Source organism: Calypte anna, chromosome 3 (assembly GCF_003957555.1).
Source record: "Calypte anna isolate BGI_N300 chromosome 3, bCalAnn1_v1.p, whole genome shotgun sequence".
Classification (NCBI taxonomy): domain Eukaryota; kingdom Metazoa; phylum Chordata; class Aves; order Apodiformes; family Trochilidae; genus Calypte; species Calypte anna.
This window is the reverse complement of record NC_044246.1, coordinates 110,950,331-111,022,107: the sequence shown is the minus strand read 5'-3', so window position 1 is coordinate 111,022,107 and position 71,777 is coordinate 110,950,331. Positions and strand designations below refer to the sequence as shown.

The following is a 71,777-nucleotide window of genomic DNA, read 5'->3' as shown; positions in this document are numbered from 1 at the left end:
CTACTTTGATAGCTAATTCTGTGTTTTTATAATGTCTGTATTTAAATGGCCTATGCATTTAACAACATCCTTTCTCCTCCTTTTATGCTACAAATAAACAGAAGTTGTTGAGCTGATGCCTAAAAAGAAAAACAAAAAAAAAAGTAAATATTTCCTACAATAACAACTGAAAACTAAGATTCACCTCTGGCCCTACATTTGTTAAGGATAAATTGGGTCCAGTAATTTTTATTGCACTCACTATAAAACAGACCACACACTCATTTCTTCTAGAAATGTTTAAGCAGGGCTTTAAAGACCTTTCCACAACTCCTGAGACCTGGAGCACACTGGGATGTACAGAGGGTATCTATTAAGAGGGTCACCACTTTCCCTCCTCACTTCTTAAAAAAAATAAAGGAGTTGGTAAAATTACAGAGCTGGGTACTGGAAGCACTGTCTTCTACTGGCCTGGCACCAGAAGGTGTGATATTGTCTGGTTTTGCATCCAAATCACCCAAATGAAGAATAATCTGCCCCATATGGATACTGATATAAGTAGATTGTGCCATTTGGGCCTGATGCCAAGTTAGTGGGGTCTGGTAGCTCCAAGCTGTCTGCTATAGAGGATGGACTTGAAACTCCTTATGTTAGAAACATTTTTTGAGTTTCCTACTGATTTTTTTTTTTTTTTTTTGGCCAGAAAGGATCACAGGAATGGATGCAATCTGAGGTACTTTTTTTTTTATGATTTTCCAGTGCCTTTCCATACTTCTAAGGGAAAGGACAGCTGGCTAAATGCCATCATGCTTTTTTTCTTTTAATGGGGTACGAAAGCAAAGTAAAAATAAAGTGGAGAGGAACAAAAGAAAGAAGAACTATGAAAATGAGGAAAATAAAATATAGAATAATATAACTAACAAACAGGGAGATTAGGGCCCAGGTTGAATCACACAGAATCACAGAATCATAGAATCCTTGGGGTTGGAAGGGACCTCGAAAGATCATCTAGTCCAACCCCCCCTGCCAGAGCAGGGCCACCTAGAGCACTTCGCATAGGAACGTGTCCAGACGGGTTTTGAATGTCTCCAGTGAAGGAGACTCCACGACCCCCCTGGGCAGCCTGTTCCAGGGCTCTGTCACCCTTACAGGAAAAAAATTTTTTTCGAATATTCAACTTGAACCTCCTGTGCTCCAATTTACACCCATTACCCCTTGTCCTATCACTGGTCACTACTGAGAAGAGCCTAACTCCATCTCCCTGACACTCACCCCTTACATATTTGAAAACATTGATGAGGTCACCCCTCAGTCTCCTTTTCTCCAAACTAAAGAGACCCAGCTCCCTCAGCCTTTCCTCATAAGGGAGATGTTCCACTCCCTTAATCATCTTAGTAGCTCTGCGCTGGACTCTTTCAAGCACTTCCCTGTCCTTCTTGAACTGAGGGGCCCAGAACTGGACACAATACTCCAGGTGCGGCCTCACCAATGCAGAATAGAGGGGGAGGAGAACCTCTCTTGACCTACTAACCACACCCTTTCTAATGCACCCCAGGATGCCATTGGCCTTCTTGGCCACAAGGGCACATTGCTGGCTCATGGTCATCTTCTTGTCAACCAGGACCCCCAGGTCTCTTTCATCTACACTGCTCCCCAGCAGGTCAGCCCCCAACCTATACTGGGACATCGGGTTGCCCAGTGACACTGTGCCTGCTCCTTCCCTGGGTATGTTCAAGGCCTGGTTGGATGGGGCCTTGAGCAAACTGTTCTAGTGGGAGGTGTCCCTGCCCATGGCAAGAAGGTTGGACCTAGATGATCTTTAAGGTCCCTTCCAACCCAAGCCATTCCATGATTCTATGTTTTTTGTGTTTTGTTTCAAACTAGTAAAAAAAATGGAGGAATCAAGATGGAAACGCCAAGAAATTCTTACACTTAACATCACTACTGCTTTCCCTTAGATCCCAGCCTCACTTAAGCTCTTCTTTGAGGGCCACATCATGTTATTCTGCTTCCTGGAAGAGCAATGATTGAGTTAATGCTGGAAAGCTAGGCAAATACGTATTGCTCTTTACAACTGCTAAATGCTGTTGCTATGATGTGAAAAGTGCTGCTCCATCAGTCTTACAAGATAAAAAAGGGAGCCTGGAATGGCTCTGACTGGGGACCTGTGTCAGGCTGAAGTCACATGTAGACAGGTAGGTGCTTGAGGACTCTGCCAAAGCAAAGCCTATAAATGCAATATTTGGTTTCAAACTGTGGGGCATGGCCAGCCTATGGAAAACTTGCTCATGTTTCAGCCTGCAGGTTAATCAGAGTGATTTGAGGGAAGGATGGAATTCTGTCCTTAGCCCAGCTGCCAAAAGCTCCTGCTGCAGTTTATACCCTCAGAGACCATGGGGGGAAAAAAAAACCTGGTTTTCAGCTGGTGAGTGCAAGGGCTCTCCCTGTCTTACTGCCACCATTCACACTCAGAGTTATGGTCCCTAATAACCTTTCACATGGCCTGAGAAAAGCTTGGCCAGTTCCTCTGTTTTCCCCATAATATGAAAGAGCAGAAGAAACTTTGCAGTTTTATGGACACAATAATCTCATTAAAGCCTCACTGTGGCTTCCAGAAGTTTTAATAAACCAGCTGGTTAATCACAATAATATCCCTCCCCCTTTCACTTTATGGAAAGATCCTGCGGTCAGGAAGTATAAAACTCTCAACACGTTGACCACAGTGAGGATTACAGCCTCATGCAGTGACACTTTCCCAACTGTGGATCTTGTGTGCTGCACAAACCTCAAACAACCTCATAAACAAGTTTGAAGCAGACCTAACGCCAGGCTTGCCAAGAAGAACATCAAGAGTGATCCTGTTAATGAGGTCTGGCTGGAGCTGAAACACCTCTCCTAAGTGTGTTATTTTTAATCAAGTCATTTCCAGCAGGAACCTTTTATAGAAGTGTGTAGTGATTCATTCCTTAAAATTTACACTTGAAGGCCCCAGTCTCAGGCCACTAATGTCACTGGAAGCTTTAGCAGGGAATGATGGGTGTTGAATCAGACACCACAGGCTTGACACTCAATGACTTCACACCCACAGATTGGACCAGAATCTGCCTCCTCAGACTCTCAGAGAGAGATAGTCTCACTATCCAAGAGCTCAGCTCTACAACTACTAAGGAACTTAATAACAAATCAGGGAACTATTCCTACATTGCATCACCACTGTTCTGAGCTCAGCCAACATGCCACCTGCCTGAGACTCACACATGGGGTGCTCCTGAGTATCCCAGTCCAGCAAATGGGTGGCTGGACAACAAGTGGTGTCACTTCCAGTTCTTGACTGCTTTTATTTAGACCTAAGAGCTGCTTTTGCCCAGGAGAAAAGAGATTTAATGTGAGTGTCTTTCTCCTGAAAGATTTTAGGCTCCTGTCTCCTAATAAAGTCCCTTGAGCCACTGTGCTATTTTATTTAAAAAAATGAGTTTCACTCCCTCATGCTGTGATTAAGCCACTGTGAAACCAGCAGTGAGGAAACAGAAAGGAGCATGATTTTCCTTTAGATGGTTACTTTGCATCCTAGACCTGCCTCCAAGTAACCCAGGGGTTAAATGTGGAGACTACATTCAAAGATCATCTGCTCTTCATGTATATTATGTGTTTCCCCTCTCAAAGCCTACCAATGAAAGCAGAGCAACACCAAGCACCTGAGGTGTCAGAGGAAAAGTATCTAAAGATCCTGTGAAAACTGAATTCATGTCTTACCTATTAGGCAGCAAAAGCTGAACCCTCCCAGGTCGAACATAACACAGTTTAAATCCATTTATGCAAGGAAGCAGAGGATGAGGAGGGCAAGGCTCCAGCAGCAACGAGGCTTCTGGAAAAATGCAGTCCTTTGGATGTAAGGACCTCAAAGTGCTTCTCAGCACAAAATAAGTAGTGATGCTCATCTTTTTCCAGCTTATCTGGGCCTAATTTAGCAACTATATCAGATGTGGCCTTTTAGTTCATTAAGTGTATCACTAAGCATAAAAGTCAACTACTAACATCTCCTTTGAGTCCTCTGGGTCCCTGTTGTGCCCTCTGAGAAACAAAGCTGTACAGATAATGTTCATGCAGCCTATGTCAGGATGGTACAAGCCAGCCAATGGAAGAACCTCTCTCTATCCATGTAGAGGAAACCTCTGCAACAGGTGCTGTACCTTTCAGACAAGTAAAATCTACTGGGATTAACTTGAGATCATTAATAAACTACCAGGATATGGCCCACGTATACATATATATATATATATATATAAAAGATGTATAAAGCAGCTGTTCCAGCAAAGCTGAAAAAAGATTTTTTCTTCCTTGCTCCCATGCCATGTCTCTTCTCACTGAGCCACCTTGTTTCCCTAAAGGTTTTCAACTCCTGGAAATTTACTGTTTCTGGCTAATGGTTCCCAAGTAGTTGTTTAATTAAAGCCCCCATGTAGCAAATTTTATTCCAGAATTCTGGAATAGCTATTCTGGTAAATTCTGAAATGTCAAGAAGCCCTAAGGCATGTGCAGAGAAGTGTGTGCCTCTCTCAATGAGAAGCTGTTAAAAGGAAGGTGAAAATAATAGGAAACTTGGGTAAATTGGTAAATGGCAATGAGAGTGTTGCTGGTAGCATCATTTTAAATCACTTTGGCACACAAACAACTAAAGCTGCACAACTAGTTTGGAGGGGGAAAGAAGGATTGAATTAATTCAACTTCTTTTTAGACTCACACATGGTCTCCAAGATTACAACTTAGTCATTATTAGAATTCACATTCCAAATAATATTCTTGAGGCATCGTGGTCTCAAGAGTACGAGCTGCTCATTGTATATGTTTGATATATGAAAATCAAGCTGAGCTAATTAGTTTTGATTAGATGCATAGTTTATGATGTGTTAGCTCTTTGCATTGATTAGATTAATGTAGTTCTTAGAAACACATTACATGTGAAAAAAAAAAAAAAAAAAACCACTTGAAAACACCTTCACCACAAATATCCTCCAACAGTCATGGTTTGTACAAAATTTCCAGCAGTAAACTTACAAGTTTAACTAAACATAAAGAAATTAATATACTAGGAGCATAAACACAACAAAAAAATGTATATAGTATTTTATTTAAGCAAGTAGTCAATGTGTTGTAGACCAGCCCAGCACCATTCACTAATAGGTTTGTTAATTACATCCAGTAATTTTGTAGTCCTTTTTGCTGGTACTGAGCATTTATTCATGCATGTCCAGCTACAGTAAAGTCAAGGACTGATGACTCTGAGCACCCTAGCAGGAGGGCTGTCCCAGCTAACACTGCTTTTTAGAGAACCCATTTTGATTACAGCCCCTCACTCACCTCTCACCCCCCTCTCTCCAGAAACATCAGCCTGCAGATGCTCTCCTGTGCTCCTATCATTGCCACCCAGGTTCCTGAGAGTCCTCCCATCACCCACCAGCTCCATCACATCCACACTCAGCCACACTCACCTTCAACTTCAATCATGCCCTCTCCCCTCCACTAACATGAACTCACTCAGACACTTTCACATTTGGTTACATACCCAGCTCCCAGCACTCACATTCTGTTATGTTCAGAGCTCTACACCCACACTTAATTACAATCACACCCTCACACTCCCCATCCAGATACACCACCAGTGCTGCCCACCTCCCTCCCACGCTCAATTATGATCACAAGTGATTAAACCTGCAATCCTGCACCTACACAAGAATCCTTCCCTGCCATTCGCATCCATTTATGCTCAACAGCCTTCCCTGGGACACACGTCTGCTCGTCACATTCATGCATGCACGCAAACAACAGATTCTTCCTTCATCCTGACAGCAGAGTGTGCTTTTTAGGGTGGTTTGGTTTGGTTTGGTTTGGTTTGGTTTGGTTTTTTTCTTTCAGTGACACAAAGAGCATACACTTCTTACCAAAGAACAGAAAATTCTTTCCAGAATTTTCGCCTTCCCAGAAAATCGACTTGAATCCTTATTTTATAGCTCCTGGAGAATGTATGCACTGGGTGGTTTTATTATAGTCCCCAGTAGGAATGAAAATCAAGGTGCCATTTCAGAAAATGCTGAAGACTTGAAATAAAAAAGTTCCTACCTTAAAATTCATTAGGGCTGTTATCTAGGAGAAAATGATGGGGTTTCCTATGGAGGAATTAGAGAATCACTGTGGCTGGAAAGGACCTCTAAGATGACCACATTCAACAGTCAACCCAACACCAGCAGCCAACTAAACCATGTCCTCAAGCAATAAACCAGATTTCTTCCTTCATCCTGACAGTGGAGAGTGCTTTTTAGGGTTGTTTGTTTGGGTTTGGTTTGGTTTGGTTTTTTTCTTTCAGCAACACAAAGACCATCCACTTCTTACCAAAAAAGAAAAAATCCTTATTTTATACCTCTTGGCACTGGGTGGTTTTATTATAGTCCCCAGTAGGAATGAAAATCAAGGTGCCATTTCAGAAAATGATGAGGACTTGAAATAAAAAAGTTACAACCTTAAAATTTATTAGGGCTGTTATCTAGGAGAAAGTGATGGGGTTCCCTATGGAAGAACCAAGAGAATCACTGTGGCTGGAAAGGACCTCTAAGATGACCACAATTTTGCAATTTGGTGATGGTGATGGGTGAGTGAAATCCTTCATCTCCTGAAGTCACTAAAAAGGTTGTTTCAGTGACCATGGACCTTGCTCTTAGATCCATCAGCTCTTCCTGATGATAAGACCCACCTCAGAGGTGTGTGAAACCTATATGAATGCCAACAAGAAATCTGGGCTGCCATGGGTTTAGTTTTACCCAATACATCAAATTCTAAGAACATTAACCATAATCATGAATATCAGTGAAAGATCAGAAAGAAAAGAGGATAGAAAAAGATTGTGCAGAGACACTTTAGAGGAATAAATAGAGGAAACATCATCTGTACCAACCCCTGTGCAGCCCCATGCACAGATATCTCATTATTCTTTCCAGTATTTAAAAACTACATTCAGTCTGAACCAGCCTTAAGAGGAAGTCCTGATAATCTGAAGTAATTTTTAAAGCAGGCTTTGATTTAGAAAGATAAAACAAAGCTGTGCCTAAGAAGCCAAATTTCCAATTGCATATCCCTGACAGAGGCTTGGACTTGCTGGGTTTTTTTTAATGAAGATGCAAAGATTCCAATGAAATTCACACTATTACTAGAAGTAATGGATGTGGGGGGGAGGGAGAGGGAGGAGAAAGAAAAGAAAAAAAAAGGAAAAAACACCCAAACCTAAAAAGTAATCTTCAGGATGAGACAGAGCCTATGGATAAGTGCCTGCTCCCACAATAGGATACACATGGCCTGTTCAGAGATGCCTTTGCAGGGAGCCAGGCCACAAATAAAACAAGACATGTGGTGTGGGTTTGAATTGGCCACTTTTTTATTAAATGAACAATTGATCCAAATCAAGGAATGATAAATCATTTAAGGGGTCTTTGTTGATTCTGACCAGAACTAATATGTGAAGATAACCTGCACTTGGTCTTAGAATTATCATTCCCTGCACGACCACCACCCATCAGAAATCCCATTTCTGTGTATCTCAGAGAGGCAGGAGAAAAGATGAGAGAGAAGATAGGAAGGAGGAACCATCTCTTTCCACCATTCAAGCAACTTCAGCAGTGTCTGAGTCTGAACAGAGGCAAATGACAAAGGAGGGACACTACCAGTCTCAGAATTAGGGGGGGTGATACCCCTTTCCTGTGCCTACCACCAAATGCTGTGCACACAGGGAGGACTAAAACACCATGACTGCTCTGCCATAATTCTTGATGAAGTCAACAGAAGGGGCTTAGAGAAGTAAGAAGGGCAAAATGCATCCTGCCATTTGCTCGTGGCAAGATTAAAAGCCAGATCTTTGCCCCAGCCTGGTGATAACCAAGTGGTTGTTTTTAATGGAAGTAACAATGCAATATAAGGAAATCAAGAGGTGTTTCGTCACAGTAGTTGTCATAATCAACAAGGATCAAAAGTGAAGCTAAGAAAGATTATTCTGACCAAAAATCTTCAAAAATTCTCCCATTTGAAGGGGGGGTGGTTAGGGCTAGGCTTCTGGCTGCAGAGAATCACAGACTGTCAGGGGTTAGAAGGGACCTCTGAAGATCATCAAATCCAACCCCCCTGCCAGAGCAGGACCAAAACTAGGGCAGGTCACTCAGAAATGTATCCAAATGGGTCTTGAAAGTCTCCAGAGAAGAAGACTCCACAACCTCTCTGGGGAGCTTCTTCCAGGGCTTTGTAAACCTCACAGTGAAAAAACTCTTCCTCATGTTTAGGTGGAACTTCCCCTGCTATATCTTGAATCCATTGCCCCTTGTCCTATCACAGGGCACAAGTGAGAAGAGGTCGTCCCTTCCTCCTTGATGCACATCCCTCATCTATATATTAATTAAGACATTAATTAGATCCTCTTCAGTCTTCTTTTGCTCCACTGTTCTTGGATGGCTTTTCTAAGTCAGGGACCTTTTTTAACAATCTATTTCAAAGGTGTTGCTGACTGCTTGGTCCTGATTTTTTTTTCAGAACATCATGTTTGAGCCACCTTAGAGAGGAAAAATGTTTCCTGAAGACATGCTAAATGTCATTACTCTGTAGGCACATTCTTAGGAGACCTACAAAAATGGGACCATTTTGGACAATGCAATTTGATCCTCATGTAACTGACATAAGACCTGTGAGTTTCTGCCACACGTAAGGGAAGGATTAGAACCAAAACAGCAAAGATCTGTGTTCAGAAGAGTGAAAACCATGGTGATGACAATAGGAATTACTATTATAACATTTGCTGATAACATGAAAATAATTTTTGTTGCCACTGTCTAGGAGGTGTGTTAAAGGAATAATGCACCTGGTGTGTTTCAGCTGGTGATTGCTCAGTGCCTGGAGATGAAAGTGGTGACAAAAAATGAAAAATGCCTTTAGAGTATTAGTTTTCTGAAGACTTGATTCTGATGGACTAGTCCCAACCCTGAGGGTCCTTCAGGATTTCAGCAGAGTTCTTATGGCACCACTGGTATCCTAACACCCAGTCAACCTTCTCTTGTAAGTGTTTTTGTGGATTTACACCCAAAATAATCCAGATCTGCTGTTTGCAGCAGTGTCTTTTCCTGTGGAGTAAAGGGAGAAGAAGAGAACAGCACAATCCGTGTCACTATTAAAACCAAAATGATAATCAGAACAGAGCAGAGAGAAACTTTGCAACAGAAAAGATCTCAAGATTTCGGGTCTCCACCTTTACAAAAGGCTTGTGGGAAAATCGTAACAGCCACAACAATAAACACAAGAGCAACAAAAATGTGGGATCCCGGTGCCTGTGCCCACAGTGAGAATAAAAAATGCAAAGCCTGGGCCACCTCGCCTTTAATTTCCTAACTGCTGTTTTGTAAGGCTGTGTCATGCTTCTCAGTTCAAACACGCTTTGGCTCTTTATTATTCATGGGCCTTTTTCTCAGTCAGTGGTGTTGAATAATAAAACAGCCCAGGATCAAATGGGCCAATTCTCCACGCCTGACACCAACTGCTACTGTTCGCTGGGCTCTGCCAAGCGTTGCCTCTGATAATGAGTGGGATTTGGTTAAACAGTAAATTAATGAATAATGAAATATCCAGGTTGATCAGTTAGAGAGCACGCTTGCTTTGCCCCCGGCCAAACGCTCGGGGCAGAAATTACTCTCAAAAGGCACTTGCCTGTGTGCTGGGCTGGATAACTATTTTACAGCCTATTGCTTGACAGGATGTTGGGACGGGGGGCGAGGGGAAGGGAGGAGGTCGGGCAGCAAAGCGAGCAGGGCAATCTCCTTATCACCCCACACGGAGGAGAGAAGGGGCCCGTTTGGGGCACTGCACACCCTACGGATAGGGGGAGAGGGTGGCAGAGCTGAAGGAGCTCGCTATGAGTTTGAAGGATGCATGAGCTGCCTCTTAGGTCTTGCTCAATCTTCAGCCTGACCCTGACTATCACTGGGGATAACCCAGCTTTCCGCTTCCCCACCTCCTTCAAGTCGCATCAGTTCTTAATTCTCTCCTTGCATCAGCTTTTTCCGAGGATGTTTCTGAGCCGGGGCCATCCCCCCCCAGCAGGGTTTGTAGCCCAGGCTACAGAAAGAGGCTCCCCGAGCCGTTTTTTAGGCAAATAAAAAAAAGACTGTGAAGGCTCTCTGCATAAGGATGGGGTAACCCCGCGTAAAGAGGGAGAGACGGTGAAAGCAAAGCAGCAAGGAGAAAATAACCCCATAGCCTTCATTTTCTGCGCTGGGAGCGATAAGCAGCTGTAAAATATTTCCCGCAGGTCAGTAACATAAGTACACAAACACACAATCACAGTTTCTAAGGCTAAAAAGAAGGGGGGAAACCCTTCTGGAGTTCTCACAGCCATCCTCCAGGACTGCTCAATGCCCCAGCCCAGGGTGTGTGGTTTTTGGGGTGGAGGTATTGCAAGAAAACCGCTATAATCCTCACCTTTTATCCAGAAGGGGAACTCTCTGTAACCAACTCTCCTTCTCCCTTTTATTTTGTTTTTATGATTATTCTTTCCCGACTCTCTAAACAAGCCTCAACTTCCCAAGCCGGAGCAGGGAGAGGGCAAGGGGCGGCAGGGGCGGGAGGGGGGGGTTGTGGAGGGGAAAAATAGTGAGGTGGAAAAATGCTGTTTCCAAAATGCAAGTTTATAGGTGGGGACTGAGTTTTTTTCGCCTAGTCTCATGTCACTCCTAAGTTAAAGTTTAAAGAAACCTTTGAAGCATAAGAAAGAAGGAGGTCCCTGCTATGCTCCGGCCATCGCCCCCGTCCTCTCCCGGCAGCTGCGAGAGCAGGGAAAGCCTCCAGGCTCCGGCTGCAATGGCAAAATCCCAGAAAAACAGGGCTGGAGGGGTTTAAACCACAGACTGCTTCATTTTGCTCAGTCTTCTCTACTCCTCAGCCTGCAGAGCGTTTCGTAAGGATGAGCAGCGGGTGAACAGGCGGCTGTCTGGGGCAGGTTAAAGCCGGGTGTTTATTTTCTTCGTCAAACAAAACCATCTCCCACCTTCCCCAGCAAAAGTTATTGTTAAAAAAAACAGAACTTTTCGATTTCAAAGATTTCGCCTCCTTCCTTCCTGCCGGAGTATTTGTATTTTGTACTTGTGCTGGTACTTAAAACACCATTTTTAAATAGATTTCAAAATCCAGCCTTTTCCTGTGAAATTCATCTATCAAAAAAATATTTTCTACCCCCATTTGCGGGTCTTCCACCACCACCCCTTCCCATTTTTACCAGTTATTATATCGTGATTTTTTACACAGAGATGGAAACAGGTTCCTTTTTTTTTTTTTTTTCCCCAGTCAAAATAGCATCCACTCTGCAATAGAATAAAACAGAGCATAGGGGAGACCGGGGATTTACTCTCCCCTAGAACTCTGATGGATTGTTGTTACAACGAGGAGGAATGTCCACATTCATTTCATTTACCTTGGGTTCTTTAAACGAGTCAAAACTACGGACGTAATTACAAGGGTACACAGTGCTCCTTGTAAATCTCTACACGTACTCATTTCTCCCCTGTAAAGAATCAAACATTTCTGCTTGAAATGGTCCTCTCGACCTGGGAAGAGCATCCTCCTCGCATGCTGTCAGAAGATGAGGGCTATTCCACGCACGTCGCTGTTTATTTAATAGCACCAATAATCACCAGCAAAGCACCTCCCCACCCCGGGGAACAGTGGAGGTCACACAGCACCGGGCAGAACTCATCATAGTTCTTTCCTTTGCTTTAAAAACTGTTTGCTAAGTGTTAAAAGTGAGGGGTTTTTTCCGGGGGGTGGGTGGGTGGGTTTTTGTTTTTTTTTTTCCCATCCAGAGCAGATCCGGGACAAGGGGAAGGTCTCTGAAGATTCGTCTGAGAAACACACACACGGAAACACACACACACACACACACACACACACTCCTTTCATTTTAATCTTATTTGGAGGAAGAACCAAAGGAATTGCCGTGATTTTGGAATTGCGTCAGATTCTGGCTTTTCCCATCTTCATAAAAAGGGGACTGTAGAGACACTCTTAACTCGTAGACCCCCAGAGTCTTTTCTTTCTCCTCTCCCCTCCTAGAAAGTGTTCACAGGCAGAAGGACAACTTGCTGGGAGGGAAACCAGAGCAACCCTTCCTCCCCTCCCCCGGGGCGCCGGATCAGGCCCCAGGGTCCGGGGGATGTGTGGGAAGCAAAGCCCCGTGCTAGGATGGGGGAGCGCCGGGGGAGAACTGGTCCTTTGCACCGGCTGGAGTCTATTGCAAGGGTTTAATTCCGAAGGGGAAAAAAAAAGAAAAAGAAAGAAAAAAAAAAAGCGCTTTTTAAGAGGTTTTTTTTCACCCTTAATATATAAAACTCAGTAGTGGAGACCAACACCGCAGGACGAAGATCTACACGCAGTTGTGACAGGACATGTAACACAATGTCCTGGTACAGCTGTGCACATACACAGGCACACGTCCAGCTACAAGGGAAAAAAAAAAAAAAATATGTGTGGGTGCCTGTTTACGAGAGAGACAGAGAAAACAAAGGAATTCAGCGAATATATTGGTAGTGGGGATTATTTAAGACATTTGCCTAGTTCTGTCATAGGGACACCAGATGTTATTTATGAGGTCTCGTATAAATGTGGGCCATACCATGCAGGTGGGGAGGGAAAAGGGAGTAAAAAAATAAAAATAAAAATAATAATTTAAAAAGAAAGGTAGGAGGAAGACAGAAAAGAGAGGAGTTCACCCCAAAGGGCTGAAAGACAAAAATGAAGTTTACGACTGTATAAATCAAGGTGAAGTTTTGTAATGGAAACTACAACTACCTACAGTTTAAAAAAGAGACTGGGGCAAGGCAGGAGAGACGGTCCCCGCTGGTCATGACTGGGAAAGCAGATTATAACATCAGACTGATGGGGAGGTGAAGTTTTGATGAGCTAGGTTACTGCTGCTACTCAGTTATTTTTAACCTTAGCTGGGGGAAAGCTAGAAGAGGAGAATGACCAGGAGATAAAGAAAGAGAGAGAAGAGGGAGAGGACAGAGGAGAGGAGAGGAGAGGAGAGGAGAGAAGAGAAGAGAAGAGAAGAGAAGAGAAGAGAAGAGAAGAGAAGAGAAGAGAAGAGAAGAGAAGAGAAGAGAAGAGAGAAGAGAGAAGAGAGAAGAGAGAAGAGAGAAGAGAGAAAAAGGAAGGAAGAAAAGGAAAAGGAAATCAATCATCAGAAATATTTTTTAATTCCCTAACACTACGTGAGACCTCATCACTCTCTACAACTACCTGAAAGGAGGTTGGAGCCAGGGGGCGGTTGGTCTCTTTTCCCAGGCAACTCTCAGCAAGACAAGAGGGCATGGTCTCAAGTTGTGCCAGGGGAGGTTTAGATTGGATATTAGAAAGAATTTCTTTACGGAGAGGGTGATCAGACATTGGAATGGGCTGCCTACTGAAGTAGTGGATTCTCCATCCCTGGAGATATTTTAAAAGAGACTGGATGTGGCACTCAGTGCCATGGTCTGCGAACTGCAGCAGGAGTGGATCAAGGGTTGGACTTGATGATCTCTGAGGTCCCTTCCAACCCAGCCAATTCTATGATTCTATGTGTCCATCCCCGCTGGGTTAAGAGCCCACCCCAAGCCCCGGCGGCTCCAGGACGGAGGGATCGGGAGGACGCCCTGGGCCTGGGGAAGGCAGAGCACCCTATTATCCCGCCCTAGCACCTATCTGTACTTTAGAATAAAATACAAATGTGCTTTGTATTCACAGCCTTGAGGCTGCCGCCTGAAGACCGGGAAACTCGGGGAGAGCCCTTCCTTGTCTCTCCGGGTCCCATTTTAAGAGGAGCCCCGGGTTCCCACAAGCGGGTTGTTATGCCGAGTTGTAAAGGAGCTTTCCCTGATGCCCTTTTGTTTCTTTGTTGTTTAGGGGGGTGTTTTGGTTTTGGATTGGTTGATTTGTTTGTTTGGGGGGGTTTTTCCTTTTTTCTTTTTTTTTTTTTTTTTTTTTTTTTTTTACATAACTGTTGCACAGCTCTTGGACAATAGTGAAAGTTCCTGATCCCACACCATCCGCACACACCCTCCCCGAACCACCCTCCCAGACTCCTCTAGGAACTGTTTTGACAGGTTTCATGCAAAACATGTTCTCTACTAAAAATAATATCGTCGAGGCGATTAAAACGAAAGAAAACAAAAACAAACTGAAAAAGCGGGGCACGCAGCTTAGCTTTTGGAAATTAGCTCCAGTGCCTCTGGTCCTCCCAGCACGGGAAAGCTGGGACATCATTCCCACCCTACCCACCCACCTACCCGCAGGAAAGAGGAGGTTGGGGGGGGGTCCCCACTCCTGTCCTGGAAAAGGCCCGGTAAAAAAAAAAAAAAAGGGAATTCCCTTTCATATTTTCCTCCCGGCTCCACTGTTCACCCCCTCCCGCACCATCCATCCTCGTTTTCCCCCTGCTCCACCCCCAGGGGATGCTGCCCCCGTCCCCCCCTAGGTCCCCCACCCTCTCTCTCCATCCAGGACCCCCCAGACTTGCTCCGGGGGGTTTTGCCATCACACCACGGACAGAAAGTAGGTCACTGTTGAGTCCAAGCCTGGCTGAAGCCGAGGCAGCCGAGCCTCGGAAGCTTCCCCATAAATCAGACTTGGGCTCGTCATTTGTAATTTTTTTTTTAATTATTATTATTATTATCGGGTTTGGACACTTTGGACGATCAGTTGAGTCGGCTCCCGGAGTCCAAGCTGGAAGGAGAGGGAGAAGGGAGGTAGTTTGGGAAATGGAGGTGGGAATGGATTTATTTTTCTGTTATTCCCCCACCTCAGCTCCCAGACAATCATTAAGTTGCCAAAAAAACGATCCGGCTCTTGCATCTTGCCTCTTAAACTACCACTCTCCCTAAAAAAACAACAGATAAAGCCCAACCCAGCCAAGTTTTCAGAGCGGGTATTTAAACTAAAATAGTTCAGTGCAATAAAAGCGAGGTTTTAAACCGGTTTGCACCCTCGGGGCTCCCTGTTTGAGCACACGTGTGTGTTTGTTTTCAGGGTGACTGTGCGGTGGGTTCAGCTGACAGTCCCTTTCCAGCTTCTGATTTACAGGGGGGGGAAATTGGTGCTTTTTATAATAACTCTGGGGAAAAAAAATAAAATAAAATAAAATAAAATTAAAAAATCGAGGCGCTATTCTGCCCACCCCCTTCTTCCTTCACCCAACCGCAGGGTGAATCTCGAGTCACTCCAGAGTGGCTTTGGTTTAGTCCTGGGGATCCGGATCTCCCTACAGCTCTTCTTCAGAAGTGTCGATTACAAGCTTAAATAATGCCGGGTTGGGAACGGAGCCGGGGGATGGGGGTGGGCGGTGGTGGAGGAGGAAAAAAAGTTGATTTAGTTTTTATATCGCCTTTGGCTTATTGCTGGTGCTGCAACTGTAGACCTGAAGGTAAAAAAATCATCCTGTTCTCCATCTGTATATGAGTACGTATGTACACACACATACATACACTTATATGCATGTACACATAAGTAAAAATACAGTAACAGTAACACAGCATTTGGGGGTGAATCCTTTATGTCGAAAGCTTCCATAACATTTCATTTTAATGGCTCATATTTTTTTAAAAAAGGAAAAGAAGCTTTACTACCTAATTCAGCTGGTAAAAGCAAAATGAAACGAAAGCTCACATTAACATGACATGAGGTTTATTATAGGTCTGCTTAGAATGAAGAGGTAAGAGTGGTAAAAATATGGACACTTTTGATTCAGGCAGAAATAAAATACCAACATTTCTGAGAAGCAATATTTATTGTCTTTTTTTTTTTTTTTTTTTTTTTTTTTTAATGTGGAAACATGTCCTGAATTTCCCCAAAGCCTAGACTGGGAAAATAAAGTCTTCTTGGCATTATAAGTAAATCCGTCTGCAGAATTGAAGCAGCACCAACATTCAAAAAAACTGAAGAGGAAAATACAACAAAACACAACAATCTCTTTTTTTTTTATTCTTATTCTTATTATTTATGTAAATCAGGTCATCACTGGACAAGAAACCAATTTCTACCCATTACCATAACAGCTTGTCTATAAAGAACAGAAAAGATTCAGATAGGATACTATCTAGTCAAGCGGGATTTTTTTTTTTTTTGGTTTTGTTTTTTTTTTTTTTGTTTTTTTTTTTTTTTACCTTTTTTTTTTTTTTTTTTACTTTTTCTTTTTAAATTCCCCCACCCATTCACAGAGGTATAGATTCACAGATAAATAACCCCAAAACTACTTGCTCGCCATATTTACACATTCCCGTTAAATTAAGCATAAATAAATATATACAAACTCAATACTGAATGCCTCTCCGCATTTCTTCTCAGGAAGAGTCAATAAACTGATATTTCTCATTTCATGGTCAGATTTTTTCAAGAAGAGGAGGTGAAAGGGATCGTTTGGGGCATAAAAGGAGAATTTTTATTTTTTTTTTCTTACAACTTTCCAGTTTCTCGTTCACTTTATTTCAGAGCTTTACTTTTAGTTCGGGTTTTCTCGTTTATTTCTCGCTGGCACACAACGTTTTCGTCTCTCTTGAAAAATGTTCAGGCATTTGCCAGTGTGTTTGGGGGGATATTTTCTTTCACTTTTTTCTTTCCCTTTGTATAAGAAAATATACTATTTGTAAAAAGCCTTCGGTCTCTCACACAGGGAAGCCGGAGGGGAGGGGGAGTTTGGCCGGATCGATCTGGCAATGTTTACATCAGCTGAAACAAGCACCAAATTCTCCAAGAAATTTATTAAAACAGAGCCCAACAGCTCTGTTGGATAAAACGGTCAGAAAGAGATGAGCAGGGGAAGGGAATAAGCCCTTTGGGCACAGCTAAAGGTCTTAAAACCACCCTCCCCCCCTTCCCTCCCAGCCCCAAATGCAGATTTGGGGTTTGTGGGGGGGGAGGTTGGTCTGGGATGCAAAGGGACTTGAAACAGCTTCTCACAGAGAATTTCTATTAGGTGGGACAAGACACGACACGATTTTAAGGAAATCATCGGGTTGTAAAAGTACTCCCATAAAAAATTGGCTTCTTGTTTCCTTCACACCTTGTGTGAATAACAACCAGGAAAAAAAAAAAAAAAAAAAGTCGGGGAGCACAAGAGAAGAAAATATTTCCAGTGGAAAACAGAGAATTGCTATTAAAAAAAATTTAAAATAAAAGTGAGGCTAAGAATTAAATCAAATTTACAGCAACCCACCTGTTTGCTTTGAAAACAAACTTTTCACCATCTCTCCTCAAACTTTTCCCTTGAGTTAAAAAGCAAAGCTGCTGTGTTAATCCTCCTGTTTATTGATTTATGATCCCCAGGAAACCAAATCTTTTAATAAGTCAATTATCAGATAAATGTCTGAGGTGTCCTGCCAACACAAGTAATTGGGCTGGGAAAGTGCAGGTCAGCAGGAAAATACCTTCCAATGGGAAACTGAGTTTTGTTTTGGGGGAAACTCAACCCTCAGTGCTGGGGCAGCCACCAAGCAATGGATATTTTTTCCCTCTGGGACCAGAACTGGGCTACAGGGAAGAACAGAGATGGATATAGCCCTATGCCATGTTTTCTCCCTGTTTGCATTTAAATCAGAAACCTCTTAGACTTTGTCTCAGCACTTTGGGGAGCAAATGGAGGTCAGCCCACTGAAATCAGTGGGAATTTTGGCTTTATTTGGCCTGAGCAAAGAAGCACAGCCTGGCATCTGCAGTCTGTCTCTTCCAGGTAGAAGGCACGGGGGGCAGATCCAAAGTTGCCAAGAGTCAACTGAAATTCTTCCCTTAACCTTCTCAAAGCTTTAGATCCTGGTCCAGGTGACCAAACTTTGCCTAGGGGAGATTTCAGTAGCAGGATCAGCCCCCCCACACACACAAGTGTGCACACATGTGTGCAAATCTTCCCCCAAGAAGCTACGAGCAGTCCTCTCTCCTCATTAACTCACGGTGGTGGGGGGATGCTCTCTTCTGCAGTTAAAAGGAGCATCCCCAACTACCCCCTCACAGAAAAGGAAGGAAAATCCCTAACATCCCCCCAAAGCTTTCAGCTGGAAGATCCAAAGTGACAGGAAGCAGGACTCCATGTCCCTGCATGTGAAGCTGGGAAGGTGGAAGATTGATCTTAAACTTGGAGTCTCCCCAACACCCAGGAGCCCCCCCCTGACTGGGTGATGCTGGAAGCCTGGACCCACGGGCTCTTCACAAGGGCATTTTACAACGTTCAATAGTTTGTGCTCAGTTTCAATAAACAGAATCATCTCCCTGGGAGATGTGCTTTTGGTGGTGTTGTTCATCCCTCCCCAGATACACACACAGGCACCACCCATTCCCTGTGCATCACTGGTGGGGCATGCCCTGCCCTGAAGATTGAATTTTCCTTCCTCAGGAGCCTTGGGAGTGGTTGGCAAGAGATGGGATGTGGAGGGCCACGAGCTGCCTGGGTGCTGGGTTCCTGTATCCTGGTGGTTGATTCATAAGATCTACATCACCCAGGGATCTACACCTCCTCCAGGGACATCAAATTACCAAACCCACTGCCAAGGACCTGCTAGGCTTACCTCCAACTCATCCCAACAGCTCATGAAGCAAACTGCTTGCCTCAGTTTCCCCCTTTTCTCTACAGCACTATGGCCCAGAAGAACCAAATGGATGGGAATGAGGAGCACCTCCAGAGGTGTCAGGGCTCCATGGAACTGGGTGAATCCTGGGTTTCTATTGGCACACATGTGTCCAACTCACAAGTAGAGGTCAAGAGCCAAGACCTTTGCTTGCTGCTCAAAGGTTCAAAAAGCAGAGCAGGATCCCAGATGTAGCCACTTCTAAGGTAGCCAAGGACACTAAGGATGAAAATCAAGAGGCTCATCTGCTTTTTGTTTGTTGGTTTCAAATAAATTCTGTTGGGGAATGTATTGCTGAATTATTTTTCCCCCACCATCCACTTTGCACTGTGCTATCAACTAAAGCAATGCTAAAGCTTCTCTTTATGTGTGTCTCTCTCTCCTTTTTCTGGATTCAGGTGTGCCTGCTTGAGCTGGTGGGATGGAGTGCTGTGGCTTTAAAAGGGATCCCAGGAGGGGGCCTGACCCCACTGGAGTTTTGCCAACAACTCCAGGGGATTTACCCACACCCAGTGACTGTTCTGACATAAGCAAAAAGATGCATTAGTCCACGGACCCTGCCCCGCTGAGAAACACATGAAATTAACCAACATGGCAGAATCCAAAGAGAAATCTCTATCCTTACACTCCAGCATTATTTTTAGCACAGAAGACAAAGAAATGTATGTTAAAAAAAAAAAAAAAAAGAAAATCAGTCTCCTCCTCCACCCCCCACATCATACGCATAAGACATCCTGTCACACACCAAACCACCAAGAAAAACATTGGAGTTAAGATGCTTTTTCCCCCCCCACCACACCAACTTGTTCTAAAGAGAGAGTCACAAGACACTTTTTTTTTTTTAAAAAAAAAAAAAAAAGAGCTTTCTAAGAGAAACAGATTTCCTCAGACTGAGCTCAGAAATCAGAATATTCCCTGGCAAGCCCTCCCCGCTCCCATCACGAGGAGCCAGCTCACATGGCAACTCTTTCCTCCCTTGGTACAAAACCCTTGTGCCAAACAAGTGGGGTAACATTCAACACAGCTCTTCTTTTCTTTGCAATATTACACCTCAGTTTCAACTTATAGTTTTTATCTCATTCAAATTATTCCCTTTGAGCTTCTTTAAAGAAGTGCACCTACAGAATTCGGAAACAACTGGCTTTGATTTGAAGAAGAAAAAAAAAAAAGGAAAAAAAAAAAAGATAAAAAAAGAAAAAAAAGAAAAATATCAGAATATCAGAATTGTGGATTTTTTTTCTCAGTACCTGATATATTGTGTAGGGATCTCTAGTCCTCTTTGAAGAAGCTCATAAGCCAAGCGGGCAAAGCTTTAGGAAACAGAAGAAAATAAAATAGTGCATACTCCTGAGAAAGAATTACATACTCATATCACTCATTTTTTTTGTTGTTGTTGCTGTTAACAGTTCTTTAAAAATGGGGGAAGATATACCTCACACACACTACTCAAGGAAATTAAGAACTGAAACATTGGCATAGTTAGGAACATAAAACTCCCAAGAGAAAAAAGAGGAGAATTCAGAAAATTAAGAAATCAGATAGAGCTGACATTTAACCAGACCTTGCTCTCTAACTTTGCAACCCATTACAGACAAGGCATTTTACCAACAACCTCAAGTACTAAATCACCAAGGTATGTTTGCATGCATGAATATGTGTGACTACACACACATATTAAGTACATATATGGATATATATCCATATATATCCATATAAAAACAGACATAGGAGACACACACACCCCCTGGTCAAATGACACGTGTGCATACACGGATGCACACGCCCAGGCACACACGCGCCCATACACACCTGTAAACGCTGGTACTCTAAACAGAGAGTCTGTCTAGACCAGGAAAAAAAAATAAAACAAAGAAGTTCTCCAAAAATAGAGTTAGCTAATTCGACTGAGCTACGACGACTTGCATCTTCCCATCTAATGGCCTTAAGGTAAGATGGTGCCATGAATGCAGCTGGCACTGGTGGTGATGAGTTGGTGAGTGATCTGGGTGCTCGCCTCTCCCCTCCTTTCCTAGTCTAGACAGAACCAGGGTGGTGAGATGAGGTGGGAAAAGTTGGGGGGGGAAAATGAGATGATGGGGCTGCTCAGAAAGGAACGCTCTGGAAGATCGTTTTAGCTCAGGTGGAGACAAGACATCATTCAGAAATTAAAAAAAAAATAATAATAAAGAAAAATAATAGCAAGACAGACCGTGCAGCTCAAGAAATCAAAGCACTGACACCAAAAATGTTTCTCCGATTTCTTCCAATAAGTTATTCATTTCTTTCTTTTATTATTATTATTAATTATTATTATATTCCCCTCCCCCCCCAATCATTATTTAAAAAATGTGAAAGAACAGAAGTGGGGAAAAAATCCTGGTGGTTGTCTTCACATGTTCCTGGCAAGAGACTCTGAACCACTGGTCTTGCGCCATTGTGCTCCTTTGATCTTAAATTATTGTCTTTCTTTTATTATTATTATTTTTATTTATTATTATTTTGTCCTACCTAATAGAATTCTTCCAAAGCCCAATCCAATATTTTTAAAGCTAAAATTAAGACGGTTTTGTTTTAAAGGATTATCTCTCTCTCTTTTCTCCTTTTATTAATTTCACTTTTTTTTTTTTCTTTGCCTTTCTTTTTCCTCTCTCTCTCTCTTTCTCTCTCTCTCTCTCTCTCATTTTCTGTGTTTCTCTTCCTTGTCTCCAGTTTTACTACCTGGTCCTTCGCCAGATGTGTGCCTGTTAGCAGTGTTGTTGTTCAAGAACATCTTGTCCATGCCTTTGAGAGCTTCAGTCAGGTAGTTTTGAAGGGCTGTGAGGGCAGCACAGATAGCGGGGGCCCCAAAGCCGTGAGTGATGAGGCTGAAATGAGTCAAGCAGCTCTGAATGCCTGGTTCCAAAATAGGGGTGGGCCGACTGTTTCCAATGGGCGTCCTGTCCTGGGCCAAGAGATCTGTAAATTCTTTACAAAGTTGCCTGTACAGAAGAGAGAAGGGCAAAGAGAGGACAAGAGAGAGAGAAAAGTGGTGGTTAGGCTCGACCCACACTTCACTGAGATAACCAAGGATGAAGGAAGGGGCAGGTTCAAGCCAAAGATGATCCCAAAACCTAGGATGGGAACATTTTGCCACCTTCCCTTTCCCTAGCAGTGCTCGGGGATTGGCCATGGTGAGCCAGCAGCTCCCTGCTCAGGATGATGTTGTTCAGGATAGATAATACCCTGTCTGAAGATAAAAATCTCATCTGAGGAGGGATATTAGGAAAAAACTCTTCAAGAGTTCTAAAGCATTAGAACAGGCTGCCCAGGGAAGTGGTGGAATCATCATTCTTGGAGGTATTTAAAAGACATGAACACATGGCATTAAACTTTGGTTTAGTGGTGGATTTGCTAGTGTTAGGCTTACAGTTGGATTTGATGATCTGAAAAGTCTTTTCCAATCTAAATGTTCCTCTGATCCTGAAGCATTGTGAAATCCCAGCCCTGCTTGGTGCCTCTAAAAGTAACCAAGCTGAAAGGGAGATGGCTTTGGGTCTGTCACCCACCTATCTGCTGGAGGCCTGGCCCTGGCTCAAACAACACCCACTGGTGCTGGTTTTAGACAAAAAACACAGCCATGGACTGGGAGCTACTGGGTGGCATCGTGCAGGGAAGCACCAAAATGAAGCCTCCTCTGAGACTGCTTATGTTGAGCCACTTAATCCAGAAAGATCAGGACTCCACACCAGCTTATTTATTGCATGAGGAGCAAATAGATAGTGTTTCCTATTTTAATTGGGGGGTGGCATTCCAATTAATACATCAGAGCTGACATCTGGTTCTTGTTTGTTTGCCCACGACTTTGGAAAAAATAGATTTGATTTTTCTAGTGAATCCTTTTGAATTCTTTTGCACTGCTCTGGTCCAAAAGTCCTTCAAGTCAACAGGTGCCTGGGCAACAGAGAAACCCTGGAGGCTGATGGGCTACCCAAAGGAATAGTTTCTTTGAGGCAGATGTCTACCCAGGGACTGGAGGAAAAAAAAGGCCAGGATTAAAAAAATATAAAATGGGGGAGGAAAAGAAAAAAAAAAGGAAAAAAGAAACCCTTCAAAAAGACATTCAGCTCTCATCCTCTGAAATACTCTGAAACTCCCAGTGGGTTAAAGGTTTCAGAGGGTGGGGAAAGATAAAGGTCTGCTTCTATGTGTATTATCCATTAAGAAAGTGCAAGAGAGGAAACTTTGAATTTGGAGAACAAACAGTAATGAGCCCAACATTTTACATCTTCAAAGAGCAAAGCAAGGTCTGCGAGCAATTAAAGTTCTGGGACATTAATATCTTCTGACCCTGCGGAAAAGGGCAATCAAATTCCAATCATGTCTAAAAAACATCTGGACAAATTTGAGCAAATAATTTTTCAACCTTCCATATATTTCTTTAAATTACACTGTCATCAGAGGCAAGCCACATCTCAGAACATGAAATAGATGAGAGCTGTTTGGGCTGGTATTTTTTTATCTTTTCTTTTTTTTTTTTTTCTGTCTTATTTTAGTCTTTTTTTTTTTTTTTTTTTTTTTTTTTCTTTTTTTGGTCTTTTTTTGTCTTTTTTTCCTCACATAGATACAGCACCCACTACTGAGGACCCAAGCAAGCTATAAAGCACCCAGTTCGTAGCCTGGGAGTACAGCCCAGTACAATCATCCAGTACAGCCCATCCACCAAAGAAGTATCAAGGGGAAAAGACTAATTTGGAGGACCAAATCAAGATATATTCTCCCCTTCCCATAAAGATTTTATTTTTAGCTGGGATGGCTTGGAAATGATGGACACCAGCTAGGGGACTGTCATTTCCACCCTCTGTGGGGACAACTGGCATTGGCCCCACTATAGAGGCTATAGGATTTACCATGCCTATAGGGGGAGAGGAGCATCCTCCTTCCCTGTGGGGCTCCTATAATTTGGGGACTGGGAACTCTGGTTTCAAAAAGAGCTCAGAGGAAAAGTCTAGGGAGGGGGAAGAATTTTCCTGGGGAGGGGCAGAAGAGGGGTAGGTAACTTCTCACTTCGTAGCAAGCAGCATGTTTTTCCTGGAGTGGAGGTCGCTGGGGTCTGTGTGCTGTCGGTTCAGGTATTCAGAAACAGCTTTGGCTGGAAACTCCGTTTCACAGATGTACCCAAAATCCCGAGCTAAATGAACGGCTTCACCTGAAGGGAACAAGAGAGCCATTAACACCTCCAGGTACCACCAGCCCCAGTCTGGGCTTCTGCCCACCTCTTTCTCTGAGAGAGATCAGCTTGTTTGGGCCATGTCTAGAAAGCTTATAACACCCCTTGCACCTTAAAGACAGACTCTAGGTACATGTTTTCACTCCACAAGCCTTATTTTGGGGGAGGAAGTAAGTTGATGGGACAGTTTTTTAGCTGATGAAGTTTGTCCTGGCTACTGTGTATTTGTGATGATGGTGTGGAACCATGCAGCTGATGTGTGCACACACACTTGTAACAATCACACACCCACACACACTTCCAAATGTACACCTTTCAAAACTGGGCAAAAAAAAATAAATTAAGAATAAATTTAAAAAAAAAAAAAAAAAAAAAAAAAGGCAAGAGAAACCTTAAATCCCCCCAAAGGCAGAAAAGACAGGATCCAAACTTCCCTCTACTATAGTAGAGAAACCATTTTCGTGTTACAAAGTACCAACACACTGTCCAAAATGTTACAGATATGGACACACACAGAGCACTTCCATCATAATCGCCATTGTGGCCACATCTGTAAGATGATGGAGGAAGCTGCGTTTGGCCTGATAAAAATTCTTAATCCTCTTTTTAACTGACCATCATGCAATAGGAACTCGTCTCTGCCGGGAGAACGACTAACGACAATCTTTTCTGTGAAAACAAAAATAATAATTATTCTAACACTAATTCTAATTGTCGCTTTTCCTTGCCTGCCTGGTTTCAGGTTACTTGCCTCCAGAGGTTCGAGTCATCCAACTCCTACTGGTATACTTTCTGCCAGAAGAAGAAGACAGGAGTTGCAGAAAGGAGGAAAAGAGGAGAGAGGGGGGGGAAAAAAGCCCTCATACTCTAGGGGGATTCCATCAGATTATAGCTCAGCCCCTCCAGAATAAAGCATTAAACCCTTTAAAGCACCGCCCGAGGGACGAGGGGAAAGATTTCCAACAGGCAAACCAGATATGTCTAATAACTCCAGGACCACATTATTTTTAACGATCAGGAGCTGCTTTCCAACGTCATCTTCTGCTTTCCAGGGCTTCTCGCTAATCACCAAACCTCTTAATGAAAGAAGGAACAGCCGGCGGAGCCCCCGGGGAGTCCCCGCCGCGGTCACCCCGCGCCTGGCAGGGTCCCCCCCGGGCATCGCTCGGGTAATCCCGGCCGGGGCTGGCCGGAGCCTTTCTGCTCTCGGCGATACAATAGCAGCAGCAATGCTAAAGCCTGGCTGTTAGCAGAAAAGAAGATAAATCTCCAGCAAGTGCAGCTTTTGCCAAAAGGAGGGAGATCTCTCAAGGCAAAGTGTTAGTCTGTAAGGAAATCAGGGGGGAGGAGGGTGATGTACACCTTGCTGCACGCTTGGCAGAGATTTTAGCATCACTACACAACCCCCCTGGCTTTTCAACCTCAAGCCAGCCTCTGGGAGGGACTGATTTTCTGATTTTGTTGGAAGGTACCCCAGTAGTAACCCGCTGTTAAAGGGTGGTTGTCACTCCCAAAATCCTACAGGGCTCTTATATACCCGTAACCTGCGCTGTGCTCTGCACACTCGGTATAACCCATATGGGAGTACCAGAAGGAGCTCTTTTCTATCAAGCCCGGACTTTATTTGCGAGCCTGCCTTCAGCTCTGCATGCGGTAAAGGTCTTCTCGCTCCCATAACTCAATCAAAACAGTTGAAAAGTTAGTATCTAGCCCAAAATGTTTATGCGCGCTTCTTGCAAAGGAGATAAGTGGATTATTTACGCGCCTCTCGGTGTGGATGTGTAATATAGATACCTACAATCCAGAATTTTATCCATACTATTCCGGTTCTGGTTTGGGGTTTTTTGGGGGTGTTTTTTGGGGTTTTTTTTTTAGATCCAGTTCCTCTTAGCATAAACATGCACATAGCCTGAATTTATTAGTGGCTCTAAATTTTCTTCCTCAGTACAGTAACAAGGAATCACAGGAACACACCGACCACCGAAACGACATTGGTTGACTTTAAAAGAGGTGAAACTTCAGTCTCCCCTTCCCTATTTCCTTCCCCATTATTAAATATATATATATATATATATATGATTAATAATAGTAAATTTCTACTATTTTTCCTCATTGAACGTCCTGTGCCCAGCTCAGGGGACCGAGGGCGGGGGGGAACGAATTAGGTAGAGAATGGAGGGGACGTGGAGCTGGAAGAGCACAGGCTGGAAACTAACAGCAAATAGGGGTTGGGTGCCCTGTAGAATCACACACACACACACACGCACACACATTCTTGCCACATCAATGAGACTCAAGCCTGTGCCTTCATTATTTGGAGGTGGGTTCCTTAACGATGTGGTATCACCCCCTAACCCGCCCTGGATTTCACCTCTGCAAGGTTTTCTCACCTGATCCCGAAAGTTGGAATTATTTTTTTTTTTTTTCCAGGGGGTTGGGTGGGAGGGTGTTTCGTATGTCAGGCACGAGTTCAAAACAGTCAGGGATGTGAAGGGAGCTGCGACCCTCGGCTTACCTTCCACCAGGGAGGTGAGTAAAGTGACATTTGCGGCCTTACGCCTGCCGGCTGGTAAATTCAAACCGATTTTTTCTAGCCTTTCTCGCAAAGATCTCCCCCCGTTTTTCGATTTGGCTCTAGAATTGCAAAGAAATTAACATGGTGATTAACCCCGCAGTGTTCCTGGAAGAAACGTTTCGTCTGTGAAGTCAGTGGAGTCTGGAGGGGGTTTCGCTCGACTTTGGGTGTGTTGATTTCTGCTTGGGTTTGCTGAGATTTGCTTAATTTCTCCCAGGGGTAGGAGTGGGGATGAAGCCACTTTTCTCTCGGTTTTATCCAGGGAAATAAAATAATGCCGGATAGCAATAATTAATGGAGAGGCTTCTGATCTACAGAGCAAATGGGTTCCTGCTGCATGACACTAACTCGTATGAAGATGGAGTGAGGAGATGAGTACAAAGGTAGAGGAGAAGGATTAAATCCTCGATTATTCCAGGAAAGAGCATAAATGGGAAGAAGAACCAGGAGGGGAAAAAAATACCAGGAGGGAAAAAAAATACATATAGATATAAATATATAAAATATTAAAGGCTCGAAGGGAGAATGTGAGAGCCTGCGGATAAACAGAAAGGGAGGAAAATATTTATTAAACCATTTCGTGCGTGAGGGTGTGAGGGTGCTGAAAGGCGATGCTAAGAGGAAGAGCTCACCTGCAGGCAGGGTGCGTTATACAGAGGGAATTGATTGCCTGAAGGGAGATTTGAATATCTGTCGGAGGTTACTGATAAGGACAATAAAAGGATGAAGTGAGCTAGGGCTGGGAAATAGAGAGCTATTGTTCGGACCCCTATACATATGTAAACCCCCAGGGATGAAATCCTGACACTTGAGAATTCAGGGAGAGTTTTGGCAATACGCTCCAAGTCCATCTCAAATATCTTTTACTTTTACTTTAAAAATGTTTAAGAATTAGCAGGCACACTTAGCGAAAGGAAACCAGAAACCAGCCAGGCTGGCTTCTCACTATTTCATATCGAACAGGGATAGATAGCAGAACTACAAAGGATCAGCTTTCTGTATTTCATCAGCTCTGAAGCAAAAGCTTGTCTAAAATTTAGATTCAAGATAGGAACTGAAGTCAGCAGCAGCCAATGATTATGGCTTGGGCCATCTCCAGAAATCCACTGAAGTTCAATAATGATGTTTCTTTACCTTGATAATTATATTTTCTCCAGTGTATCTCTCAGATGTTCTCCCTGCTCCATTTGTAGTTGTACAGAATGAGCAGGCAAGTTAGCATGTGTAAGTAAAAACCTCTGCTGCTCTTGCTGGCAAGAGTCACAGCTAAACAGTGATTACAGACATTCACGTGGAACAGCATCTATTTTAGGAGACCCCAATTCTCACGTGTATTTTTGGATGCCTGACTGCATATAGCAGGACTTTCCCCCTCCTCTCCAGAAAAAAGATGGAGCCTTTGACATCATCACAGATATTTTTTTCACAAAGTAATAATTAATTAAAAAAAAAAAAAGTCAAAACCACACACACACAATAAAGAACCCTATAAAACACCTTAGAATCAATGTTACCCTCCTGCTGCTACAGCAGTTGGCAAGATATTTCCTCCTCTAAGATTAGCAACTTTTGGATATGATCTGAAATTTGTCCATAGTCAGTTTATATGCGTTTGTTTCTGTCTCCAAGTTCTGCTTTATTTTCCAGCTTGGCATATACCTGCCATGTGCAAAATAACCCTTGTTCCCTCTCAGCTTTCCAATAGGTTGAGTGAACTGGTACTTCAGACCATATTATGACTTCTTCCCTGTCTGACCAGAGATAAAACCTTAGCTCCCCTTTCTTACAGACAAGCCATATGGACAATTCGCAGTCCTAAAGCCACTGTCAAGCAGATAGAGGCCTTTATCCTGTTAGTCCTTTCACCTGATGATCTCAGAGCTTAAATTCTTATTGCTGATACCAAAATGCACCTTGTCTTGTTTGACATGATGGACCGATTGGCTTCCGAGCCTCCAGGTTATCCCTCGCTCCTCATTTTCCTCAGTACCAATAATGCGAACTATTTGAAGGTCATCAGGAAAAACCACCAGGCCAATTAGTGGGTGATTAACGCACATGTTAAACAGCAAAGGCCTCAAGACCAACCGTGAGTAATTCCTTTAGCAACCTTCTCTAAGTTTCTGACTTTCAAAGATATCTGTTGATGTCTTTTCTTCAGCCAGGAACTCACTTTCCTTACAGGTTGTGTATTAATTTTAATAACATCTCGTGTGACACCACGTTAATTTATCTATCTTATTGCTATATCGGGGAAGTTTCATGGATTTACGTAGGAAATTCCTATAAATTCATCATCACATCCAGCTCATCCGCATCTAACTACAACGTTTCCAGCTCGACATTTTACTTTGTCCGATTGCTAACAGAGAAATGTGAGGACAAGGAGAAAAGACAGAAGGTGTTTGCGTGTGTACAAGAGTGGAAAAAAATAATAATAAAAAAAATTCAAAAACAACAACCTTGTCTCAGTTCCTTCACTTTGGAATGCTCTGAAAGAAAATGTGCGAACTCAAACCTTTTTCTCGTCTCCATAAATACATCGGAGTGTCTGAACACAGCATATTTTCACCTGACCTTGCACACCCATTCGATGACAATAATTTGCAGTCAGCATTCCCATTGACCAAATATTTTTCTGTTGCATACGTGGATGCCCACGCACGTTCGTGCCCTCGCCCCAGCCTCTTACCTTCTAAGTACTCCTCCTAGGAGGGATGCATTCAGACACTCGGGAGGAGAAAGGCGTCTTTGAACTTCTCCCACAGTTACTTTATACTTTGAAGTTGAACTAAGCAAAGACAAGCGGCCAGGTACAGAGCAAAACACCTCTCCGGTATTGACTGAAATTCCACCCAGGAAGCCATCTTTATTCATCATCAAAGAAGTAACAGATTTTGGAGGAACCGGAACTGGAGAAAGAAGAAGAGGGAACTCATCAGGACATGAAGGAGCAGAGGATCACCGCAGTCTCCCTGACATGCACAGAACAGCAAAATGTAAAGGGAATTTGGAGTCCCTAGCTACCTCCAGCAACCTAAAGGGTGCTGCTCCCCCAACCTCTAGGAAACTGCTCCATGAATGATGGATGGAGAGAAGGGTGGTGCAGTACAGCCTATACGCAGGGTTTGAGCATTAGGAAATAAAATACATATTGGCAAGCACCTGGCAACTTTCGGGTTTGAGCCTGTGTCTCACCCAGAGCCCCCCGATGCCTTTTGTACAACGGACAGCGCCTTTCTGGAGGGGAAAAAAAAAAAAAAAAGGAAAATTTACTTTTTTGTGCTAATGTTTCCATTTACTGCTAAGCTGAGCCAGGAATAAATTCACTACATGGAGGGAGTTGCTGTCTTAAATGAGTATCAAGGCTGGAGGATACAGCAAGCAGAAGACAGCTCTGTTATTGCTTTGTGGTTTTATTAAGTCTGGTTTATGAAAGAAAATAAGTCTTTTCCTTCAGAAAAATGAATACTTGGAAAAAAAAAAAATAAATCTGGTCTAACCATGGCGTTTGCCACCTTGATCATATTGTGCTGTCCGTGAAGCTGTGGGAACTCTCCCACCCCTAAATAAAGCTGACCTACTGATCTACACATACTTAAAGGAAGTTGTGGGGTTAAAAAAAAAAAAAAAAAAAAAAGTCAAAACAGAACAATAAAGGGAAACTAAACCAAGTAAATCCGTGTTATTCTGTCCACAACAAAATGAAATCTTCCTTTTCTCTGAGAAAGTAGTGAGGTTATTTTAAGAGTAACCGAGGGGATTATACTGAACAAATTCCTGTAATAGCAACCAGCCATGCTCAGAAATAAACAAACAAAAATATATGAGAGCCATTCCCCTGCGACAAGAATTTTGTTTACAAATGAACTTAAGCAGCTCCCTCCTAATTGTGTGTAACTGTTATGATTTACAGCAGGTGCTCTAATCAATCACCCAATCACTTTAATTTATAGGGAGCCTCGCTGCATTTCCCCAGTTGTTTCATTTCTCCGAGTAATTGATAACAAACCGTACTTAAGGTATGTTTTATGCAGGAGTTAATAAGAGCTGACAGCTGCTACTGCTGCTTCCTTTCGGAATCGCGGCAAACACGAGTTCCCTCCTAGAAAATCTACTCCGAAATATGAGGGGGTTTGCTGCTGGGAGAGTTTCGGGTCTGTTTCAGAGGAGAAGACTAATTGATTACACACCCTCGTCCAGAGATACCGCTTCACAGCCTCCCATTTCCACTCAATCAATTGCAAAACCAATTCGGCAAATAATAGGGTTCTCTTATGCACATATGCCAGCTATTTAGGTAGTTATAATACATGTCAGTTAAGCCATAAAAACCCTGTTTATTTGCAACATATTTGGAGAATCAAACCATTAAGGTTGAGGGGATATTTAAGTCGTCTGGAGCTGCTAAACAATAAGATCGGGTATCCTAATATATTACCAAGTGCTAACTACTGGGCAATTGCCAATTTTATAACCTCGGTGGATGGAATAGACACAACCGTGTTTCACTGTTTTTATTACAGATCATTTCCTACTGCCAGACCAGACCCCCACAATAAAGGCTCTATAACAGCTAAAAACCAAAAGGCATGTCGATTTTCGATATACATATTGCTTCATATGCCTTGTATATAGTCTCCAGTATAAACAAATTATTTTGAGTGGCTTTACTTCAGGGAATCGGAGACCGAAATGGGTTCCTATTTCTCTATTATTTTTAGTTAGGCACTTTATGCAGCTCATAAAGGCGGTTTCAAATAGTTTGAGAACTGCACAGAAACAGTTATAAAAGAGTTAGAGGGCAGGTCCTGCTTTCTTTGCTATTAATAGGATTTTCCCCCCATTGATTCTATTGGAAAAGAGTTTGAGACTATCAGAGATTGTTATGGAAGATAAAACAGATCTATATCTATATATCTATATATATATATCCTCATTAAACCTAAATATATCACTTATTTCACACACGATGTTCTACAACGTCATTCGAGTGAAGCATCAAGAAGTTTTGGTTTGGTTTTAAATGCATTTAGATTAAAGCTGTGCCACCAGACAGATTTTCATGACTGTTTTTTTTTTGGTTTTTTTTTTTTCCTTGGGACAAACACACGGGCTCAGTGGTTCGTGTACACCTTTGCAGTGGCTATATTTAGTGACCAGTTTATCAGGTCACTGTCCAGTGAACTGAGAAATTAAACAAGAGGCAGCAATTCCACGAACATCTGATCTTAGTCCAAACACACTAAAGAGAGAGAGAGAGCCCCGTGCAATGCTTAAATGTACCTCACCCCACTCGCTTTGGCCTTTTGGAGCACTCATTACATTAGTTAACCTTTGAAATATGGATTTTCACGTGCTCAGGATTTTTTTTTTTTTTTTCCCTTGCAAATTGCTTTTGGGAAGCTGGCTGGCTCCCTTCCCTGCTATTGCTGTGAGCTCCTCAGCTTCCCTGCCTACCACTGCCTCCCAGAAAAGGACTATAAGAACATGCCCATCAGTTGGAGTCTAATAACTCTAAACCCATTTTAGAGGCTTACCAGGCGGTGTAAGCATATCTATTGCAATTTCATAGCTTCAGAGAGCTGTATTCTATCTAGACTCTATATCTTCTGTAAATTACCTAACGCTGCCTCACGAAAGTGTTTGCCATGGAATGAATTATCTCTATCTATATCGTATCTATATGTTTATCATGGCTATAGCTTTGCAGATATAGCCCAGACATTGCCAGAGATAATCTAACGTGGAGGTTTTAGGGGGTGAAGAGCTCTACACGTCCGTGTGTGCAGCTGCATGTGTCAAATCCCCTCGTGTATGTAAATAAGCTGTAATACAACCTATATTTGTAGTCAATCTCAACTTTCCCAGTTGGTTAGGGATTGCCATAACTCCTGAAATCATACAGAATAACACCTGCGTGTACACGCAGTCTCCCCACCACTTCTACTTTAACTTCATCCCGTTTAGTGCTTGTCATCCCCAGCAGAAAATATTCGATTTACTTTCAGTCTATTTGCTGTGTGTATGTGAGCACTCACAAACACGTAATTCCCTTTTCCAAAATCTCTGCCTCCTCTTCCTCTTGTTCTTTCTATCTTTATTTCTTCTTCTCCTCTTCTCTTCTCTTCTCTTCTCTTCTCTTCTCTTCTCTTCTCTTCTCTTCTCTTCTCTTCTCTTCTCTTCTCTTCTCTTCTCTTCTCTTCTCTTCTCTTCTCCTCTTTCCTTTCCTTTCCTTTCCTTTCCTTTCCTTTCCTTTCCTTTCCTTTCCTTTCCTTTCCTTTCCTTTCCTTTCCTTTCCTTTCCTTTCCTTTCCTTTCCTTTCCTTTCCTTTCCTTTCCTTTCCTTTCCTTTCCTTTCCTTTCCTTCCTTTCCTTTCCTTTCCTTTCCTTTCCTTTCCTTTCCTTTCCTTTCCTTCCCTTTCCTTCCCTTTCCTTCCCTTTCCTTTCCTTTCCTTCTCTCTTTCCTTTCCTTCTTCTCTTCTCTTCTCTTCTCTTCTCTTCTCTTCTCTTCTCTTCTCTTCTCTTCTCTTCTCTTCTCTTCTCTTCTCTTCTCTTCTCTTCTCTTCTCTTCTCTTCTCTTCTCTTCTCTTCTCTTTCTCCCCCTTTTTCTCCCCTCTTCCAACCCCTCTTTGTCATTTCTCTCCCTTCCATTCCTCTTCAGCTTATCAATAAACCGGGAAAGCAACAGTAGCCGCTTGATTTGTTAGTAATTATAAGCACACTGTTCCTGCAAACGGGAACTCTAGATGAGTGAGATCGCTTTAAAACGACAGCAGGAAATGGTGGGGAAATGGAGCATGGCGAAACTCAGCGTGAAGCTTTCAGTTCTTTACATGTTTACAATTTTCTGTGCATACATTAAGTCCTAGGGTTGGTTTTTGGTATTGGGTTGGTTTTTGGTTTGGTGGGGTTTTTTGTTGTTTGTTTGTTTGTTTTTTTTCGAGATGGTGACAGGTCTCTGTTGGGTTGCACTCCACAAACCCGTGAAAAGGCTCTCAAATGCTCAGGGACAAGAGGAAATGGAAAGAAAGGGCATTTCAACAGCATTAAAAACAAATACTTAAGTACAATTATGCTTTCGAAATGGCTGAATAACGAGGTACTAAGATATGGAATAGTGCTGGCAAACAATATGATAGGTGAGCAGCCAATCAAAGTATTAATCAGAATAAATATTTCTTATGTTTCTTAGAATAAACATAATGGATAAACATAATTAGTCAGCTATCAATCTGTCTTAAAATATTTTTATCCCCCTCCTCGGACTGAAATAAGTAGAAAGTTCTTTGTCCATTATAACACCAGGATTTTCCTGTCACTAGTGGTTCGGACTGATTTGGTAGCCAAACCTAGAAATCCCGGGAACAAAGTCTTACCCATTGCCACTAAAAGACCCGGTTCGTCTTTTAATTTTAATGAGAGAACACAGAAAATGTGTGTTCATGTCCCTCTCCTCCTTGTCCCTCTCTTCTCCTCCCCTTCCCCACTACGTCTCCAGCACCTCAATCCCTTTCCCCTGAAAACCAGGACTAAATTTCAAAGTGCAATGGATTTCCTTGCAAATGTTTTGCATTAAATTAAAGGGGATCATAAGGTTCAGTGGGTAATCCAGGAAAAAGCACGAAACGGAGTGGCAGTGAAGCAACATCTCCGATTCCCAGATCTATCACATGAAAAGCTGAGGCCAGACAGAGTGATTTGCAGTTAATCATTTATCTGCATGCTTCGAGAAGAGGTGAGGAGGAACCTGATGCTGTTGTATTAAGAGTTAAAAAAATAATTAAGGTACCTCCTTTCTTAAGGTCTTTAAGGGAGCATGAACAATAGAGGGTGTCTGAAAGGAGACAGTGGATTAAGGTGTCGGGGTTACAGTGGCCTTTCTTGCTAAATCAGATGAGAACGTGCAGAAAGAGTTGAAAGTAAATAAATATATCAGGATAATTCTAAGGTCACTGACTGTGCCCCAGAGTCATCAAAAAAAATGAGCTTGGGACTCGGGCCACGCAAGACGACAACTTCTTTCGCCATAGACAGTACCAAGCAAATTTCAGATGAGGACTTGACAAGGGGACCCGAGCCTTTATTCCTGACCCAAGGAAAACCTTCCCTCCGTTTCAGAAGAAATCGGGGGAAAGCCCTCAAAAAAAGTGCAGCCGGTAAGCTCCTAAAGCCGAGTTAAATCTGGTATTAATACTCTGGGTGATTATTATCATCGTGATGATTTCTCTGGCTCCCTCCCACTTCCACCGCCCAAATCTTAATGGAACTGGGAGTTAACGATGATTTTTTAATGTCTCGTTGGATTTTTAGCCTGTTAATGTACCGCATCCTACTCATTATTAGTTTATTGATTGTTCATTGACCAGCCCCCTTCAAATCGTATTAACCACCCTCTGCCACTTTAGATTAGGAGAGTTTAAAAAGCACCTTTCATTATTTCACCACCACCACAGTAGAGTTCAAGCTTGGTAGCTTAATGCTCGCTCTAATGGGGCAGCTAAGAGACGAGGGGCCACGGTCCCTGCCTATTGCATTAATAGCTCAAAGGGGGCTAATACAGAAAATTAGCCTTAAACGAGCTCTGGAGATCTCCAAATGAAAGAGCCATTTATCACGCTGGCTACCTTCACTCCTCTCGTTTGCTCTCTCTACTGGGAACAACTCATTTCCTCTTAACTAAATTACTTCAGAAATGTCAAGTAAGCTCAGATAGCAAACATAACAAGAGGCTGTGGATATGTAATCTATTGTGCGGGATCGATACGCGAGATAAATCGATAGCCGCGTGTGATTCCTTATATAATTTCCTTAATATTTTTGGCAATCCTTTTTGCACGGGTAGATAAGTCCCTCTGCAGGCCTCAAAACCCGTGAAGAAACAGACACAGACTGAGGGATATAATTAAGTTTAGACTTCAAATCCCCGTTATGCTTTCCCCACTACGTTGCAATTAAAGCATTTTAGTCCCGAAACTAAAGTTTTGGTGAAGTAGATCTCCTCCAACCCTCACCTAGCAAATATGCATCAGGAGGGATGCTCCACTGCACGGAGATCAGTCAAGATCTGTCTGTCTATGCCATTTAACTATAATAACGACTGCCAGAGTTTAAATAACTTATTCTTACTTCAAACTCCAGCCATACAGCTACAAACTGTAAGGAACAAAGCGAAACGGATACTGAGCCCTCTCTGTGGTGCTCCTTCTCTCGCCCTGATTAAATATTGCCTGCCACAAACGTGACCTGCTATTAATTACACATTTCTCTCCCCCCCGGAAACTCTCTGTGCAAAAAAAAACCAAAAAAAAACCCAACAACCAAAAAACCAAAAAACAACAACAAAAAAACCCCAGAGCTGACACTATTCCTTCACGTTGCAAAGTTTCTGAGAGCTCAGCATTACTTCTAAGGAAGAAAATCCTCCTGCAGTGATTTTAAAACAGCTGCAGAGGAATCTCGGGATCTTTTTTAGCAACCTAATTTCCAAAGTGCATATGGAGCCTGTTCATCAAGGGTAAACTCAGGGTATCTCTTCTTATGGCTGCAAATAGGCACAAGTAATCCCACCTATATGGGGCTCTGTCTCTTAACGCAGCAGCTGCTCGACGTGCGGCCCTTGCCATGCCCATGCACAATCAGGACACCCAAATCTATACCTGATACATATAATTAATTAACATTGACATTTTACAGCTGCTCGCCATCTAACTGAGCCGCTCATCATGCACATGGAATGTCTCTGCTCTCCTCGTCACCTGGAGGAAGGAGAGGCACAGGCATGGAGAGAGAGACTGGTAAATAAATAAATAAGATTTAAAAAAAAATGCACAGAATGATCAACAGAAAAGTGGTTCTACGGGGGAAAAAAAAAGAACGCCAAACTAAACAAAATAAAAACAAAATAGAAAACAGAGCAAACAATCAAACCATCAAGCAAATAAAAAAAAAACCAACAAAACAGATTGCAAAAGGAAAACGCGAGCACTGAGCGACGTTAGAAAGAAATCTCTCGACCACAAATCAAGCACCAATTAATCAAATACACCCAAGAGGAAACGTCGTGTATGAGGTGTCAAGTGGGGGAGGGCAGGAGGGGGGAGGAGAGTGAGAAAAAAAAAACAACAACACAACAAAAAACCCCTAAACCCAGAAACCATGATATTACAGACCCTAAGCACAAAACCATCCTAAACATTCAAGCTGGACTAAAACAGGAGAAACAACCGATTTAATTATTTTTATAAGGTAACTAATTTTGTGTTTCTCAAAACCACCTTCGACTTTTCAGTCGTGGGTCAGAAATGAAGCTGCCAAATGCTCGTCAAGTTTTCATCTGTCCTCCCTCAAATAACTCGAACTTGATCATATGCATATGAGAGAGGGAGAGTGTATGTGAGGATTTAAATTAAAAAACAATAAATACATGGGAGGACCTCCTGCTGCCTTGAGCACGTTTTAAATAAACACCCTCCCTGTTATTTTGTTTTGCGTTCTACAAGCTCGTCTCTATTAAAGTATTTGTGCGCATTTGACAAATAATAAGGTGCTGGAGATAAGTGCTGTTGATAGTTAGCATAAGGGACAGCATTTCTAAGCTTCATCTCTGGTACTTAAAATTGAATCTAGAAATAGAACCCCCTTAGATAATTAAAGATATCTTCCCCTCCATTTGCAGTGTGTGATCTGTTTAATGTCTATCAGCATAACACAACACTAATCGCCAAGCATCTTCGAGTGACTGTCAGAGAAATGTAAAAAAAATTAAGCAGCTGCAATCCGCCCAAAATGAGTTATTGTAATTACATTTAATTAGTTTAATTAGTTAATTATTTTGCTTACAGCTGTACAAGAGACTGCAAACATTTGTTAATATCACATTCCCTTTAACAGTATGGGGTGATTCTGCAGTTACATTAAATCATGGGCGCATATGTAGAAAGATTTAAAAAATGGGCACGGCGAAGGGGGGGATTCTTGGGGAGGGTGGGAGGGAGGGGGAAAGGAGGTCGGGGCTGCCCTTCCACAGGCGTTTGGTGTTTTTTTTCCCTCTCCCCTTCACGTTTGACTCGCCTGGGAAATGCCTTTTATCCCCAAAGGAAATAAAAGCCGAGGGGTCCCCATCAAGGACTATCGAGGGGATGGGGGGGGGGGGGGGGGGGGGGGGGAGGAGAAGAGGAGGGGCCGGGGAAAACTGTGTTAGAGCATGGGGGTGCTCATTGGAGAGCATTTGTGTAATTAAAACCCTTGGAAGGACGGAGGGGGGTGTGGGTGTGCTATCAACTTTTCCTTTCCCATCTCTTTCCTTTTCCCTTCACTCTATCTCCCGATCCAATCAACTCTCCATCTTGCTACCACGGTGCCTCCTTCCCGGATAAATTAATTGCCCAAAATAAAAATATATCATTGAAGATATCGCTATACAGTAAAAAGGTTGTCTAGGCTTGTTTGGAATAATCCATACCTTTTTTTATGACAGACTGGTCCAATAAGTTCATACCGCTGTTATTGGCATCTTCAACTGACTGTGGATATAAAAACATCACTATTCAAATTGACTGGATATTAAAGAATCGCGTACATAAATCATGTCATTCCAAACTGGAGTTTTCTTGTTATTTCCAATTTTATATTAATTCACTAAGGGAGGACTTTTTTTTTTTTTTTTTTTTTTTTTTTTTTTTTTTCTTTTGGTTTACTATTATTATTGTTATTGTTATTCCTCCAAAACGACAAAGAAATCAAATTCTTACAAAGTATGTAGTCTTCTAATAAAGAATAATAAATAATAATAATTTTTAAAAGTGTGCAGCATATGGGGTGCAATACTGGTTTTGTTATCTTATAAAACATAGATAGCACATAGACTCCTTTGCATTCGACAAAGCTTTATATTCCTTCCTTTGAAAAATATGGCAATTTTGGCAACATCTGCAAGATCTATTGCATGACATAAATGAAAGCCATTAAGGACAACTTAAACTCTGCCTCCCTTTTCCTTCCCCCTCTTCCCTCCCGCCCCCCTCCTTTTTGTTATTTTATTTATTTATTTACTTATTTTTGTTTGTTTGTCTAACCCTACTCCATCTTAATAATTCAAGGACCATTTACTTTTTTATATATCATAGTTTACGTTCTGGACTTTTAATTAAAGCCTGAGCAATTGGGAGTGCAGCACAACACCCACATCGTCCAGGGTACAAGGAGAAAAAGATTTACAGCTCTCGAGGTTGCTTCCATGTCCTGAATTATAGGAAAAGGGGTGGGAATATACATTATCAAAAGTGTGATAGCTTGGAAAAAGTCTCCCCATTTCCTTTCTAAAGCCTTCCTCCCACCTTCCCCTCCTTTTTTTTTTCTTTTTTTTTTTTGTTTTTCATCTCGCTTTGGAGCACACCTGTTATTATGGCATTAAGTTCTTTAGCAAGGGGAGAGAACAAAGGCGGGCACAGAGGGCAGAGCAAATGTTGGGTTTCGTTTCTCGACAGGAAAGTGGGATATATAAAACAAACAAACACACAAACAAACAAAAATTAGCCCTGAATCCGCCGTCGGCTCGGCAAAACCATCTCCCATAGAGAAGAGGTGTCATAAGAATAATTTATTGCAGAATTACGACAGGTCCCGTCTTAGGGTGAATTCAGGGGTTTTGAGAGGGGAAGGACCTGTGGTTTCTTGGTTATATTGCTTTATTTTTTTCTTCTCATTATTAAAGCTTTAGGTTTTTCCGTGTTATTGTATATTTAGGGTGCTGTCACTATTTTTCCCTGTTAAGGAAAACACCTTTACAGCAAAGCGATTGTTTTCCTCCCTATTATTTTAACTTTATCTTTGCTACACCAAGAGGTTGAGCTTATCCGGATCTAGCTTTTATCTCTGTCTCTCCGCTCAGCAGAGACGTTGATGATGGAATATGAATTAGGAGAAAATTACTTCTCCCCCCAAAATGTGACGGAACAATATTTTTCTCTGAAATCCTTCATTTTCCTCGAATCCCCTCTCAAACGAGAGCACACACCCAGTGGCTCCTTATGCTGTTCCTGTGCATGGCTGTGCCTCTTTCTCATAATCAATAGGCTCCATACCTAAAGGGCACAAAATAAAATTACAAACTCTTCCCCCCTTTCCCAAAGAGGGATGCTGAGCAAATCCTGCAGCCTGCTGGAGTGCAGGGCGGTTGCTCCTCGATGGCACAGAACTGGAGGTAAATATGAAACGCCATCTTTCCCTTTCTTTTTTTTTTTTTTTTTTTTTTTTTTTTTTCCCCCTTCTTATCTCACCTTATCTCTGGAGTCTGCGGTTGTGCACAGGCTTTATGTGTGTGCGTGCACTCCGCTCGCTCCATCAGCAACGTGGGTTAGTTGTTGTAGTTAATGAGAAGACTCCTGTCTGATTTTCTATCTAATTACGCCCTCCTGCTGGGTTTTTGTACAGGATATTCGCTCAGCATGCTGGCAGTTAATAGTCACAGAGAGGATCGTAAAGATTTAATTAGGACTGCATGCGGAAACGTGGAAAAACAACTCAGACTTTTAATTACTAGACTTCTTTAGTTAAAAGTGATACCAGGGGTTACTTTATAAGAGACTTGGGTGTTTTTGGTGCAACTTAACTTTCCGTGTCTCTAGCTAGCACACAGGAGCGGGGACGGCAGTGTGAGAGAGGAGGAGTGGAGGTGTGTGAGCAGGGAGGGGAAAGGTGATGAGTTTCCAAATATCCTTAGAAAGTCTTAGGCAGAGGATGATTCCCCACCCTCCTCTCCTCCAATAATCTGAGAGCACCGACTTTTCTGTATGCCATATATAAACACCCCCTTTTCATGTGGAAATACCTGAGAAAATAAATTTTTTTAAAAATGATTTGGATTTCCCCCTTTATATTTTTATCGTACTAAAAGTCTATTTTTGCTTAGCCGGTGTCTTTGTGGTGGGGGGGGTACACAGCACTGGGGCTGCGATGATGCTTTTCAAGGTCCCTCTTAGATGATGCAAATTCATTTTCAGTAAGTAGGTCTTGGCTTCCCCATTCCCCTGTCTGAGAGCTGTAAATCGCAGATTGAAAATTCCTCTGGAAAGGGGCAGCCATAGCAATACAATACGTCCTGTTTACAATAACAGAGCGCTATCGTGTTACAATCACTTAATTCTGCCCCTGGACAATGGCTCACACATGGCCTGGATTTGGTGTTTATAAAATAACCACTGTTTCTTTCTGTCACGCACTCTCTTGCTCTGTTTCAATCTCCCTTGTCAGCCCAACCCAATCTCATGGCACTTATTTGATCAGACATGCATCAGTTAAAGCAAAGAGACACATCTTTATCCAGCTATATACATAGATATCTGTTTGACGTTTCTGGAATTTTTCTGACTATTAAAAAAAAAAAAAATAACCTATTCGGGACCCTTTCTGGAAATTCTCTCCAGTGTTCTTGGATAATTGACTATCTGTCTCTGAAATAGGAATCCTTGCAGCTAGCTAGAATACCTTGTATCTGGAATAAATCCATATTAAATATCAGGGTGGAAAACTGCTCGTCTTCATCTGTCACTACTGAGGGGACAAGAATAGAAAATGCTGAACGGTAGGAGCGAGCCCTGGGATGCTTTCCCTCCTGCCTGCTCTAACTTGTTGTTGGACTCTTTTTCCTTCACGTGTTTCTCCTTGGGATACCCTCCTCTCCCTTTTCCCCTCCTCCTCCAGCCTGACACCAAACTTGTACAAATAAAGGGCCCGTTTCTTTCCCATTGGCCTCGGTACCCTAAGAGCAAGAACCCCCCAGCTCCGCTGGCCCCCTGCCCCGGCCCATCCGCGGTTCCGACCCCGGGCGAACGGGTGGCGATGAGGCACAGCCCTGGGCTCGGAGCCGCCGGAGGGGACACATCCCAGCCCGCAGGAGAGATATTTTGTTGGAAATCAGAGGGAGAGCTGCTTTATTTGAACCGAGCAGGGCTTTTGCTTTTTTCTTTCTCTCCCTCTCTTTATCTTCCCTTTTTCCTTCTTTCTCCCCTCTCTTTTTCCCCACCTTTATCTATCTTTTCTCTATATCTTTTCTTCTTTTTTCTTTATCCCTCCCTTCCCTCTTCTCCTTTTTATATTTTTCTTCTCTCGTCTTCACCTCTTTCCCTCCTTTCTCTCTCTCTTTCTCACAAGTGCAAACAATTACTGTGTTTCCTTCGGGGGGGGAAAACGTCAAAGACCGAAGCGCAAACAGTAGTTAAAGTCTATCGCTTGCAGAGAGAAAGAGAGAGAGAGAGAGAGAGAAATCCATCTCCTTCTTGCATTCACAGAAGGAAAACTCGCCTTGACCTGCAAACCAGTTTGGCTCAGCCAGGAATGCGAGACGAGACCTGCGCATCGCGCCCGTGGGGGTCAGGGTCTGCCCCCAGGTCTCAAAACCAGCTTGGAAACCCGCAGAAACCAGCGACGGGCACTGAGCTCGGAGGAAGAAGCAAAACCAACCAGAAAAACCTTTCTATGTCTAAAGCAGCTCTCCTCAGCAAAGCTCGGAGACTTTTTCTCTGGAAGCCCTAAGCCTCAAGCCAATAGCAATACAATATCCTCCCCCCCCCGTCCCCCCGCTTCTCCACCGTTGATTCCTGTAACTTTCAGCAGGATCCTTTTCCACAGTTTTGATTTTTTCCCTTCGCATCCTCCTCTTACATCCTTTCCCTTTGTAACTTTACAGGACTTGTATCATCCAGCCGTCCACATCTTTATCTATTTCATCTTTAAATATATATATAGATATGGATTAACGGCATATTTAATACATAAATTTGCTTTAAAATGGAAAGGGAGAGAAATCTCAAAATCCCAATTAATAAACCTTAATATAGGATCTGGCCCCTGGTGGCTTCAGCCTCTGGCTCGGAGGTTCTCACCGCCTGGCCATGCCCTGCTCCACCAAAGTGCAAAGCACCCCAGCACCGAAGCTGTTAAGGGCCTGGCTGTTTTTAGGAAACAACACGTGATGCTGAGTTTCGCGTGGGATGGGAAGAAGGCTGGGAAATATTGTGCTTTGAGCCCGGTGAAACTCCTTTGTTACTCAAAAGAAGGAATAAAAAGCCCCAAAACAAACCGGGTTAAAAAACAGTGCTACTTGGAAAAAAAAAAAAAAAAAAAAAAAAGGAGGGGAGGTGGCTTGCTGCTGATCACCGGTTATTGCTTTTTGGTTTGGGTTTTGTTTATATCTTCCTTCCCTCATAGATGAAAAATGCAGTAATTTGACAGTTTCATCAAAATCCCTGAACTGCAGGAAATTGGTTGGTGGAGGAAAGGGGGGGTTAGGGGGTGGGGGATGGTGTAGCTGAGGTTGCATGGGAAATAACTGGAATTTGAAAAGCCAGTCTTAAACTCTGCCAGCTTTTGAAACACGTGGAATATTTAGAGCAGCATGTTTGCCTTCCCCCTGCACTCTGCTGGCTTGCCATGTAAGGGAGGGTTTACAAAGTAGAACCTGTGCGTGACAGCGATGAAATAAATTCTCTTTTTTTTTTTTTTTTTTTTGGGGGGGGGGGGGGGAAAGGCTAGAGAGGGGGAGTATCCCAATTATAATCCCACTGCGACAAAAGGATGGTCACCCACATCGATACTGCTGTAAAACCCTCCCTAAAAAAAAAAAGTTCCTAAACGAGGGATGGGACTCCAGCCTGGAAGGCATCTGCCAGGAGAAAGAAATGCGGTGGCTTACCTGGACCTCCTCCATCCCTGGGTGTCCGATGCCATGCAGGGAAAGGCTGTCCCCCATGCCGGAGTCAAGGCCATGGTGAGCTGAGTGTAGAAGGACATCTGGCCTCCTTACTGAGTGGTAGTCCCGCCTGGGGTCCAGTCCTGAGAGCTGGGGCAGGGCGGCCCGAGGCTGTGGCAGCAGTGACCCGGTTTCTGATCCCACCTCTTGCCTCTGCCTCTGTCCCCAGGGGTGCTGCTGGGGTTGATGCAAGGGGTTTAGGGAGTAGGGGTCATTGACATGGGAGTAAGGGTCCTGGCTTTGGTGGTAAGGAAGAGGCTGGTAGGGGGGTGGGAAATAAGGCGGCTGGAAATCCGAGGATGGGGTGTGAGAGAGCGGAGGAGCGCTGGAGTAGGGTCCCTGGGAGACGGATCCCAGCTGGGACAGCCTGGAACTGTGGCTGGGCACTCCATCATGCCGGTCCTACAAGAGGAATGAAATTAAAAAAAAAAAAGAAAAAAGAAAAAAAAAGAGAGAGAGAGACAGAAGATATTTTAGGTCTAAAAGAAGCACAATCTCACCCCAAAATTAAATACAAGAAAATGAAAATATAAACGGTCGGAAAGTAAGTTTTTAAATATTCTCCTCTTCCCCGCTGTGGGTTAGAACCGTTCCAGAATTTCACACCCAGATTATATCTATTCCAAATAACTACCAAAAAGGGTGAAAGAGGGAGAATTGATCAATAAATGGTCATAATTAAAAATGTAGGACTGATGCTCCATCTGCGTGACTTCAGCCCAGTGAAGCCAGTCCCCCTCCAGTACCCCCTCATTATTTAAAAATATTTAAAACTGCCAAAGCACTCATCTTTTCAAACAACCAACCCACCCCTTGTCCTGCCTAAAGTTTCCAAACATCTGTTTATTCCCTCTGCTGAAGTCCTGAAACTCAAAGCCACCAACCCATCTTCACGTGGAAAAGACCAAAAGGAAAGTTGCACTTCTCGGAGGACTCCGAGGTATGAAGGTGTTCGACAAAGGACTTTAAAAAAAAAAAAAATCAAACAAAAATCACCAGGGGGGTCTTTTTATAAAGAGAGTCCACCCCTAAAAAAAACAAACAAAAAAACCAAAAATAAACCAAAAACCGAACAATTAAAAAAAATCAAAGTAAAAATGAAACATCGGTATTGAACAAATCCAGTCGCTATGATTTCTGCAGTAACTTCCAGTGTCTTTTGTCTCGTTTTCCAATATTATATTCCGGAGAATAGGGTGGGGGTTCATTGTAATGAAAACTCTTTGGGGTGTGTGGGGGGGGACGTGGTGGTGGCGGGTGGGAGCGTGTGGAGGCTTCAGAGAAAAGGTGGGAGAGGAGATTTGTCCAACTCCATCGCTCTGAAGCTGCGAGGCTAAAGTAAACAAGAAAAATATCTCTTCCATAAAGTGGAGATCAAACCCCCACAAGCAATGGCACACATGGTTTAAAAAAAAAAAAAAAAAAAAAAAAAGGAAAGAAAAAAGTTGTTTCTTTTTTTACCTTGCTCTCCCCCCCCGAAAAAAAACCTCCCCTAGCTCAAATCGAGAACACACAATGCAAAAAGGGAGAAGCAGCTGCAAGCCTCCTCCAATTATTGTGCTAAATTACCAAGCCAAAGGCGTTTAAAGAGAGAGAGAGAGGGAGAGAGAGAGACAACAGATCGAGAGAGAGAGAGAGAACATGCAATTCTAGTACAACATGGATCCAAACTCACCATGGCGGAATAGGTGTGGACTAACATCTGGAAATAAAAAAAAGTCTTGCAATAGCTAAAAAATAAAATAATGGTGATAATACTAATAATTGGAGGGAAAAATATCAAGGAGATCTGCAAAGGGACGTGTTGGACACAGGAGAACAGCTTGAGATATTTCGAAGTCTATCCATCAAAAAAAAAAAAAAAAAAAAAAAAGGAAAAAAAAAGGGAATAAAAAAAAAAAAAAAGACCAATGCCCCCAAAACCGAGCCTGGAAACCTCTATCTACATATATGATTTACCCCTCCCTCTCTGGTTTGGTTTTTTTTTTTTTTCCCTCTCTTTTTTTCTCCTTTTCTTTTTTTTTTTTTTTTTTTCCCCTCCTTTTTTTTTTTTTTTTTTTTTTTTTTCCTGTGAGCTCCCCAATACAATCCTCTTCAACCCAAGGCTAGGCTCAGACTACTCCGCTACCCCTTCCTCCCTTTCCTTCTCTACACCGCCTCATAATAATTGATATTCATGACTATTAATATTACACGACTACTTTAAAGGGAGAATGCAGGACCAAATGGAGCGTGAAGCTGGCAGCCAGCTCGAGAGCTCCCCTACTATTGTAAATGACGTTCATTCAGTGGAGAATTACTAGATGTAATCAGACGAGGGGGGCTGGCAGAGGCAGAGTTTGGGGAGAGAGAGAGAGAGAGAGGGGGAAAAAGTTTAGCAAGGAAGAGGCAGAACTTCAATTAACTCAGGCGGAGGAAGAGGAGGAAAGGAGCCACTGATGAGCTGGAGCAAGGAAGTGATACGAAGCAGTGCTAGAGGCGAAGAAGAAACAAATAGATTTCCTTTTTCTAAATTTTATATATATATTTTTACATTTAATTATACATTCTTAACACGAGGAATTGATTGCCTTTGGTGCTTTTGTTCTTGTAATTTTTTTTTGTTGCGTTTTGCTGCTTCTTTTTATTTTTAATATCCAGGAAAAAAGTATTTTCTGACACTTTCCTCTTTTTTTTTTTCGTTTTTTTTTTTTTTTCCAAGAAATGCAAGAAGAAATGTGCAGTCACTGTAACACACCTATTTACAGCGGAGATTAAACCCGTCTGCATGTTACAGATTGCCTTTCAGGTTACAGATTGCATTTCAGGTTACAGATTGCATTTATTCACGACATCCAAATAAATACTTGAATCTGCGTTAAGTTGGGCTTCACTTTGCTTTTATTTACTTATTTTTTTCCTGTTCTTCCCTCCCGATATGAAAAAACCCCAAACCCATATATATATCTGTACATCCATATATCTCCCGATTTTCACCCAAATGTAAAATGTACGCAGTGAATTTTAAAGGATAGCAAATTTATAGTTTTGAGGCAAAGCCAGGGGCGATATAAAACCTTTTTGATGTTGCAGGAACCCGTTCAACTGGACTGTCTGCCATTTCTGTTAAAGTTCAACTTACGTTCCTTCCTAAACAGACTCACACTTCCCAGAGCAGTGAACCCCCCCGCACACACACACACTTTTGTTTTAAGAACAGATCCAGTCTAAGTGACTGAGACAATCCTACCATCGTGTTAAATAAAAATTGGAAAGAAGAGAGCATTTTTTTAAGATCGGTCTTAGAGAAATCTGCAACTTTTCTTTTTTTTTTTTTTTTTTTTTTTTTTAAGGCTACACGTTACAAAATGCCTCGGAGAGCACTCCCAAGACAGGGTACACCCTGCCCGCCGCCAAATCCCTGCTTCTTTCCAAACTTTACATCTCTCCCACGGCAATCTAGAAAACACGAGTGGCCGTAAAATGCGCAGCGGATTAAAAAAAAAAAACAAACCAAAAACCTTTCTAAAGAGGAGTAGACTAAAAAAAAAAGGAAATAAAACAAAAACCCCAAATCAACCAAATCTCCCACATTCCCGGCCTCGATGGCTAAGGAAAGGAGATGTTTTGTCGCCTGCTGCTGAGGGAAGAGACAATGGCCGGGCTGTGCCTGGGGACGGGGAGGGTGAAGCAGCGAGGGCTCAGCGGGCTGGAGATCGCCGGCGGGGCACACACACACACACACACACACACTCACAGTCAGACAGACACACGCACACCCGCCGGGCTGGGCTCATTCTGCACACGCTGGGCTTTTCCAGTTGATAATTAGCCTGACGGCAGCTTTTGGGAGCCGAGACATTTCTCCCGCGCAGCCGGCAGATGCCATCTCCGCTTTCCTCCATCCCGTCCTTTCCTCCCCGGCCGCCAAAAAGCCGGAGCTGTGCCCTCCCTCTGCCTCTTCCTCCGCTTTTTTTCTCAGGACTTTCCCCGCTGTAAGTGCCAACGCGCTCCCAGAGGGAAAAGCTGCGGGATGTGCGACGGGGCTGGGACCGCCGCGACCCCGACGGCGCTTCCCCGGGCTGCGCTTTCGGTTCCTGCCCCATCCCTGCCCGTTACCGGGTCCCTACCAGGTATCCAAACCCTACCCGTAACCCCTGCCCGATATCTAGACCCTCTGCCCAATATCCAACCCTTCCCGGGTCGATCCAGACCGCTTGCCCGTCTCCGCTGCCCTGTACCCGATCCCTGCCCGGTCGCCTCCCCACGTAGCATCTCCCCAGCCCTGCAGCTGGAGGATTGCGCCCTTCTAAAAATCTCCCCCCTCCCTCATCAGCTTCTGTCGCCCAGCTCGACGATAGCGGTGAAATTGCCTCCGCAAATTACAAAAAAAAAAAAAGAAAAAAAAAAAAAAAAAAAAAAAAAAAAAAAGTTACAATTTTGCTCTCCTTTCCCTACACATCCCTTCCCCCTTCGCCGTTGCGGAGCAAACCCAGCGGGCTGGTTAACTTACAAGGAGTGAATTCGCGAAGCCCGTTTGGGAAAAAATCCTGGTCAGGAAACCATGCAAAAATTAAGAAAGATTTTTCACTGCTTAGGCTGTGATTATTATTATTATTATTTTTTTCTTGATCTGCTTTTGGACCTCTAAAATAACGAGGAAGTCTGAATAATGAGCATAACTTTTCCTGTCCACGGACTACGCGGAGCTGCTTTTGAATGCATCTATTCGGGTGTGTGTGCTCACATACGTTCGAGAATGTGGGAGCCGTTTAAATGTTTCGAGTGTATGAACACATTCACATCCTATCTATTCGTATATATGCATAAAAAGTCGTAAAAATGCATCCGATTGTGAAAACAAGAAAAAGGGGGAAAAAAAGTATCCGCATTCTAGTTGATTTTAGTTTGTACTCGCAAAATAAAGACTAAAAGAAAGAAAAGAAATTCATCCAGTCCCTGAATACCAGCCTGTGAATTCTCTTCTATTCTCAGCTTTTTTTCTCTCCACATTTGTCCATATTTAATCGAATGATATTTAATTCGTGGTCTAAATAATCAAACTCTTGCCTTTAAGTTGCCTCATTCCAACCCCCAGATCCTTTCTTTGATGTTTTAAATCGCATCAAACAGCTTTTCCATGGAAAAAAAAAAAAAAAAAAAAAAGTTTAGGACTTGGCATGCTGCATACAAATATGCAAATAAATAAGCATTTAAACATTTATTCTTGGTTTCCCGTCTCTATATTTTTGTGTGACAGTGTCTCTGTATCTGCCTGCGTGGAGATGTAGAGCTATATATGTATTATATAGTCATGCCCATATCTATATATATAAAATGTATATTTCAATATACCTCTACTCTCTTACCCATATGCATATTATATACTCACCTCATAGATGTCTTCATACTTGACATTTTCAACCAGTTTCCAGAGCATGATGGCAGGCTGTTCTCTAGGAGGTGAGTGCATTCATGTGAAGAGCAGATGTCTGGATTCTCAGTACTTCTCTGTCTGTAATGATCCATCTATAATTGGAAATGGGGGACAGACACCAAATCCGACGTTCCTCTTCCATCCCAACTTATATCTGTTGTCTGAAACAATAGGCTGCAGAAGACTACCTCAGTCGGACAGTAAAAAACATTATCTGCTACTTAGTTACATAGATCTGCAGACATATATGTGACTAGATATATACATATACACAGATATATGGACTTAGACCTATGTGCAGGCACATAGATAGATGGATACATAGAGTTCTGCTTGCACAGTCCCACATATACATGCACAAATACACACATATAGCTCCCAACAACTTTTTCCATGTGCAGACATACAGAAATTGCCATGTTCATGTATGTAAATCGTATATATTCTTGCACATGGAGGCACATGTATGCTGCGTGTTACATGTGCGTGTATACATACAAACCTGATCAGTTTATGTAGAAGTGTATATAAACGCCTATTTATGTATATATTTATACCTCTACACATATATATGTGGATACACAGTGACCAAATATATGTATTATATAGTGCATATATCTATTATTTTAGTGGATGGATAGATGGATGGATGGAAAGAAAGAAAGATGAAATGAATGAATATTTTTAAAAATCATGTTTGTATTAAAATAAAGAATAGGTTTCCTCAGCACTAGGCAATACATCATCTACAACGAGATATTATGTTTTTTCCCCCATGCAATATGCTTTTATTTACATGGCCAGAAATTATCCTCTCAGATGCAGTAAAACACCAAACCTGAGTCTCATCAAGCACATCTAAAAGGTGTAAATTTAGATCTATGATTTTCATTTGAAAGCCTTACACTTCAGACTTGGACTGTATTTTATAACTTGGAGACACTTTCTTTGGGAAGAAAAAAAAAAAAAAAAGGAAAAAAAGGAGTTTAGCAATCTCTTCCCTGGACACATTAGAATAGGGATTAGCTACTTTCTGAAAACGACTAAAATCAGAGTTGGATTTCTGCCTTTCCCGGGTAGCCCTCGGTTTTGAAAGGGAGAGGAGGAGTTGGACCGTTTTTAACCTTTATTTTTTTTTTCCCCCCGAGGCAAACTTTCCTTCGCATTGTCCGTTTTTTTTTTTTTTTTTTTTTTTTTTTTGTTTTTAACACGTTCTACCGAAAAGAAGCGACTAATTCTGCAGGCGAGTAGAGCCCATCTCTGCCTCTGAAAGAAAACAACTGAGCTTTGCAGTGAGCTGGTGCATCAGGAGGGGAAAAAAAAAAAAAAAAAAAAAAAAAAAAGGAAAAAAGAGAGCACAGAGACAGGGAGTAAGAAGGTGTTTCTAAATTCAAGGTCCTGTCTCTGGAAATTTCAAGCTCTGCCTGTGAGATTCCTACAAATCTTTGTTATTCTGCACTGGATCCTGTGGGAAAGTGCACAGTGTCCTTTGTACTTTCAAAGGTCCGACAGGTAAAGATGCTTATATATATATATATATATGTAATCTCGAAAACGAAGAGAACTTCGTCAGGAGACACTTATGGCGGTGTTTGGTTGGCTGGTGCGAAGGGTGGGCTCTTTTTTTTTTTTTTTTTTTTTTTTTCGCTTTGGCCTCGAATTAAAGCAGAAAAGTATAAATTCATCCCTTCCCCCCCTCAGCCTCTGCAGCCCATCCCTCCCCGTTTCAAAGTGCGCATCTTCTTCTAAAAACTCAACTGTCAAAAGGCAAGGGAGAAAAACCAGCCGGATAATAGAGCAGGAGCTGGACATCAGTCTGCCTGGAAGTTGCTAAAGCAGAGAGGAGGGGTTTTTTGTTTAATTTTTTTTTTTTTCTTTCTCTAAGCACAGCCACCGCTGCAAAGAGGAGGAGAAGGAGAAAAGGGCACATCTTTGAGTGGGTTGGACGGGCAATTTCAAGAGAAGCAAGAGTGTGAAAAAAAATGCGGGGTGAAAAAAAAAAAGAGAAGAGGTATATGCTGTTGGCATGTGGATGTGCAGAGCGATCCATGCACCTCATGAACCTATAGATCTGAATGACCCTCTTAGAAAAATACCAGGTTCATAAAGGCACGGTTTGCCATCACTTTTGTTAAAGTCTTAGAGTCACATCCTGGAAGGTTGGCACAGAGTAGAGTTAATGTGCTTCGAGACAACTAAATGCTTCACAGTTTCGTGGCACCTTGGCTTAAATATGCTGTACGTGATGGGGGAGGGGAGAAGCAGAAGAAAGGCTAAAATAGATTTGAGAACCACTGGCTCTCTGCTGTCAGAATGCTCTAGACAGTCAGTGCTTGCTTTCAAATGGAATGAATCCATTTCGTTTGCCAAACATGACAAACGCACCTCAAGTGATGATACAGAAAATAAAACTGGGCAAAGATTCTCTGCGTTTTTGGTGCTCGCTTTGCACCCTCCACCCCCGCAGCTTCCTTTAGTCAGATGTAGCAATTTCAAAGAGGAAGAATTGCACCAATTTATACCCAAAATGTGCAGTGTAAACGCTGTGTTTCCCTACTCAGAACTGACCAATTGACCATTTCAAACCTTAAAAAAAAAAAAAAAAAATAAAAAAAGGATGGGGGAGTTGAGGAGGGACACCAGAGTTTTCCTGCAAGCTTTCACTATCTCTTCTAAGGAAAGCTTTTCCAGAGGTGAGCTGGGAAGGGGCACTGCAGCCTCAGCCAGTTACGATTGCGAAGGGATGTTTTATATTTTTTTTTTCCCCTTAAAAAGTAGTGAAAAAAGGACATCTTTCCACCTAGCCCTGTCGCTGTTGGAGGAATCCCTCCCTCTGTCCCAGTTGTATCCAGGCAGGGCAGCTCGGAGCCGGGCGGCCGGAGCGTTGAGCGGGGCAGCGGCGCCCTCTGATGGGGGTTCCCTTCCTCCTGCTCCCCCCCTTAAACCCGACTTTACCAATACCCACTCATTCCCTCTGCTAGAAATGATGCTGAGAGCAGTGTTTCCCCCATTAAGACAGAGATAGTTCTTATTTACACCGATTTTTACCTTATTTTACTCTGTTTTTTTACTTAACGTTTCGACCTCCGTGTTGTAATTCGAATAAATCTTAGCCCCCAGTTTTAAATCCAGCTTGCAGCCCAAGTCAAAAAGCCAAATTGTATCAAAGAGATGGATCTTAGTAACCCTGGGAGGGAGACGACCCCCAACACTATGATGGTCCTTTCGGTGAGAGGTCAGGAAAAAAAATAAATCGATGATAACAAGTTCCTCTCATTTCATATGGTGTTTCAGGGTTTTGTTTTTCTGTGGTTTTTTTTTTGTGTTTTTTTTTTTTTTTTTTTTTTTTTTTAAATTTTACCTGCACTTCATCAAGACCCTGCTTCAGGAATGGACTTCTAGTCCTGCTCTGCCTTTGAAATCCGTCGTGCTATTTATAATACTGTATATAACCATCTCCATCCCGCTCCCAGCAAATCCATATTTTTGACTGGAGCTTAAAAGAAATCCATTGATCTCAGCGCCCTCTGCTGCTCGCTGCAGGCTGTCATGTTCTGACAGTTTCTCCCAGTTCGAACTAAAAATCCCATTTTTTGCACGTGTTTGGCCCTTTTTCCTGCGAACAAGTTTGGTTTTTTTTTAAATTTTAATTTTTCCTGACACTTTTCTTCCATATATTCTCCCTTGTATTTAATACTCCAATATTTTTTTTATTAGAAAGTTTATTTGCAATTTAATTCACAGGGGAAAAAAAAATCACAAGCCACTGCAGGTATTTCAAAGTGTATCTTGAAATTTACTGCCTGTTTATTCATGGATTTACAAAAATCACTGCTTTGGTGTGAACTTTATACTTTTCCTTTGTGAATAATACCAAAACTCACCTTTAAAAAAATAAATCCAAATTCTGATAGTGCTTGTTGGTCAATCCAGTTTCCCTATCATCTGCAGACATAACTGTAGAGAAACAAGATAAACCAGGTGCCTCGAGTTGCCAAAGAGTGGGTGTGAGTCCACCTGTGCCTGGTTAGGGCAGGCCCCCTATTACCAGGGGGCCAATAAAGGTGGGACACACACCCACAAGGAGGGAGCTCACTCTGGTGCGAGGCAATGGAGAAGCCAGCAGCTTGTCGAGCCTCAGGAGCAAGAAAGGCTCTTCCCGCTACACATAACCATCTTTGTAAGTAGAATTATAGAATCATAGAATAATTTAGGTTGGAGTGGATCTTTGAAGGCCATCTAGTCTACCTCCCCTGAAATGGTCAGGGACATCTTTAACTAGATCATGTTGCTCAGAGTTCTGTCCAACCTGACTTTGGATGTCTCCAGGGATGGGTTATCTCCCACCTCTCTGGGACATCTGGGCCAGGGTTTTACTACCCTCATCATAAATAATTCCTAAATAATATCTAGCCCAAATCTACCTACTTTCAGTTTCAATGAGTCCTTGTTCTATCACTACAGGCCCTACTAAAAAGGGCCTGTCATCCCCTGATCTCCCCATCATGATACATTTTTCCAGAATGAGCAGTGCTTGTTTTCTGTGGAGAGACATCACCAAACCTCCTTCAGATGCTCCTCAAATCCACGTTCAGGGTACAGGAGGCATCAGGACCCATGCACAGGAGTAGGAAGGCTGGGAAAGGTTGATGAGAGCATTTCAACCATCAGTGACATAGAATCATAGAAAGGACTAGGTTGGAAGGGACCTTAGAGATCATCTACTCCAACCTCTCCCACTAGAACAGGTTGGCCAAGGCCTCATCCAACCTGGCTTTGAACACTTCCACAACTCTCTGGGAAACTCCAGGGGACTCCACAACTTCTCTGGGAAATCTGTTCTAGAGTGTCACCACCCTCGTACTAAAAGAACTTCTTCCTAAGATCCAGTCTAAACTTCTTCTCCTTGAGCTGAAATCAATTTCCTCTTTTCCAGTTGATGGGCACTGTTATGAAAAGTCCCTCTCCAACCTTCCTGAAGGTTGTGGAGCTCCTCTGGACTCATTCCACAGGCTGGGGACAGAGTGGTTGGAGAGCAGCCAGGCAAAAAGGGTCCTGGAAGTTTGGATTGACAGGAAGCTGACCATGAGCCAACAGTGTGCCCAGGTAGCCAAGAAGGCCAATGGCATCCTGGCCTGTATCAGGAATAGTGTGGCCAGCAGGTCCAAGGAATCTGCCTCTGTACTCAGAGCTGGTGAGGCCACACCTCGAGTCCTGTGTCCAGTTCTGGGCCCCTCAGTTTAGGAAGGAGATCGAGGTCCTGGAGCAGGTCCAAAGGAGGGCAACTAGGCTGGTGAAGGGACTTGAGGACAGATGCTATGAAGAGAGGCTGAGGGAGCTGGGGGTGTTCAGGCTGGAGAAGAGGAGGCTCAGGGGAGACCTCATCACTCTCTACAACTCCCTGAAAGGAGGTTGGAGCCAGGGGGGGGTTGGTCTGTTTTCCCAGGCAACTCTCAGCAGCACAAGAGGGCATGGTCTCAAGCTGTGCCAGGGGAGGTTTAGGTTGGACATTGGAAAGAATTTCTTTACTGAGAGGGTGATCAGACATTGGAATGGGCTGCCCAGGGAAGTAGTGGATTCTCCATCCCTGGAGATATTTAAAAAGAGACTGGATGTGGCACTCAGTGCCATGGTCTAGCAACTGCAACGGTGGTTCAAGGGTTGGACTTGATGATCTCTGAGGTCCCTTCCAACCCAGCCAATTCTATGATCCGTGATGGACACCAGGACTGGATGCAGTACTTGAGGTGGGCTCTCACAGTATTAGCCCTATGTGAAAAGAAGAGACAGAAACATCTTTCCAAAGGCTTTCCCCGTGATTCTTAACCATTTGTACAGGACAAAGAAATTCAAAAGCTGCATTATAGAGACTCAGTATTGAATGACCAACCTAGGAGACCCAAAAGAGAAATCCCACCAGCTGATTTGTTGTCTCTCTTTTTCTCACTTTTAAGGGCATGTTTGTCAAGCTCAAAGAATGTTTTAGATGACTTTTTGCTAGGAAGACCTGAGCCTCATTAATAAAAAGTTTGTAGTATGTTTGGAGACTTTTCCAGAGGGCATTTTTCCTGCCTTTGCAGAAAACCTTTGAGTTTTCTGTCTATCTTTCCCCTCTACATCATGGTCTCTTGGGACAGTGAGGAATTTTGCAAGGGATGAAGGACTGCAAGGATTTGGGGCAATCAGAGGTAACCCTATGGAATCCCCAGTCCTTACCACAAGGTGGTGAAGATATCCTGGGAAAATACTTCCAGCTGAGAGGGAGGACACTGCTATTTATTTTTGGCAGCAACTGTCAAATCATCAAATGGCTGGAAAATTACAGACAGGAGGAAACTGTCTGTAGGAAAAGAAGAGAGTGGGTGGGTAGAGAAGAAATTTTAAAACAACATTTGGTATTTTTTAGGATGAGAGTATTGTCAAAGAGATGCAGATAGGTACAAGGTAAACAGCACAATATAAAATACCAAAGTTTGAGCAAATAATAATAAATATTTACTTGCAGTCCTTAAAGCCACACTGTGAAAGCCAGTGTGAAAAGATGATCAGTCATGTTGTCATGGTCATACTGTCATAGATGGTCAGTCTATTCTTTATTTGGAGAAAAAATGCAATTTTGGATTTCATGGAATCTTACACTTATTTAGGCTGGAAAAGACCCATAAGTTCATTGAGTCCAACAGCAAACTTTACACTGCCAAGTCCACCACTAAACCATGTCCCTCAGCACCACATCTACACATCTTTTAAATACCTTCTGGTGACTCCACCGCTGCCATGGGAAGCCCATTCCAGTGCCTGAAAACCCTTTCAGTGAAGAATTTTTTCCTAATATCCAATCTAAACTTCCTCTGGCATAACTCGACACCATTTCCTCTCATCCTATCACTTGTTTCCTGGGAGAAGAGACCCACACACACCTTTCTACAACTTGATTTCAGGTAGTTGTAGGGAGGGATAAAATCTCCCTTCAGCCTTCTTTTCTCCAAGCTAAACACCCCAATTTCTGCAGCTGCTCCTCCTAAGACTTCATCTCCAGACCCTTAACCACCTTCTTTGGACACATCCCAGCTCAGATGTCATTCATCTACTTGTGGCAGTCACCTGGCCACCAACCTTTGACAGCAGGCATCCTAACTTATGTAGCCCAGGATATGGCTGGCTTTCTGAGCTGTGAGTGCACATTGCCTCCACATGTCCAGTTTTCCCCAAACTACTTATCCCAGGACAGGCCTTGAACAACCTGTGGGCTACTTGGAAAAGGGAGCCCCAGCAGGGTTGTCTGTGTTATTATACTGAGGAGAACTCTGGTGCCCAAGTTATGTCCACTACCACTCATGTCTCAGTATTTTACCTTCGTGTATTCCTTGCTTTTTCCACAAGAAACCTGTGACCATGATGCCAACAAGGACCTGGACTTGAGGCAATGTGATGGGGTGCCTCACCAACCACCTCTTGGGTGTAGTTTTGATGTTCCCTTTCAGAGCTTGTCTAGATACTGAAAACACCCTGGAGAAATGACAAAGGTTGGGAACAAATAGTGTTTCAGGCCTTATTTTTTTTTTAATTTTCATGTTGCTATTTCTTAATCTTCATTTTGAGCTGAGGTAAGCACTCAAGCCAATAGTAGTGAACTTCAAAAATCTGGGCAGATTTTTGGGCAGAGAGCACAAAATCTTCCTCATGTCTTACTGTCCCTTCAGATGAGCTTGGATTGCTCCATGTTGCTGTGTTGAGTGGCCTTCTCTTAGGACCCAAAACACCCTTCGGTCTTTGAACAAAGATCCTGACTGCCAAAGGGAAAAGTAAGAGTAAGGACATGCAATGTTATGTTGAAGACTTTATACACAATCTACAATCGGATGGTTCATCCTTTGTAACACAGACGAGAGGATGGGGAGGCCCAAGAGCCACTGCTGCAGTTTCAGAGTTATCTTTCCTCTCCATATCCACCTTTTAAGTGTGAGTTAATCCTTCCTAAAACCTCTTCCTCCTAGAAGAGACACAAAACAAACAGAACAGTCGCTCAACTTGGTTCCATAAAAGTTTAAAACTAAACATAGGACAAAGTCTTCTGGTTTCCTGAGTTGGGATTTTGACTATCAAATTTGGAACTGGCTCATTCATCTGAATAAAGTATATTATTTTTATTCTTTTTTTGTTCCCATTCCCCAACAAACCCCACTATATTGAAATAAAGAGTCACATAATCAAGGACAGGCAAACTCCAGCTACTAAAGGGAGGTCTCAGTTTTGTTGAATGTTTGATATGCTGGAAAATTCAATTTTTATTTATTTAATTCAGTTATGTTTATATGGATATAAACTGTATATGATTTGGCTAAAAACCAAGGTTTAAGTTATAATTATGTGAGGAAATACACTCATCACATTTTAGGACATAGCTTGTATAGTGAATTATCTATGCTTAAGGTACAACATTTAAAACTCATGGCAGGATAGAGTTATTAAGTTTTAAGGAAAGAGAAATAAAATTAATATCTGGCCTGCTATCTCAGTTGAGAATGTTATTTTTTACTTGGTACCACAGTCTCTGTCTTTTTTCTTTCTCCACTCTCTTAGCTTACTTTCTGGAAATAGGCACTCAGATAACATGACCATAGGCAAGGCTTTAGGGAGTTCAAAAAAATTTTGGGTACATGAAAGGAGATGTAGCAAAGTCAGGAAACTATATCTATAGGGGAAATCTCTTTCAGGCTCCCAGAATTTCTTTATAATGCATTTAGAGTCAAACAATTTCCTGTAAGTTCCTTAGGATTGTTCCTGTACTGCTATGTGGTCATCAGGGACTCCAGTTCTTCAAGTGGTAGTGGGGTCTTAAATTCTCATTGACTGTGTTTTTAAGGGAGTTAAAGACCCTTCCCTTCCCTTCCCTTCCCTTCCCTTCCCTTCCCTTCCCTTCCCTTCCCTTCCCTTCCCTTCCCTTCCCTTCCTTCCCTTCCCTTCCCTTCCCTTCCCTTCCCTTCCCTTCCCTTCCCTTCCCTTCCCTTCCCTTCCCTTCCCTTCCCTTCCCTTCCCTTCCTTCCCTTCCCTTCCCTTCCCTTCCCTTCCCTTCCCTTCCCTTCCCTTCCCTTCCCTTCCCTTCCTTCCCTTCCCTTCCCTTCCCTTCCCTTCCCTTCCCTTTAAAGAAAAGAATGCCAAGGAAAATTCCTGGATACTCAGTTTTCCTCATTTAGAGACTGAGATTATCTGTAATAATACAGATAAAACCCATTCTGTTCCAGTTGACACATGGCAGATCCTTCAGATCTCTATAAATTTAAGCATAGTCCTGATGTTTGAAATTAGGTTTACTGCATCCTCACTGCCTCCCATACCATGTTAATGCTACTGAGAGAATATGATATTAATATTACTATAAACGTGCAATTTAGAGTTGCAGTCCTAAGGTATATAATTGCTTTCATTATTATAAATGCCCAAGTATAATAAAAGTCAATGTTTCTTGCCTAAAAGGCAGAGGAATGACCAAGTGTAAATGAACCATTTTAACAACTCTGAGATTAAATATTTAGCATCAAAATGAGAGAGATGAAAATTCAAATTTTACCCTTTTCTGCACTCCCAGTTGTGAAATGAACATCTACTGGTTTGACTTGGCTGCCCAAAGAGAACCTGTGTTGCAAAAACCTGCACTTTGATCATCAGATTTGTTCATGTTTATGGAAAAATCTGGATGATGGTACATTTCCCCTCTTCACCAGTTTTTCCAACATCTTTCAATCACTTACAAACATTGTCATCAGTGATGTCAGATATTCTAATTAATGAGATATTTTAATAATGAGAATGCCAGGGCAGGAACTGAAACCTGAAAATCTATTAGAAATTTACATACTCAGTCATGATCCTCTCTTGTTCATCCATTTCACATTCAAACAGACACCTTTATGTCTATTTAATGCCTTTAGTATTTTGTCTAATTTTTATAATTGTAATCAACATCCCTGTGGTCACAGATTATCTGTGCTCTAGAAGTCAATCAAACTTGTAATGTCATTTAAAGGAAGAAAAAGTTCATTTGAGAGCATCTTTGTTTCTGTAAACTCATACTGATTATTATTAATTCTATTACTCTCCTTTAACTTTTTATTTATTGAGTCCTCAGTCAGATAATTCATTAGAACTGGTGCCAGATTTTTAGGCATCTAGTTACGTGGATTTTTCTATTCATATTTTAAAAATTTTAGCAACAAATTAGCTACTGTTCTTCACTAAGTTATCCAAAAAGGAATATTTCTTTTCCAGACAGCTGGTTATTTCTTTGAAAACTCCTCAAATGGTCATATTCTAAGATACTGAGAAACCACAGATTCTCTTGAACAAGATTCTCTTGAAAAAGATTATTCTCTTGTTCATATTCAGAGGCCTTACCTTTTTCTGAGAAGCAACTATTAGCACTGTGAGAGACAGATTATAGAACCTTCTGGTCTGGTTTGACACCACTCTTCCACTGGACTCTTTTATCATCTTCATCCACGTCCTCACGTGTATAGAGCAAAGTCTGAACACACTTTTCAATTTAAATCTTACCTACCAATCAGGATGTTCATTTCTTCTTCTTGAAGTTTTGTGAGCTGGCATGGAATCACAGGCTGGTTTGGGTTAGAAGGAACCTTAGAGATCATCTATTTCCAACCCCCTTGCACCTCCGACCACCCCAGGTTGCTCCAAGCCCCATCCAACCTGGACTTCAAGACTTCCAGGGATGGGGCAGATCAGTAATGAGATGTGAACCAGTGTTTGTCCTAGAAGCACTCAGCTTTGGAGTGGATATACAGGGTGGTCATTGGACAGGATTTTTGGTGGGACAGATGTTTGGGAAAAGTATCTTGGTTTTCTAGGATTTGAAGAGAAGACAGTTTTATTGCCATGGTCATTTCTGACAATGGAAGTTTTGGGGTATCACACAAGTACAGTTAAACAGTGAACATCTTGAGAACTGCCATGAAATCTCTACCAATGTCCCATCCTCTTACACTGCCAGAACAGCTTCTGATTCCAAGTTTTTTTCTTCATCTTCATCTTCATCTTCATCTTCATCTTCATCTTCATCTTCATCTTCATATTTTCATCTTCGTCATCTTCATCCAAGTTTTGTCTTGAACCAACTAGACATGGGGGAAAAAGGTGCAGCACAAGTCAGATAACTTTCCTATGGTGTAGCCTGGATACAATCACCTCTTTTGAAAAAGTAAAGTAATTGGAAATGGAAAAAGTAATTGTTTATCACTCTGCAAACCTGACATTTGTGAGTACAAGAAATCCTCTAGAATAAGGAACAAAAATATTGCTAATAAACAGTGTTGTTTGGAATTAATCCTGGTCCTACCAAAGTCCGTGGGGTTTTTGTCAGTCAAGTAAAGGCTGAATTGGGTCATTAAGATACCCTCGAGGCACTGAGTAGTGTAAGTCAAGGATGGAGCATGATATTGGAAAATAAAAAGAATTATCTCTCTTTGGGGGTATTCTCTAACTAGATGAAAACAAGAAACAAGAAGGTTCCCTTTGAAATGGCATTTAGAGGAGATGAAAGAAAGCACATTGTTCTTCATGTAAATAACAGGCACACTGTCTGCAATTACCTCTAAATATTATTTGATGCATCAGACTTTTGTTTTCCAACCTAAGAATTATTAGAATGCAACAAAAATTAGAAGAAATCTTTCCAATTTTGGCATAGAAACCTGATTTAAAAATTAATATTATTAGTAGTGTGTTAAACAGCTCAGCTCACTTGGTGATCATCATCATCATTTGAATAATATACATGTTTAGCTTGTGTAAGGGAGGGGATTCTTTTACTTTGATCTTGGGGTCAGTCAGCAGTTATAATAGATATAGCTTTTCACATGAACACCTTGAAGCCTGGGGATTTCTATCTTGGATCGACAGGAAGCTGAACAGGAGCCAGCAGTGTGCCCAGGTAGCCAAGAAGGCCAATGGCATCCTGGCCTGTATCCGGAACAGCGTCACCAGCAGGTCCAAGGAAGTGATTCTGCCCCTGTGCTCAGCCCTGGTGAGGCCACAGCTTGAGTCCTGTGTCCAGTTCTGGGCCCCTCAGTTTAGGAAGGAGATTGAGGTGCTGGAGCAGGTCCAAAGGAGGGCAACCAGGCTGGTGAAGGGACTCGAGCACAGACCCTATGAGGAGAGGCTGAGGGAGCTGGAGGTGTTCAGTCTGGAGAAGAGGAGGCTCAGGGGAGACCTCATCACTCTCTACAACTCCCTGAAAGGAGGTTGGAGCCAGGGGGGGGTTGGTCTCTTTTGCCAGACGACTTTCAACAAGACAAGAGGGCATGGTCTTAAGTTGTGCCAGGGGAAGTTTAGGTTAGATTTACGGAGAGAGTGATCAAGCATTGGAATGGGCTGCCCAGGGAAGTAGTGGATTCTCCGTGTCTGGAGATATTTAAAAAGAGACTGGATGTGGCACTCAGTGCCATGGTCTAGCAACTGCAACGGTGGTTCAAGGGTTGGACTTGATGATCTCTGAGGTCCCTTCCAACCCAGCCAATTCTATGATTCTATGATCTCCTTAAGACTTCTGATCCTTGCTGTAAGCCCTGAGATATGTACGGGGCTAACAGATGAGACCTACAGGAGAACCACATCATAGTTCTATAACACTTATTTTAATATTAAAAAATAAAAAGATGTATGTAGCTTACCTCAAAAGCTGACAAGTAATTGATTGCTTCTGTCTTTGGCCTCATATTTGGCCCCTTTTAAAATATGGTCTTGGTTGATGTGGTGACACATTTGATCTAAAATGTATGTGGACATTTTATGGAAAGTTTTTTAATGATCCCTGGAAACTCCTGTCAGCCTCACCTCTGTGCCTGGGAAGATCATGGAACAGATCCTCCTAGAATATATGCTAAGGCCCGTGGGCAGCAGGGAGGTGATTTGAGACAGCCAGAATGGCTTCACCAAGGGTAAGTCCTGCCTGACCAACCTAGTGACTACATCTGTGGATAAGGGAAAAATTAGGGATGTCATCCATCTGGAATTCCTTTGACATGGCCCTTCTCTCTAACTCAGAAAAGTAAGGATTTGATGGGTGGACTGGATGAGCAACTGGTTGGATGGTCACATTCAGAGGGTGGTGGTCAATGGTTGGATGTCCAGATGGAGATCAGTAACAAGGGGTGGTCCTTAAGGGCCCCTCCAGGGAACAGGAGGGTTTAATTCTTCCGTGGTTACACAGTCAGCAGGATTGAGTGCACCCTCAGTAAATTTGCAGACAAAACCAAGCTGAGGGGTGAGGTTGACACCCCTGAGGCACAGGATGCCATCCAGAGGGACTTGAACAAGCACGAGGACTGGGCCTATGTAAACCTGATGAGGTTCAACAAAACCAAGTGTTAGGTCCAGCACAGAGCATGATTTTCCCTCACTTATTTCACAGATTTAAATTTCCCAAATTAGGCAATAATAGCTTGACATACTTCCAGTAGTTTATTCATGGAACATCCAGTTCCACTAATATTATCTCTGCTGACCATTCCTAATTTTCTGTGTAGTTTTATTACTGGCTTCACACTGTATATTGATTGGCAAAGGCTCACTGCTTTGATAACTCCTTAATTTAGCTGGCTTTAATGATGGCCTGAAGTAGTTAATTAATATTTGTGTTAAATGCATTAATTAATTAAAAAAAAAAAAGTGAAAACTAGATGGCTCTGGGTGGTAATAGTAATAGGACTCATCCTCTTGTTTTATGGCCAGTCCAAGGTTTTAGATGCAGGAGTTGAGTTTCATGAGCTAATAGAGATGTTTGTGCATGTACCAGCAGTATTCTGGCTCCTGTTGGAATGGGTACTGATATGTAACTAAAACAGAAGCAGAGCAGTGGCTCTTCTTACAGTTTAATGCATTTAATGTATCTTTAGATACTAGATACTAGTAGCTAAATCTATTTAAATCTATAAATCTAAATCTATCTGAATCTATTAGATACTATATCTAAAGTACTATATAATAGAGATACTAGAGTATCTAAAGAATCAGAGTGAGGCTGGAAAATATGATCAATGTCCTTTCTGCAAAAGTATCTGCAGACTGGTAGGTACTTACTAGTAAATTAAATAGTAGGTAAATAAATACCTTATTTAGCTCAAAAGCCCCTTGGGTCCTGTGTGTAGTCAACTGAACTAAGCCCAAAGGGTTTACAGAATAGCTGAGGCCAGGAAAGGCACCTGGAGATCATTTAGTCCACCTACCCTACACACAGCAGGGTCATCTTTACCACCTTGCTCAGGGCCATGTCCTATCAGCCCCTGAGTGTCTTCAAGGGACTTCACAACCTCTCTGGGTGACCTAGTCCAGAGTTCAAATGAATTCACAGTAAAGTTTTTTGTTTTATTTTTTTTATTCTAGTGGAGTTTCTTGCATTTTTATTGAGAAGAGTCTGGTTCCATCTCACTTACTTCCCCAATCAGGAATTTATAGGTATTGTTAAGCTGGATCTACAGGGTCATTTGGGAAGCCCATTCTCCTTTTGGGTTGGCATATGGACACCAGAACACTACAGGGCTCCTGAAATGGCAGCAGATGCCTGTGAAGGCAACTGAATCCAATTGGTACTGCTGTGCATTTAGACTGTCTGGGTACATGATGCTGAGAACTATTTCAGGTTTTCTAAGTATCCCAGATAGATACAAGGGACTGACAGATTCAGTGATGCTGTGAGAGACCTTAATCCTTCAGGAGAAGCAGTGGAAAGCCAGGCAGGACCAAAAAGGCTGTCTAAAATGTCAATGCTTATATGTGGGTGATGGAATCATGCCTCCAGTGTGTCTGTAGGTATAAAATGACAGCAAAGTGTCTTGATTGTCTTTGGCTTGGTCTGTCTAGTGTGCTAGATCCTGAACAAGTACAACTCCGTCCCATGCTGTAGTGTGATCCTAGAAAAATAACTGAGCAAGAGACTTTGTGTTAGAAACTGCATTTATAGAGCATGAAGCCAAACATCTTTCCACTAAAAAAACCCCAACAACATAAACCCTTCTCCAAAGCAACAACAGTTTCCCTTAAAGCTTGAAGCTGATTTCTTATTCATGTCTTTTCTACAGGACAGTGACCCTAAACAGCAGTTAAGAGGCTGGATGTTTTGTTAGATTTGTCTCTGAGTGCCTGCCTAAAAACTAGACTGTGTTTTCCTGAAAAATATGAGTGAAAGCCCAGCTTCTCTATCATAACTGGAAGTTCTGTTGCTGAACACATGGGCAAATATCACCTCATCAGTTCTGCTATTTCTGGGAGTTCAGGACATTCAGAATTTTACAGATTTTTTTTTTTTTTTGCCTGGTCACTTGCTTTGAATATAAATTTGCCCAAGGTCTTTCTATGCAATGTGTATTTAAGATCTGATAGAGGGGATGGATTTTTCATTTCCTATTCCTTTTTCCTATTCATCTCCATGTATGTTGTAGTGTCTACAAATTAGTGGCTACTTGTGCACATTGATGGGTATTTTGGCACTGCCCTTCTGTGAATCTCAGTGGATTTGTCTTCTTTTTGTTTTAATGAAGTGAGTGGAAAATTTACACACCAAAGTAAAGATAGGAGAGGCAATGTCTCATGTAACTGTACTTAAAATACAGACAAATTTGCCACAGTTGTGTTTCCTCTGACTTTGGAGAAGAGCACATGCAAAAATTGATCAGAGGAACTCATTGTGGCACCTGGGAAATTTTATCTTCCAGAAGATTAGGAGAATATTAATTAGTGAGAGTTCATTTATTAGGGAACAGGGATGGGAGCTGGATAAATCAAGTTTAAAAGTGTGGAAACTGCCTCTTAAACTGTTTCCTTTTTCACCTGAAAACCTTCTGAAGTTTCTGCCATTGCAGCTTTGCCCTTGGTGTGTTTCTTTTCCTATCATATGGAAATTCTTGGTTTTGTAACATTGTAGGTCTGGTTCCTAGCCAGGTTTGGTTGTCTTTATTTATCCAGAGGTGGAAATTATTTCCAAACACCAGACAAATCAGGGTTAAATCAACATAGATTTTATTGCCGTGAAATGTTTGATCAAATGTGGTCATTATCTTCATAGACTCATGTAAAACAGGTAGATTGTATAGGAAATAGAAATATAAAAGATTATGTTTTTCACCACAGAATTATAAATTTAGTTAAAATAAGCGGAAGGAAAAAAAAATCAACCAAACCAAACCAAAACCCCAAACCAAGAAATAGGACACTGTTTGTTGGTGACCAAGTGTGCACTCACATTTAAATACAATCACAACAGCTGCTGTACAGAACAGAATTAATTGTACAAAAGAAAGAAAAGTAAAGAATAGCAATAAAACAAAAATCAGACCTCTCCAAATGACCTTCACCTGGCAAAGGAAAATGACTTTATCCTTCTCCCCCATTCCCCACACAGCTGTACTTGGAGTCTTGTTGAACCTGTAATGAGGACAGAGGCAGAGGATATTTTTATAAACACAGTTCATGTATAGTTATGTTTATTGAGTCTTCCCTGTGTTGCAGGCTTGTATCTTCTATTAATGTTCATCCTTGTCCTTAAAAAATAAAGAATTAGAGCAGCAGAACTATTTCTCCAAAGGATAAATGAACGTCAAATGACCTTGGAATTCATCAGCAGCCCTTTTGGATACCTAAGACATCTAAGACCAAAACTGCTGCTGGTGTTAGGAAACAAACAAAGAAAAAGCAGCAGAGAAATTGGCTCTTAGGACACATAAAGCAGCCCTTCTTTGAGCCTTGCTGCCAGATTGTGAGCCGCAGCTGTGCCACTGAGTCACGTTCAAAGGAGGAGATGAGCTGGGGAAATATTTACACAGAGGTCCAGGATTCAGAAGGACTATACATTGTGCCTGCTTCAGAGCAGATTTTTTTGTTTGTTGTTTTTAGGAAAACTTACAAGAGAAGCTTCCAAGAGCAGATTCCCTGTTGATTTGGAGAGCTGAAGTCTTTTCCCAAGGAATGTTGGAGTGTCTCTTTAAAAAGGAAGCAAGTTAAAAATCCAAATTGACCCCTTGTGTCAGTTCTCCAAGGCAACAGAATGACACTTAGAAGGAATTAAGATGGCAGTATGAAGGACAAAATTCTTGACAGTCTTTAGTTGTGGGTGACAGGGTCATCATGACTGTGGTTCACTCCCCTTTACAGGCTGAACGAATGCAGTTCCAGTTCTCAGCATCTGCATAAAACTCTCCCTTCACTACACATCTCTGATGGAGGACTGTGTGAACAGAGCTCCAGATGTTAGGACAGAGGTTGGAGGTGAGAATGTCACTCCTGGCTCTACCAGACACTTACCTTCCCAGCTTAGTCAACACATGAGCTCTTTGTACTCACAGTAATACCTTGCTCTAGAAAGAGAGGCATGTGGTTAGTCAGGATGTTTGCTTCATGAGTAATTTGCTAATAAATCCAAGGGTCAACAGCTGGTCTTTGTGAGTCAGGGCTAAGTATAAAAATTAAGCTCAGAGACCTACTTAAAGTATTTTGAGAGTTGAGGTGGCAAAGGTGTGATGCATACAGAGCTGAGCAAAGAGCTGAAGTACAACAGGATCCAAATATTCAGGCAGTACTTAAGCTGGGAATCTATTCCTAGTTGGGAATATCCCCATCTGGGTTTCAAAAATCATAATGATTCATTATTTAGGTCATGGAGGCTTGGACACTTCTCTGTACTCCTTTGAGTCAGGTCTCCGACCTGAATTGAATAAGCAGCTCCACAGTTTCTCAAGGGGTCAACTTTTTCCAGATCAGATTAATTTGCTACCAATGAGCACCCAATAACTTCAAACCATGTCCTTCCTTCAGACTGATCTCATTGGAAATGTGTTTTAAGGTGGCAACACTCAATAAGGACTAAGAAAATGACAGGAACCCTGTGCAGGTATAACTGGATGATAACTTAGGTGGAGATTTTAACAGGAACACCAGTGAATTCATTGCTTAAAACCACACAAAAATTCCAGTTTTAAAAAACCAAAGATATGTTGGCACCAAACTTCTCTGATAGCTTGTTCAGCAGAAAAGGCAGTAATATTTTTCCTTTTTTCTCAACAAAATGATTAAGTACAGTTAAAAATAATTAACGGAGGACCTGTGAATATCAACAAGCCTCACAGCTACCTTTTAGAAAGAATTTGGCTTTTCAGAATGTCTTAGAATATTAAAAATAAAGCCTAGAAAGATAGGGATATAAATACAGTCAGTGTCTTAATGGTAAGAACATTCAGCAGTTTAATGAAGTGGAACCTTACAAAAAATCTGTAGGGGTCATTAAGTCAACAACTGGAAGTTCTGGTGCTTCAAGAGTGCTCAGGTTTATTAATATTAATAGACCAAATTATAATCAAGGTCAAAATTTGTTGCCTGCAGAGTAGAGGCTCATAGTGATTAAGTAATAAAAAAGTGGCAAACCTTTAAATAAATTATTGCTGGTGCCTTGGACCATAGCCCTATATGTAAATATTTCAAGAAATGTATTGTACATATTATTTCCAATAAGACATTTAAACTTGATCCTAATAAAATTATGCTTTCTCAGCAGTTTTGCAAAATAATCTGCCCAGTTATTCTCTCTTCCCAAGAAGACTGAAGTTTTAGTGAAGAAAATTCAAAAGGTTTTAAACTTTTTTCTTCTTTTTTTCTTTTTTTTTTCCTTCCATCAAATCTTGATTTAAATTTATACACATGTTGAAGGAGTTTCACAACTAAATTGCTTTGCAGTACATTTTCATGTGGCAAATATTCATATCTGACACAGCTAAAGTTTTAATTTTTTCCCCCTTCTCCTTTTCTCTTCCTCAGTCTGGGCAACAGAAAAAGCAGAATCAGTTTCCTTTTACGTAATTCTAAGCTCAAGTTTTTTTTGTTCTGGCACAGTAACACAATATTCCTGTTGAAGACATCTTTGAGGATCAATCATTTGTTTTTAGCACTTCTCCAGAGGTGTTGGAGTGAAAAATTCATTAATTAAAGTTGAAGTTCTGTTAGGCACTTAGCTGGTCTTGTGTATTTAGGATGTGGAGTCTTATGGAAGTGCATCTGTATCCCTCATTGAATAGAAGGAGCCTAGACAGGGACTCATTGGGTTCTAGAAGATGTTCTCACCATGACTTCAACGTCCTTACTGACCTCAAGAGGAATAACTTCATGCCATAAATGCTTTTTTCTTCCATACATGTGGAAGATGAGGCTTCTGCTGTTAATTCAATTGGACTCTCTGCTTCATAGCTGTAAACACCCTTGGCAAGATTTTATTGTCTCTAGGTTTAGAAATTTAAAGTTGGTCATCCAAGAGGTAATGCATGCTAACTAGTTCTAGAAAGCTAGGATGTAGACACCACAATGAGTGCTTTTATCCTCAGCTTCCTTTCTACCCAGTTAAGGAAAGCACACACTATCAGGGCTCAGTTCATCCTCACTTTGCAGGGAGATAAACTGCATACTGTGTCTTTTTCTCTCCACTGATTAGAGGGAGAAAAGGGAGATTAATCCAGTTGTAGTCATGTACTATGCAAAATTCCAGCATTATATTACAACTGTTCTCTGTGGAGAAGGGGAGGAACTTCCAGATGATGACTTCTACCTGTCATAGACACTTGGTTTACAAGTTAGGTGACCACTCATAGGTATCTGGTGCTGCCTTGAGGCTCCTCCAGCTCGTCCTTCAGGTGAGTTTGATTTTCCTATTCTTCATGTCCTATCTGTCAAAACTCTGTGGCTGACCTAGATACCCCAAAACATCTCAAATGGGTCTAAACACTTACACGTGGACAACTATATTATTTATATATCCTAGAAAAAGATGAATTGTCCCTTGGAAGAAAAGATCTGGTTCTGCTGATCTTAAAAGGTGTTTAGATGGCAAACATAACCTCACCCTCTAATACCAATCCTTCCAGTCTTTCTGAGCAAAGTGATTGATATCAGAGAAACAAGAAAATGAATTGAATAAAAGTTGTCTTTAAGAAGTTAGAATGTAGTTGGCAAAAGCCTCTTTGAGTCAAAGAGACTTGAGCTCAAACTACACCTCCAATGTTTTCTGTGTGAGGATGTGTGGTAGGTGATAAAGTAATATCTCAAAAGTACATTAACAAGATTATTATCACTTAGCTGCTGTGGTCCAAGCCAATATGTGTCTCATTTTGTCATTTTGTTTTATTTTATTTTCTTTTCAGTAAGTGAGTGGATACTGTTAGACCTCTGCACCTCAGCTGGGTTTCTAAAAACAATAAAGCTGCAGAAAGAAGCTGCTGAAAAAAACCAAAGTATCAGAAAGTCAAGGCAACACAAAAGGTGACTCCAATTCCTGCATTGATCTTGTTGAACAGAGACCCAGATATGGCAGATTGCAGTGTTGTGGGATCAGGGACTGCAAAGATAGAGGACAGAAGCCCATGCTGTCATATAATCTGAAGTTCACAAGGCTCTTATTGAAATGATCAAGGTTTTTTTTTCTTTTTCATTTTAGTCTGCCATGGTCTTTTCACAAGTGACACCACAGCTGCTGCTTGAATGGTCAGGACAGGTTCCCAACAAGTTCTGACCTCATTCCAGTGCAGCTTTATTGTACTTTCCCACCTGGGGATGAGCAGCCCCAGCACCAAATGGTTCATTTGTCCCGTGACCCAAGAATTCCTCTTCTGCCAAGTTTCCATATTGTTTTCCCAATGATGAGTAGATTAGGCATTTCCAATGGATCAGAGGAAGCCCTTCTTTCCATCCATCCAGCATGCAAGCAAAGCCAGGATGCTGGAACTGCATGGCCCACAATCAATGTGCTGGCCCTAACTGTGCTGCCAGAGAAAAAAAGTGCTTCAAATTTCATGTGCCACCTCAGCCAAGTCCAGAAGTGCTTATAAAAAAGAGTGTTAGTGTATCATTCAGAACAATCAAATACTACGTGCACGAAAAAGTAGTTTAGAGCAACATAAATTTTAAAAAAGTGACAATTCCATCACACAATTACTGTACACTGCTGTTCTTAGGGTTGAATACTTTCCTCTCTCACTCTCTCTCTCTGTTTTAATCTTTCTCTTTTTTATTTTCTCTTTTTTTTCCCCTTTATTATTTTTTCTTTTTTCCTCCTTGTCTTTTTTTTTCCCCCTCCCCTCCCACCTTTTTTTTTTTTTTTTTTTTTGGATTTGGTCCAGTGGAGATAAATCACCCTCAATGATATATATATTTAAAAAAAAAAAATATCAGCAGCAAGACTCTCTGGAAATAGATTCTGTTTGATGTAGCTAGTCTGTCTTTTCTGTTTTGCCCTCTTTCACAGCAGCCTCTGAAGTTTTCCGCAGGGGGGCTTTCTCCGAGTTGGCGTGTCCTTGGCCGGATTCTGCCGCTCCTCCGTTTTTGTGCGACGTGTGCTTTTCCAAGTAGTTCAGCATTTCACTGAGAACAGTTTGGAAAGTGCTTAGGGCAGCACATATTGCAGGAGTTCCAAAACCGTGAGTGATCAAACTACAAATGGGAAGGAGACAGAAAAAGAAAATACACACAAGCCCATAAATATCAATGCACTCGCAGACATCGAAGAATTTGCAGCGCGCTCGTTTGGTGGGAGTGAAATTCAAGATTTGCTCCCTAAACTATTTATTACCGATGGGAGAAAGAGAAAAGAAAAGAGCAGAGCAGAAGAGCAGACTACATACAGCTTCAAAGGTTGGTTTTGGTGGGAGGCTCAGTTCTGAAACACTGTGGGAAAGATCTTTAGCTGATGTGGGTTGACACAGAGCTGTTGACTTCAGAAAGGCCAAAAGAGGCTCCGTGCTCTGTGCTCTCTGGCACTGTGGCTTTTCCAGTCCCAGAAGGATTGGCTCCTCTCTTCTGAAGTAAATGAACCCATTTCTCTCTTCTAGATCAGAGTCTTGACCAAGAGCTGCTTGCACCCCAGGAAATCAACTGCATTCTGGGCTGCACCAAAAAAAGTGTGGTCAGAGGAGGGCCAGTGGGTCAGAGGAGGTGATTGTCCCCTTCTATTCTGCTCTCATGAGACACCAACTGGAATTCTAAGTCCAGTTCTGGTATCTCCAGCATAAGAAGGACATGGAGCTATTGGAATGAGTCCAGAGGAGGCCACAGAGATGATTAGAAGGCTCGAGTAGCTGTGATTTGGACCTGGGCTGAGAGAGTTGAGGTTGTTCAGCCTGGAGGAGAAAAGGCTCAAGGGGGACCTTAGAGCACCTTCTAGGCCCTGAAGAAGCTACAGGGAATGGGACTTATTACAAGGGCATGGAGTGATAGGACAAGGGGAAATGGTGTCAAGGTGAGAGAGGGGTGGTTTAGATGAGATATTAGAAAAAAATTATTTTCTGTGAGGGTGGTGACAGAGTGGCCCAGGTTGCCCAGGGACATTGTGTCTGCCCCATCCCTGGCAGTGTTGAAGGCCAGGCTGTATGGGGCTTAGAATAACCTGATGTAGCAGGAGGTGTCCCTGCCCATGGCAGAGAGGTTGGAACTGGATAATCTTTAAGGTTTCTTCCTGTGGAAACTATTCTACAATTCTATGGTTATTCTACATGGACGTATGGCTCCACCTCTACTAGGAAATAAGGTAGTGTCAAGGTGCAATCTCTGCCCAGTTGGCATCATTTGGCCACGTCTGTGCTGCTAAGCCCTCTGAGCATCCAACAGGGTGGAATCCAAACTGTCTGTTAGGAAGAGATCTTGGCCAAGGTTAATGCCCAAGCAGTGCCCAGAAAATGTTTGGCATGGGACTAAGTTCGTGGACCATCCTATCAAATTAATAATTAAAATAACAAAACTCCAGCAACGTTGCCTTGGTGGTGTTGAATTTACTAGCATAGATTTACCCTGTTGCTGGTGTGTTTCAGTATGCTGGGGTTTTTCAATATAACACTGATTTCTTTTTTTTTTTCACTGCAAAATGGCTGAATTTCAGTCATGCTTGACAGCTATTGCAGTGCTGGATTAATGCAGTTGCCTGGCAGTGGGTTAATCTTAATTTAAAGAAGCATTTCAATGCACATACATCTATCTAGAGTCACTTGAGATGTTTTAGGCATCCAGCCTGGCTTCTATTTGCAGATTAGAAGTGTGCAGGTTTCCCACAATTTCTGCCTCTTAGGTATCATCTGTGTGAGGTTTTCTCTGCTACCTTAGGACACCAGAAATGGCATTAGAAATCTATTTTTAGGCAATATGCTGCAGCCCTACCTG

General features: G+C 42.2%; 2 protein-coding genes across 4 annotated transcripts in view; both read right to left on the bottom strand.

Moving 5' to 3' along the window:
• Window positions 1-21,312: 21,312 nt before the first annotated feature.
• On the bottom strand, window positions 21,313-48,620 carry TFAP2B (transcription factor AP-2 beta). Of its 2 annotated transcripts, XM_030447647.1 has the most exons (8): window positions 48,540-48,620; window positions 44,844-44,870; window positions 43,112-43,570; window positions 37,883-37,943; window positions 29,112-29,331; window positions 26,360-26,478; window positions 23,682-23,823; window positions 21,316-21,616 (listed from the first exon to the last, which is right to left on the bottom strand). In XM_030447647.1, the coding sequence occupies exons 1-8, from the start codon at window positions 48,618-48,620 to the stop codon at window positions 21,316-21,318; spliced, it is 1,410 nt and encodes a 469-aa protein (XP_030303507.1). The 2 variants fall into 2 exon arrangements, with proteins under 2 accessions (XP_008498045.2, XP_030303507.1); XM_008499823.2 differs by lacking the exon at window positions 44,844-44,870 and having other exon boundaries at window positions 21,313-21,616.
• Window positions 48,621-69,790: 21,170 nt separating this feature from the next.
• The window catches only part of TFAP2D (transcription factor AP-2 delta), a 50,440-nt gene continuing 48,453 nt past the window's right edge, over window positions 69,791-71,777 (bottom strand). For both annotated transcript variants that reach the window (XM_008499825.2, XM_030448071.1), the window contains one exon: window positions 69,791-70,058. In XM_008499825.2, the coding sequence (XP_008498047.1) occupies window positions 69,839-70,058 (220 nt within the window). In that variant the 3' untranslated portion in view covers window positions 69,791-69,838. The remainder of the gene's footprint in view (window positions 70,059-71,777) is intronic.

Excerpts from the sequence above, each read along its gene's own strand:
- TFAP2B (XM_030447647.1), bottom strand. The coding sequence starts at position 48,620 with ATGCACTCACCTCCTAGAGAACAGCCTGCCATCATGCTCTGGAAACTG. Across the intron at positions 37,944-43,111 it reads CAGGGATGGAGGAGGTCCAG|TCAGTTGAAGATGCCAATAA; the intron begins GTAAGCCACCGC and ends TTATATCCACAG. Across the intron at positions 23,824-26,359 it reads ACTCACCTCCCTGGTGGAAG|GTGAAGCCGTTCATTTAGCT; the intron begins GTAAGCCGAGGG and ends TGTTCCCTTCAG.